Here is a 68,699-nt window from a genome sequence, read left to right on the forward strand (position 1 = left end):
TAATAATTCGCAATATTTCCTTCCTCGTCCCAAAACGCCAATTCTGACTTGGCAAGCAAAAACTAATGGATTGCTATACTCATTTGACCCTATTTATAAATTACTTTCAACATATTTCATCAGCATTAAAAAAATCTTAAAATTTTTTAATTTTGTTTTAAAATTTAAGAAATTCTCAACTTTACTTCTATTAATATACATACTTCAATAACATATTTTCTCTCTCCAATATTCAATGGAGGGTAAAAAAATTTATAATAAAAATTTAATAACATGACTCATAAATAGGATTAAAGAGAGTATATGTAGTTTAATTTGTTTTTAGTTTTTATTTTGATCACTTAATAGCTCTGTCTAGGAAATTGATAGATTGACTCTTTTTTTTCCTGTATTACTTAATTTGTTATCATCTCTATGGATTTTTCTTAGGAGAAAAGATGTTGCCAATTTCGTCAAACTTCATTTTCTACAAAATCGCATTAAGCAATCGCAGAATGCTGTTTCAAGTCTCTCAGTTCTTTTCCAGGAAACTTCATAACTTTCCAACTGTGATATCCTTCGAAGTTACATGACCAAATTGCTTGAATGCTTCGAAAATAATTCCACAGTAAAAAACACACACAAACACGCAATCAAAAGTTTCAGATATTAGGTTTGGCATGAATTAATCAATTGAATAAATTATTAGGTGTGGGTTTTTTGGTTAGTGTCTTGAATAGTTATGATGAGATTTGAAGTTCTAAGTCTTGCTTTGTCATGCAGTTACAAACCAATTTCTAATAATAGGTGCGGTTTGACATTAATTGAATCGGTGTGGTTTAATTCTTGGGAAAATGTTGGCAAAAAAAAAAAATCTTGAGAAAATGACAAAAAAAAGAGGACATAATTTAGATACTTAGTCTTATATATTTAATATAATTTTATCTAATCAAATCAAAATAAATAAATTTTACTGTGTTAATAATATTAATAATAAGAGTTTATTATACAATAAATAATTTGTAAAAAATTCACATATCTTAATTTAATTAAAAACAAACACCTTAAACATATAAACAACATATCCCTAAACTATGTCAGACAATAACCCAATCAAAGTAGTTATTTCCCAACGCATAATAGTTGTTGAGAGCAAATATGTTATTTTGTCAAAATTCAAAATGCCAGACAAACCTCCAAGGACAAAGTAATAATTATCACATTTTGTTGTACTATATTATTATTTTCATATTTCGGGGACATGTTTTATCATTATCCCTTAATTTTCCTCTACTGTTCAATATTTAATTAAGTGTTCTGTTTGTTTGATAAACTCAATAGTTAAGCGTTATATCGGTCATTCTCTTATTAATTATTCACCTTATAAAGACCAATTTCGATTGCTTTACAGTAATTCATACATTATAATTTTTTGACCAAAAGTATTCATGTATTATAATTTAATAATAAATTGAAGGTCATTATTACCCTTCAATTATTCACTTAGACATATTTGGCATCCTAAACTTCACTTTAGTTCAATGGTTCCTCAAACATTTAAAAGTGAAGCAGTTTAACTCTTGCCATAAAAAAGGAACTGTACGAAAGTCTAAAGATAAATAATATCTCATAATTCAATAAAGGTCCCGTAGCAGCTAAAGATGCCTTCCACCATTACCAACCCACCAGTTTCGGTGTTTGCACGGATAATAACCATAACTCTATAAAAAATTTTGTTATTTTATTTTTTTAATATTTATTAATAATTTTATAATATGAGAAGAAAAAACATTTGACATAGTAATTACGCATTTTACGGGATAAAAAAAAGTGAGTTTGGTTTAAGAAAGGGGGAGAGTGATAAGTGGTCTTTTTTTTTTTTGGTTGCCTGAGGTAATCCTACAACCGACAACATGAGATTAATCCCCCAAAGAATTAGAATATCATTTAAGAGGTTTTTCTTTTTCAAGTAATATTTTTCTATACTTGCTTCCAAAAATCAAATGATGGAATAATGCTTAATAGGCCCAAATTGTTATTATGTGTACCACATCTACTTGGCGATAAGTGGTCATTTTAATAACCGTGATTTTATATGTATTTTTTTCCCTTTTATTACCTGAATAATACACAAAATAAGCTTAAATAAGAATAAAATACCTCACTTGTTGGTTTCGTGTTTGTTTACAGAGAAAAGGAGCAAAATAACATAAATTGAGCTAAACACGTAATGGATTTGATGGAGGGCCCAAAAAGGAATATGTTCATAGATAAAATCGGCCGAAGAACCACCTGTTCATGGACACAAATGGAAGAGAAGGCCTATCACACCTGCCTATGTCCGCTCGCGGACAATTAATGAAGGAATGTAAAGTGTACAGAATAATAAATTCAGACTATTTTGAATTAAATTTAAAAGAAGATAGTGATATTTATTATTATTTAAGAAAACAGAAAAATATTTTGAAAAGGATTTAATAATTAAATAAAGCAAATAAAGGAGAAAAGTGAGTAATCGATCAACCAACCAATTAAACAAGCACTAAAATTTAGTTATTTATCATTTTTTTTTTGTAATGACAACGATTTCTAAGATTTCTTAATCTTCTAATATATTAAGATGTATTTAATTAAAGTTAAATTTAGCTTCTATTAAATTCTACTCTTTAATTAAATCATAAATTTACGATCTAAGCCACTACAGACTCTTAAATTATTCCTAATCTAGTTATCTACACCTATATCTCTAAGTCTAGATGAGTTTTTCACCTTCCAATTTATCAAACTACTTACAAACAATTTATATAGTAGCCATCTATATATATATATAAGAAATTTGAGAAAGATAAATAGAAAAGCAAATGAATAAACTTTATAGACAAATTATATTGTTCAACAAGAAAAAAAAAAAATCCAACCATATAAAAGAGCAAAACCATCCCAATCAGGCTATTCCTTACCTAATTGAGAGTTTAGGAAGAACTCATAGTTTATTGCAAAACATCCTAATGAAAGACATAAAAAAAAAATTAGAGAAAAGAAAAGAGATAAATTCCCAACTTGGAAGAACTCTTTCAAACTTCATAATACACCTCCTAGAGAGTTTTAGGAGGTTTGTGTACAATAAATTTGACTCCCTAGTCTTAGAATCAATCCAAATCATGCCTTATCTCATTAGATATACTAATATATGGTTTAACATGATTTAAAATAACAATTTTTTTTTTTTTTGCATTTTTCTCTTCGTTCACCTCTGGTCATGCATTGAGTAATTTCACTCACCCCTAGTTGAAATCATTTTTCTTCGTCCGCCCCTAGTTGAAATTTATGGAACTGAATTTTCTTGTTTAAATTTATGTTTCGATCCGTTTTTTTTTTTTTTAACTTAGTGAGGCTATATAAATCATTTTTTCCTCATTTCATCACATTAATTGATACAATTAAATCTAAAAGTCTCCAAAAATTACGTCAATAATGGATTTATCAGGATGCTGACCGTTCGCTGACAAAGACGTCTGAGTTTTACACCCTGATAAGAAGTCTCAAGTAAAGAGATGTGGGAAAGATATAGAATGACAAGTTTAAAACATCTGCTAAAACGTTATCACCAAAATGGGCCTCAGTTTACTTACTGGAGGAGAAAGCCCAAGCCTGATACCACACACACACACACTCTTTTGGTCCTATTCATAGGCAGATAGGTGCCTTTATCTCATTTATAAGTCACCTCAATAATTATTATGTCAATTTTTATTATTTTATCTCTATTAAATATTGAAAATATTATTAAATGGTAGAGCATTTTATCTTTAAAATATGCATTTAATAGAGGTAAAGTTGTGAATTTGTTAATGAAGTTTAAAGTTTTTCTTGAGATTAGTAATAATGATGGAAATAATTTATAAATAGGAGTAAAGGAATATATATATATATAAGGGCAATTAGGGAATTTAATTGTAGGAGAGAGAAAGGTAAGGAAGATTTTGGCATCGTTTTCTTTGTCCCTATCCCAACTGAAAGTTCTGCGAAGACATCTTGACGCGTTTGGACCTGGTTGCTTCTACGAAGCTCCTACGCGGTTAGAACTAAATTAATTACCAGGATATTGTTGAAAGAAATTAAATATGTGAGTATATGTGATATGAAGATGTATAGAATATTCACGAGAATATATATGTATGTATGTATGTATCATATTAAAATGTTATGCATATAAAACTACAAGATGTTAAGGATTAATTTTTCCCCGTTCGTTAACTAACGCGTTGAAATGTTAATTAAGAACGGAATATTACTAACAATATTCTTGGGGATTTCACTGTTTTGGTCAATGCAAGGTATATATGATATTAAGAATGGAAGCCATCTGTCAGTGAATAGATCTGTTGCTAATGGAGACATTAATTTCTGCATCAGCTGCGTCTTGAAGAGACAGTAAGGTATGAACACGAATATCTCTCTTCATCCTCACAGATTTCATAATATTACTTCTTGTAAAGCCTTGGCTTTGTGTTGCTGCTATCTTCCATGTTTGAAGGGTTTTATTTTTGGAGCCAAATTTCTTTTATAATTTCGTCTTGATTGTTATTCTTCTTTTCTCCAATTTCTTTGTTATTAGAACGGTTCAGTTTCCAAAGTCTTGCAATGGCACATGATGCTGATGGATTTAGGCATTCTTCAAGAATTTCTGGTTCAACTCTGAGATGGAAATATCACGTGTTTTTGAGTTTTCGAGGAGAAGATACTCGTACAAGTTTTGCAGATCATTTATATGTTACTTTGCAACACAAGGACTTATAACTTTTAGAGACGAGGAACAACTTGAAAAGGGAGGAGCAATTAAAGAAAATCTACTCCAAGCAATTGAAGAATCTTTTTCTGCAGTTATTGTGCTCTCCCCGAATTATGCTTCTTTATCATGGTGCTTGGATGAACTCCTAAAGATTCTTGACTCTAAGAAAAAGTTGGATCTTCAAGTATTTCCAATCTTTTACGGTGTAGATCCGTCTGATGTTCGATGTCAAAAGGGAAGTTTTGCAGAAGCATTCAAAAAGCATGAAGAAACACGAGAAAATGAAGGTGCAGAGATGGAAGGATGCATTAGAAGAAGTTCCTAACTTAGCTCGTTGGAACTCTAAAAATTGGTAATTTCTACAACTCCAAACAATTATCTTGACTTTATTTTTAAGAAGTATTAGAAGTCTGGGCATTCATATCCATATATGAACTCCAAATTAACAAATACCATAAGGATATCATTTTACATAAAGATAATACACCCCTTTACATGTCTTTTGAAAATCGATCGAGGATTATTTATGTGCTATATATATATATATATTTAGATATATCAATTAAAACAACTTTCATAATTGATTATTTCGTTTGAAAAAAATACTTATTTGGTATGTTAAAATTCCTAACAATTACATGCATTCCTCTTGAAGTTTTTCAATCTAATCCTTTCACAGCATGTTATTCAAATTTATACATATCCTTCTTTTTAGTAATAATTGGGTTCCACAAAATTTATTCTTTTCAATTAGAAATATAACTATTTAACTAATATCAAATTATAGTAATTAAGGAATTATGATTATATAAATGTTAATTTTAGTTTTTGGTTAAGCTAAATCAATGTTAAGTTTATGACCATATTTCCTTTATATTTCACTCTAATTATGTATATAATTTATGAGTAAAATTTTTAAATTCAGTTGACTTGATTATTTATCTTATTATTTAATTTTCCCACGCAGGCATGAAACAGAACTCATAAAAAGTGTTGCGGAGAAAGTGTGGACAAAATTACATAATGAATTGCCAATTGACAATGATATATTAGTCGGGATTGAATCAAAGATAGCAAAATTGGATTCAATAATCTCCAATGGATTGGAAGAAGTTCGATTCATAGGAATATGGGGTATGGGAGCGTTAGGTAAAACCACTCCCACGAGAGTTGTTTATGAGCAAATACACAAAAGCTTTGAAGTTCATTGCTTTCTTCTAGATGTTAGAGAGGCATCTGAAAAAGATGGCTTGATTTCCTTGCAAAGAAAACTTCTTTCTTATTTAAATTTAAGAAGTGAGGAATTGGATGATTGTTATGATGGAAGGAAGTTGATAAAAAACGTCTTATGCAATAGAAAAGTTCTGCTCGTCCTTGATGATGTGAGTAATACAGATCAACTTGAGAATTTAGCAGGAAAGCAAGGATGGTTCGGTCAAGGGAGTGGAATTATAATAACAACTAGAGATAGAGATATACATTTTGTTATCATTGCATGGTGTCTCTACTCAATATGAAATCAAAACCTTAAGTGATGATGAATGTCATTTGGAGTTTTCTAGAAGTATGATTGAATATGCTAGAGGTCTTCCTTTAGCACTTAAAGTGTTGGGTTCATTTTTTAGTGTGGAAAAAACTATATCAGAATGGAAAGATGCAATGGCTAAGTTCAAGAAGATTCCTCCACATGACATTATGAAGATACTTAAAGTGAGTTTTGATGGGTTAGAAGGTGATGAGAAGACTATATTTTTAAATATTGCTTGCTTTTTTAATGGGATGGACAAAGACATTGCGATGCAAATCTCACAAAATTGTGATCTTCACCCAAAAATTGGGATAAAAGTTATAATTTATGATAAAGAGGTTTTCCAGGTGCATGATATGCTTCAAGAAATGGGTAAGAATATAGTTTTTCAAGAATCACCTAATGATGTTGGTAAACGTAATAGGATATGGTCTTTGGAGGATGCTAGTCATGTACTGGAAAATAAGGTATGCTCCAAAATTCCTGTGACATGAACTATATATTTTGGTGGTGTTTGAATTGATAAATTTGAATTTAAAATCCTTTGTTTAGATAGCGTAAAAAAAATTTAAAGGTAATAGAGAGATAAATTGAGATTTGAAGGAGAAATGGATTATTAGAAGTGACAAGCTTATTTCTATTTTTCAACCAATGAAAGATGAAAATGAAAAAGATGATGAGTGGCAAGCCTAATAAAGGCACTGATAGTAAAAATATGAAGAAAACAAGAAGGTTAAAGTAGATAAAATTTCAAATAATTAGGATCTAAAAGGAGTTTGAAATTACAAAGTTATAATAAAATATGGATTTAGATTTGAATTTGATAGACTTTTAAATATCTAAATGGAGGATTTGGTTTAAATCCAAATTCTTATACATCCAAATTCACCACTAATTATTTGTTTCATGTATTTTATGTAGCGTTAGATTGAATATAATGATTATTTTATAAACAGAGCACAGAAGCAATTAGAGGCATAGTTTTAAGATTAGACAAATCATGTGACTTATATTGGGACCATGATGCGTTTTCAAAGATGAGTAACCTCAAGTTACTTATTATATCAAGTCATTCAAATCATTTTCCTTACCATGTGAATGTTCATAATGGGCTAAGGTGCTTGTCCACTGCATTACAAGTCCTACAATGGGAGGGATATCCCTTGGATGCTTTGCCGAGTAAAGTTCCACTCAATGAACTTGTTGATCTCAAAATGCAACTTAGTCAACTCAAACAACTATGGAAAGGAACACAGATAATTATGGTTCTTCCATTAAAACTAATGATCCAAAATTTAATGCAATTATCCTTGCAATTTTTTGAAAATTTATTGTTTAATTTCCTTTACTTTTGTTGTCTTTTCAGGTTTTGAGAAAGCTTCATGTAATGACCTAGAAATTTAAGTTAAAATTAATAATAAAGCATTCTATTAAATTTTAGAGTGAATATGTAATGACCCTAAAATTTAAAAAATAATAATAATAAATAAATAAAATTAAAAAAATTCTCTCAATTTATATTTTATTTAAATTAATTTTATAGTCAGTAAAGAGTGATAATTTAGAGAAACTCATGTTAATTTGTTTTTAAAGTTTCAAAATTTTTGAGCAGAAGTTTGATTTTACCTCATTTTCAATTATAGGAAAACTGTGTCGTTTGTTGTAATTTTTCTTGTGTCATTTTTTATAGTTTTCTCAATTATTTCTTTGTTCAGAATTCTATATCTCTCCCGTCCGAAACGGAGCATTCGGAAAAATCTCCTTTCCTTTCTCTTCACCGACTTAAAAAAAGAAACCCAGAGGAGAAGGAAGCTCTGAACGCAGAGCTCTGCCACCTCCATCTTCTTCTTCCTTCTCTGCTGTTCAGTTCACAGACATAAGGGCCATGAACGCTGTGATCTGTTGCTGCTGTTTGTGGTCCAAGTTGTGAGTTGTTCCCAGCTTTATCGTCCATTTGAGTCTCCCTCTCCGCTGTCGGTGCTGTCAAACATTCCTCCTCCTCCTTCATTCTGTTCATTTGTGTGTGGTAAACACGTGAGGAGTTAGGCTGCTGTTATGGGAGGTTCGATTGTGAATTTCTCATCCCTGTTCAAGTGGTTAACTCCTTCCTTCTCCCTTGTTTCTGTTGGTGCTGTTCGCAAGAGTTGAAGGAGCTTTGATGATCTCCTTCCTTCGTTCTCTGTAGGATTTCTTGGCGAGTTTGATTTATCTCTTTTTCTCCTTGCAGCAGCGAGCTCATGTTGAATGGGTTGGTGTGAAATTGATTTTTTTCCTCTATTAAAATGTGATGCGTGGATGGGATATAACTAGGGGTTTAAACAAGCTGAGATAAATTATAAAAGAATATGTTTCTCCCCTCTATTTGGGCTTGAATTTGCTTAAAACTTAATTGATTCTTGGTGGAGCTCCTCTTTTCTATCACGGATTTTGTGTGTGGGTGTGTTAATTGGTTGAAGTTGCTTATTTCTTCTTTATTATTGTTGCTGTGCGTGTTTAGGGGTGAAGTAAATGGGGTTTGATCAAGTTGAAGATTAAATTTAAAAGTATATTTCTTGATTCATAATCTCACTTACATATATTTTAGTTACTATATGGTGAAGAAATCAATTTTATTTTTCCTTGACCTTAATTGATCTGTGTGGAAGGAGTGAAATTAGACAAGTTTGGTAAATTAAAATTTGACATTGGGAATTGTAGGGAAAAAAAAAGAGCTTTAAAGAATAAAATGTTGCTGTATGGTTCGATTATCAATATACACAATGTGTTTAATGAAATGTCATGGTAGAAGTTGCCTGTTTTCTATCAAAAGACCTGGTGACTTTGAATATTTTTATATAAATATCCTAGAGACTTGAAATTTTATTGTGAATGGTTTAAGTTGAGAATTTTTTTTTCTATTCCTGTAAATTAACTTGGATTGAAAATTTTAAATTTGTAAAAATGAATAAAAGAAATAACAATGATATCACTTGGGGTATTAGGGGATTAAGAAGCGGACAATATCACAAAAGTAGCTGATTATAAGTACACTTTGTATTTGAAAGTATCTCAGGTAAGTAAATAGCATCCTAAATGACTTACTTATAAATTTATTTCTTCCAAAATAACGTTTAAGCATATCCATGATCATTTTATTATTATAAATTAAGTTTTGCCATTGGTTATTATGAAAAAAAAAATTGCTTCTACTATATTGAGTTTTGAAAGAAGAGTTAAAATTCTTTTATGATTGGGTATCTACTATTATTTATTATATTGAAAGTGTTTTATTTAAGTTGGGGATTGAATCAAAATGTTGGTTGTTAACAGCAATTTCGTTAGCCTTTAGCCCGCTATGATACACCTAACTAGTAAGATACTTGCAGGAGGTGCTAGCCCCGTGCACAGGCCAATGCACGTGGAAGGACGGGATGGATATTCATGAGCATCATATTCATGCTTGTTTTATAGGTTTTATGCTTGCGTTTGTTTCGTGGCTTTTAGCCACACTTATTAGTTATTTACTCTCGTGGACTATGTGTCCACGTTTATTTACTGTCATAGATTGTGTGTCCACGCTTGTTAGTCGTTCTGATCAAGTCCTTCAAAAGAAACATTTTGAAATTATTGTTTTTAACTAATCCTTTTAAACAAGATGGTTTTTATGAATAGATTTCTTTACAATGAATGATGCATCTTCTAGTTGTTTGATTCGGGCATGATAATTAGGATGTGGATTACTGTGTTATTATCATATGGGAATATTTTTGGATAAAGTATTTGAATGGAATAATTTGATTTGAGTTACGCAACCCTTCTATTCTAAATGATTTATTATATTTTTATTTAAACTGATTCCTACTTCATTCATATTTCTTTCTTTTACTTCTCTTAAAATTTAAATCTGGGATGTTATTCACTGAAAAATATTTTGGTTTCAAATAGGATTTTTGAACTTATAGCTCTAGTTAGTTATTGAGAGGCTTTTCTAATGTATTGAAATGAAAAAATTATTTCAAGCAAATCTCAACTTGATTGGGTCTTCGGTATTCCACATGTACTATAGGTAGGATCCTTGTCTTTCTTATGAGATTGTATATCTGTTGGTTAGGAGTAGAACTCCTTTTGTTAGGTCGCTGTTGTTCTCTATTGCTATAAGATTTTGGAAAATCTTACTTGTAGGTGAGGTATTGCTAGGACTTTCTACAGAAAGTTACAAATCTTGTTGCATGAAAAGTATTAAAAATAAAATCCTATTGCAATGTCAAATATGTTTACGGTATAAAATGTGAGTTTTTTAAATTAAGGCTTAAGAGATATGGGTTTTATATGTACATCCCGTGCCAGTTACACCTGATTTTTTAGGATGCGACACTTCAATTCATTGATTTAAGCAACTCAAGATACTTAATCAAAACACCAAATTTCAATGATATCCTTGATCTTCAAAAGCTCTTACTTGATGGTTGTATCAACCTTGTTGAAGTACATCCCTTTCTTGCACACCATAAGAACCTTGTTATGGTTAACTTGAAGGATTGCAAGAGTATTAAGACTCTACCAAGTAAGTTTGAGATGAGATCCTTGGAAACTTTAATACTCTCTAGTTGTTCCAAGATTAAATAGCTTCTAGATTTTGGGAAAATGATGACATGCCTTTCAACGCTTGATTTAGAAGAGACTGTAATAGCAAAACTGCCTCAGTCAATTGTTAATTTGGGTAGTCTTGCTATTTTAAATCTACAGAATTGCAAAAATGGTGCGAGCCTTCCAGATGTGTTTCAATATTTGAAGTTGATTAGAATTCTCAATTTTCTGGTTGCTCTAAACTCTTAAGGCTTTCAAAGAAATTGCATGAAAATGTGGCCCTTGAAGAACTTGATGCAAGTGGAATTGCTATAATAGAAGTACCTTCATATGTCTTTCATTTGAAACATATAAGAAAACTATATTTTCAAGGATGCAACAGACAAACACAATCTTCTTCATGGAATTTTCTCTCTCACTTCAAAATGGTGTTTAGGCTTATAAGGCCTTCAAGTGCTACCCTCATTTTCATCATTAAGTTTATCCTCTCTAAAGAAGCTAGATTTATCCTCTATTTGGATAGGAAGAAAAGTTGAAAGGAAAGAAAATGAGAGGAAAGAAAATGGAGAGAAGAGAAAACTGGAAAGAAACTATTATCACTCATTCTGTTTGGATGGACAGGAGAAAATAGGGAAGAAAGAAAAAGAACAGATATTATAATAACTATAATGCCCTTATATCAAAATATATCATGTTTCATGTAATTATATTTGTGAAAATAAATTGAAAGCAGAAATTATATTAAAATTAACATAATCAAATTAATTTAAAATCAAATTATTTGTTAAAAATATATTTTTATATTATATTTTAAAATAAAATAATTAAAATTAAATTAATGTAATTTTAGACACTTGATCTAGCCAATGGCTAAATTATTTAATTAAATAGTTAAATTAATGTAATTCATAAATATAAAATTTAAAAATTATAAACCAAATTGTTTAATTAAAATTAAATTAATGTAATTAAGTAGTCTCTTGAGAGTTAGAGTGCAAAATAAATAAGGGAGAGGATAGACGGTGGAAAAAAGTTTTACTTCCAAAATCTCTCTACTTTTGGAGAGAAAAGTTGGAAGGAAAAAATAGTGGGTCCCGTACCCTATTTTTCTCTCCCTTTTTTTTCCTCTCAATTTTTCTTCCCTATCCAAACAAGGAAAAATTTGTTTTCTCTCTTGTTTTCTCTCTATGTTTTCTTTCCTCTCATATTTTCTTCCCAACCAAACAGAGCATTAAGCTATTGCAATCTCTATAATGAGTCCTTTCCCATGGATATCAATGCATTATCATCATTAGGGTGGCTTGATCTATGTGGAAATAATTTTGCTAACCTACCTAGTGGCTTCATCTCTAATCTTTTAAAGCTTAATTGTGTTTACTTGAGTTATTGCCTAAGGCTTCAATCTTTGCTAAAGCTGCCATCAAATGTAGTAAGAACATGGGCAATTGATTGTCCTTCAATGAAGCCTTCATTAGGTTCACAACCTCTATGGGAGTTCATTGAACAATTCAAACATCAAGTTTCTTTGATTTTGTTTATACTTCCTTCAGTCTTTATTATAAAGTGCTTCTAACTACCTTATTAGAACTAAGGAGAGGTGGTTAAGTCATTAATTTTGTTTAAGAATAGAATCAACTTTCAATTTTACTACCCCTATTTAAATGAAAATTTTTTAAATTTGTGTTACATTATCTCTCATAGTTAATGAATTTAGGGAGAATGACAATTAAGGACCTTTTAAGAATATTAATCTCAATTATGGACCATGAAATTTTAAAATTTCAGGTCCTTAATTGTGATAAAAAATGTAGTTTGTGAGGTGGGATTCACTAACGTGACTTAGGAATTCACTAACCTAACTTAAGAAAATTACTAACGTATATTGTGAAAACATGAAACCCGATTGGGAAATTAATTGTTTAACAAAAAGCGCCACTTGCGAATTCACTAACTCGACTTGAAAAAATTTCTAACGTATATTGTGAAAACATAAAAGTTTACTTGAGAATCGATTGTTTAATAAAAAAACTAATTTGGACAAGTCACTTTTTATTAAATAATTAATTCTCAAGTCGGGTTTTATTTTTTTACAAAATACATTAGAAATTTTTTTAAGTCTAGTTAGTGAATTTTCAAGTGAGGTTTCATGTTTTCACAATATATGCTACTAATTTTCTCAAGTTGGGTTAGTAAATTTTCAAGTTGTGTTAGTGAATCCCACCTCACAAACTACATTTTTCTATCACAATTATGGTTCTTAATTGGGATTTTAAAATTTCATGGTTTGTAATTGGGATTAATATTCTTAAAAGGTCCTTAATTGTTATTCTCCCATGAATTTAAATAGAGGTAGTAGTAAAAAAAATGTAATTCATACCTAATCAAGTGCCTTATATTAAGGACCAATAATTTTTTTTAGAAGGTGCTTTATAATAAGGAGTGAAGTAGTATGATTGTTTTCTTACACATTATAAGTATGTCACTAACACACAAAAACTTGTTACATGATGACATGAATTCCAAAATGCCTTGGATGCTGAACATTACTGGAAGTAATTGCCTTCATGGTTTGAGAATCAAAATTACTTTCATGAGAAAGAACTCAATGATTGGAGTGAACCAAATGTGTCAATTATAGCCAACTTTCCTGAGCATTGTCATTCAAGTAAATGGTGGGGATTAACTGTATGCTAAGTTTTAGAAGGTGATTTGGCATCAGCCTCTTTTGATGTTCATAGTTAACCATCAATTGTTTGGATTTGTAGCAGAGAACTTGAAGATAAAATTTCAATTAGTTGGATTGGCTGTAAGATTAGAAAATGATATAACTGTCATTACCAACTCTTTTCTCTATTTTTCCCTTGCGTTAAAGAGAACAAACTTCAAATGACCTTTAAAGTTGACAACCAACACAAGGAGAGAAAAGGATTTGAAATAAATAAATGTGGATGGTGAGTGGTGTGTAAAGATGTCAAAGTGTGGCAAAATTCAAGGGGTGAAGTTTGTGATAAGAACAATTTGACATCAGAACTAGTTCAAGCAATTGTAGACCTCTAATCATTGCTTCCTATATCACAAAACACCAAAAAATAGAAAAAAATGCTTCAAGGTATGTAAGCTAGCATTATTTCTTTTTTAACATGTATAAACTATGCATTAGGTGGAAATATTTAAGTTGTGGGACTCAAAGAGAAGTTTGTGCAATTTATACCTTTAAGTTATTTTTTTAATTATATTTACTTGAATTTCATTTTTCATTTATTGCTTAACCCAAAAGTTAAATAGGACAAATAAATCGTAGTTGTCCAATGCAATTTTTTCTTAAAAATAAAGCCTGGGGCAAAAGTATGAATATTTTTAGAGATTAGGAGAAAAAAGTGCCCAAAACTAGGAAATGAGTTAGGTAAAGTCCAAAAGAGTTCAAGATAGACTAGATAGAATTGGTAATGCGTGAAGAGCAACAATGGCATCTAAGATAAGTTTTAGGGAATAATTAGCATAGTTGCTAAATCAAATAGAGATAAAGTTATTTGATAACATTATTCTTAAGTCTTGAGTCTCCTAAAAAAGGATTATAGTTAGGCATTGAGGTCATAGTTAGGCATTGATATCGCCACTAGATCTTATGGTTGTAGTAGATCTAAAAAAAAAAAAATTACTAAGCCACATAGTACATGTACAATTTTCAAGAAAGATGATTACCTATGATGAGATTAAGTGTAATTATAGAAAATTATCCAATTTTTAGAAAAAAATTTCAAAAAGTTTGGGAAAGATAGAAAAAAAAAATTACAAGTGATTTTCAAGGGTTATTGGAGGTATTAAGAGGGAAATATATCAAGAAAAATATATTAAGTTAAACATTTTTTTGTTTGCTTTTAATTTAATATTGCATCAAAATTCCATTGTTTTAACAATTATATATGTTAGGCCTTAAATAGTTCAATGATTATTGAAAATAACTATTTAACTATTAGAGTAAATTAATGGACATGGTTAATCTTCAAGAAAATTTAATTACATTTACATGTATTTGAGGCTTAAAAAAGGGTGAATTCTTTTAAATTGATACAAAAGTATTGAAAGAAAATTAGTATTTGAAGGGAGGAAGTATTTGGAAGAATTGGATTGGTTTTATTGTGATGGGTCCATTTTTTTACATAACTTTTGATAGGTTTTAGCTTCCAATTTGAATCAATTATGACATGAAATAGATGTAAAATAGGAATATATTGTTTCACCAAGTATTTCATGTATTTTGCAGAGAAATGAGGCAAAAAAGAGACCAACAACACCTTAGGAAGCAGAATTCTTGCTTCTGGTTGACACTAATCACGAATGAGCCTAGTATGTTCTATGACCATTAGCAATGAAGAAAGTCCCAAGAGTTTGATGTCTTTGTTCAAATCCACTCACAAATTAGCCTTAGTCCAAGTTAGGGCTACTCGCAAATGAAGGTCCCTTGGAGAACCCATTCTCTTCTATTCCAAACCATCTCTAATGTTGCTTGTTAACCTTTAGAGTTTTATGTCATTTGAATACATTTTTCTTAAATTCTAATATATTTTACACATTTTGAACACTCAAGTTAGAAATTTGTGTATATTGTTTTGGAAATTTACACCATGGCACTATTTTGATATTTTCAAGCTAATTTATTAATATTTTAGTTTAGGGTTATGATGGGGCATTTTTGGACATTAAGTTATGGTTTGGAAAGTATTAAGATGAAGAAATATGGTGCAAAGGTGAACAATCAAGTGAAATGGTAAAAGTGTGCAAAACAAAGCAAAGTCTCAACTTTATTCACGACTTTTGATACTGTTAGAAAATGATTTGTTATTTTAGCTGATGAAGTTAAGGTTTTGAAGTATATAAAAGCCATTTTTGGTTGAGGCTATCATTCTAGACTTCTTGGGAGTATTTGAGAGCTATGGGTGTGTTAGGGCATAGATTTCTGTGGAGATTGAGCTAGGTTTTGAAGATAGAAAGATTTTGGCTTCATATATATCTTGATTCTTTTTCTCCATTCTCCTTCTCCCTTCCTCTTGTTCAATGTTTGTTCTTATATATATATTTGTATTTTTTCATGGGTATTATGAACATTTATAGCTAAACCCTTGATTCTAAGATTATTTTGAACTATTGTGTAGATTAAATATTCATTTCCCCCTTACATTTAATTTGTGATTAATGATGTGATTATGTCTATTTTACTCTATGCTTAATGCTTTTAGTTGATTGGCCATCAACTAAATTGTTGAGTTCACTTAATTAATACTTAAAAGAGCTAGGTTAAATATAGAACTTGATTTAAATCATGTGAGAACTTGAAGTTTGCAAGTTAAATAAATAGTTTTGTTAATGAGGTAAAGATACACTTATTAGCCTCATATAGTCATATAGGATTTGTAATAAAAATTGAAGTTAATTAGTTAGTTAAGAGGTTAGAGAATTAATTAAACTCAACACCTACTTGGAGATTTGAGAGAGAACTTATAGGTAATCTAGTATCCTTGACTAGCATAATTCATTGATAAAAAGAAAGTACATTGGAGCTTGATTGAGTATATTCTTGGAGTATAAATGGGGATAAATAATCGTGGGCCTAATTACCTTCAAAAGGTCTTGAATCAACTTCTTTTCTAAATTTTTACACTTTTTTGCACATTTAATTTATATCTTAAACACCAATCATACTTGTGATTTGCTTAACTTAATTAAATTTGCAACATATTTTGTTTGACCCTAATTTTAATACAAATCTCTGTAGAAATAATACCCTACTCACTTTGTATTACTTACTATGACCTATGCACTTGTAGAACGCAACAATTGAATTATCATCTTGGACTTGAGTACTTCTCTAAAGATCGAGTTGAGAGATATTGAATGGGAGGGTTATCCTTTAGATTCTTTGCCTGAACAAACTCAACTCAAAAAGCTTGTTCATCTAAAAATGCAATGCAACAAGTTAAGAGAATTTTGGACCATTTTAATTGCTTATCCATAAGCTAATACACTTATTTATAAATAGCTTTTGGTTTGGAGAACTTATTGTTTTCTTCTTTCTTTTCTGTCCTAGTCTTTATGAAGGCTAATATGCAATAATTTATCTTACTCCAAATGCCTCATCTAAAACTCAAATTTTGATGGAAATCCTAATTTTGAAAGATTGATTTTCAAAGGTTGTTCTAACCTTATTGAAATTCACCAGTCTCTTGGCAGAACAAGAATCTCATCATCATTAATTTGAAAGATTGCACACAAGGTAAAACCCTTCTAAGAAAATTTGAGATGAATTGCTTAAAGACTGTTATTCTACCTAGTTGTTCAAAAGTTTAAAAACTTCCTGAGTTTAAGAAAGGTATGAAATGTCTCTCCAAGCTTGATTTAGAGGGCACTGCTATATCCAAATTACTTGACTCACTAGGGAATCTGGTTGGTATCATTAAATTAAATATAACGAGTTGCACAAATTTGGTTTACTTTTTGAATAATGTTTGTAAATGATAGCTAGGAAGATTACTAAAATTTTTGGTTGATCAAAGCTTTCAAGGATAAAAAAGGATTTGAATCAAAATGGGACTTTAGAAGTTCTTGATAGGGGTTGAAATTTCTAAAACAGCATAATCACATTGTGAATACAATGTCAAGTACATTCTTTATCATCATGGTGCGTCTCCCTTAGGAAGTCATTTGGGCTTAAAAGCTCTTTAAGCTCGACAAATTTTATGATGTCCCCTTGTTTATCGTTCTTAGGCAAATTAAATTTCAGTTATTGCAATCTCTATAATGGATCACTTCCTAATGACATAAGCAAGTTTTCATCATTAATAAATTTAAGTGGAAACAATTTCATTGACTTACCATCTCACCTCATTTCCAATCTTTTGAAGCTTCAAGTTATTGGTTTCTCTAATTGTCCAAGGCTTCATCCTTGTCACAAATTCCATCAAATCTTAGTTATTATCACAAATGGTTGTACATCAATAGAACATTACATATGTTAGTAGAAACTATGAGAGTTCATTGAATCATACTAATATTAGGTTTATTTTACTTGTCTCTACTTGTTCTTTTGCATTAATCATTATACTTCTTTATTGCCAATTTTTCCTTATATATAGGCTCTTAAGTTCAATGACTTCTTATTAGAAGATTATCTTAAAGGATATAAACTTTTCATTTTATATCTGGGGGTTGGAATCCTTTACATGGGGTTTACAAATTTCTTAATTTTCATGTGTTGTATTGGTGGTACTTATATGACATAATTTAGTTTCAATAGTATATCAAATGTCAAACTAGATCTTATACAATCACATGTTTAAAGGGAAATGTAGGAGGAATTTGTAATTTTATTATCCTCGTTTTTACTAATATATAATACAATATACATACAAGTAAGTTTTGCAATGTATGACTTTTTATGGTTTACTATCTGCATACCTTGATGAAGTATGTTGGGCTATCAAATTTCTTGAATTAAAGGAGATGCTTATCTCTATTTTAATCAAATCACACACAATAATAAAAACTAATTTTAATTTAGGAACTTAATTTTTTTTTTTTGTCAAAAGATATCATTAGAGACATTGATATGAGAGAAAAGGAAATTTGCAAAGTGGTAGAAGAGTGTCTTTCACGTAAGTTACACCGTTGCAAAAAGATGGAAAATTGATATTTGTAAAATGGATTGTGAAAGATTAGTTTTCTATAAAAATGTCTCCTATTATGAAATATGAAAACTTTAGACAATATAAAAGGAGTATCATTTTACTATATACGTATATATATATATATATATATAAAATTAGAAAACACAAAGATATGATTTTGACTCTCATAATGTGTGAGAGACATACTGCATTCATCATCATTATATAGTACAAGATGGTTATAACAAACTATACACGTTACTGTTTTTACAATATTCTAATAAATAATAAAGAATAATAGAGCAACTAAATTGTAAAGTTTGTAGCATCTTTAAGCTCTCATGTTGGACTTTGCTTAGCCTTGGGCTTTTTATCTTCAACACTTCCCCACAAACAAGAGGCAATCAACAGATAGCCCAAGTTTGTCTCGAAGTTGAACATATCCATTGAAGGTAGAGGCTTGGTTAACAAATCTACAAGTTGAGCTTTAAAGGGAACAAACCAAATTGCAATTTTATTTGATAAGACAAGACTAATAAAATGCATGTAAATCTCTATACCAAATTATCACACCAGATTGTACTAGTTTTTAAAGAAGAAATACCAAGTTCAGACAGCAAAAAATTCAGCCACATGATTTCTACTAAAGTATGTGCAAGTGCTCTATACTCAGATTCAGCACTTGACCTTGCCACAACTAACTGCTTCTTTAATAACCATAAAACTAGCATATCACCAAAATACACTAAATATCTTCCAATTGATCTTCTATCATCTTGATATGCTGCCCAATTAGCATTCGAATAGCTAACTAGATTAAGAAAATTTGACTTCTTGGTATGAAGTGATATATTGACTGCACCTTAAAGACACCAAAGCAAGCATTTTACAGCTTGCCACTGTAGCAATATAGGAGTAGATAAGAAGTGACTTAATTTACTAAGAGCAAAAGAAATATCAGGTCTTGTGTTAGCTAAATATTGCAGTGATCCAATAACTTTTCTATACTGAGAATCATAAATAAGTAGGGTATTATCAAATTTGAATAATGTCTGACTAGTAACCATTGGAGTGATACACAGAGAGATAGAACTCATTTTCAACTTGTCTGACAAATCTGTGATATATTTCCCTTGATTTAAATAAAACACACTCTGATCTCTTGTGATTTCTATACCAAGAAAATAGTGAATAGGTCCTAAATCTTTTAAAGAAAAGATCTTATTAAGTCAAGCAATAAACATATTCATGATTTTTGAATTACCACCTGTCACCGAAATGTCATCTAAATAGATCAAAATAATTAACACTTGATCTCTATTCTGAAAGTAGAACATGGAGGTGTTGCTTTTACTTTTTTTTGAATTGCCATGACAATAAAGTAGGATGAAGTTGTTTAAACTAAGCCTGATGGGCTTATTTTAAGCCATAAAGAGCTTTCATCAAGCAACAAATGAAGTTCAGTCTAATTGAATCAACAAAGCCTTGTAGCTGATGCATATACACTATCTTTATTAGAAACTCATTTAGAAATGTGTTACTCATGTCTAACTAATGAACATCCTAGTTTTTAGCAGCTGTTAGTGATAAAATAACACAAATAGTTGAAGGCTTGATAATTGGACTATAAGTTTCACCATAATCCACACCTGGTTTTATAAGTAGCCTTTAAACACAAGATGTGCTTTATAATGTTCAATAGTGTTGTTGATCCTAAGCTTTGTCTTAAAAACCCACCAACAACCAATGACATTAAATGATAGATGAGCCAGCATAAGATCCCATGTATGATTTTTAACAATGAGCTAGATACAATGCTTCTGTAATTGTGTGTGGTTCAACATGAAGACATATAGGATCTCAAGACACCATGCCAACAAAAGGAAGTTTGGCCTTAAAAATGCCACTCTTGGATTGTGTAACCATTGAGTGTGTATTAGTTAGGCCTATAATTACAGACTCAAATGCAACTAGATCAGTAATATCAACTGGGCCTGATAAAGCTAAGACCACTGCTGATAAAGTTGGAGTAAGCCTGGTCGAGACTACTATTGAGGTATTAAACGAACCAATTTCATTTTTTAAACTAAGCTCAAGACTGATAATACTATTGAATGTATAAAGCATGTTTTGTGGCTAAAGGCTACTTACAAGAACCAAGTATGGGAGATATAGAACCTAACTATGTTACTAAAATAGAGTCATCATGTGTTGAATAAAAAGGTGGCAATGACCCCAAAGATTGACTGTCACTAATTGATAAAGAGGACTAATTATGAGTTAGATAGGTAGAGCCTTTAAAAGGGAAGTCATTCTTATTAAAAACTACATGATGTGAGATGAATAATCTACCTAATGGACTAAGACACTTGTATCCTTTTTGAGTAGAACTAAGACCAATAAAGGTACACTTCTCACTTCGAAACTCAAGTTTGTGTTTATTATATGGCCTCAAATAAGGAAAACAAGCACAGCTAAACATTTTAAAAACCTCCATAATTAGGTTTAAAACGAAACAACACTTTAAATAGTGAAGAATTGTGTAGAACAGGTGTGGGTAATCTGTTGATAATATAAATTGCATTCATAAAAGCCTCCCACCAGTAATGAAGAGGCATAAAAGCTTGAGCTAACATGCTTAAATCTGTCTCTACAATATGCCTATGCTTACACTCCACACGCCCATTTTGCTCAAAAGTGAGTGGACAAGGATGTCTGTACTCCATAGCAGATTCAACAAGTAATAGAGTAAAACTACATAACTGTCCACCCTAATCACACTATAATACCTTGATTGTCTTTTGAAATTGATTTTCTACTAACTTCTTAAATTAAATGAAGGCAGACAGAGCCACACCTTTAAACCTTAAAGAGTCTAGCTAAGTGAATCGACTATGATCATCAATAAAGCTTACATAATATTTAAAATCTAACTGGATAGGTGCTAGACCCTATAAATCATTATATATAATATCTAATGGTGTATCAGCTCGTGATTCAGACACAAGAAATGGCTACTTATACATTTCACCATGCTAACAAGAATCACAAAAATAAAAACTTTCATTACTATTAATGGACGTATTACAATTCTTAAGAACTTCTTCAATTGCTTTACAAGAAGCATGACCTAGGTGTTTTTGCCAGGTTTCTAAAATAGCAAGTAAAGCTACAAATTTATTTATGTCAAGAGTCTAGAAAATCTATGGCTGTTTATCAATTTTGTAGAGTCCTTTACACCTATGCCCTCTAAGTAGCTCCTTTCCTGTTCTTAAGTCCCTAACAACACAGAAGTTAGAGAAAAATTGGATTAGTATCTCATTATTCAAAACTAACTCAAAGACACTAAGGGATTCTTCTTAATAATAGGCATAACTAAAACATCTTTCAACAATAAAGACTCATGATGTTCATAAGAAAGACGTCCAGAGACATGTCCAGTAATTTGTAAACTATCACCATTACCAACCAATAAGTTACCTGAAGTAGACTAATTACCCTTGACTGAAACATTACCATTTCCATATGTCACATGATTAGAAGCTCCACTATCCAAATACCAAGCTAGTTCTTATAAAATTTCTAAAGATGCATAATAGGCTATTGAAGAGAAGTCAATAAACATATGAGCAATCAAATCGATGATAACAGTCTAAGCCAGAATGACTTGGCTTAGTGCACACTTGATAGATAACAACTTTAGTGCTATTGTCATTGTTGTTACAATATGAGTAATTGCATCCTTGATTACTGATAAATCACATATATTGCATACTTTTCTTTTACATTTATGACTGTATTTTATTAGTTTAGACCCTTTTATACATGATTTTAGTATTGAATTTGATCATAGGCTCATATGCATTGAGTTTTGGCATAAGGGTATTTTGATCATTTTGCACATTTTATTAAAATTAATTGTTTTTAATTTGAAATTTCAATTCCTTGACACATTTTATTACTTGGACAATTTTTATTCTCATTTTTAGGATTTTTTTCATTAGATTAATTTAGTTTTGCTTATTTTGCATTTTTAAGCATTGGAGGGCTAATTTGTTAATTTGTTCAATTTTATTTTAAATTAGATTTTTGACTTTTCAAAGGGTAGGAAATGCAAAATTGGAACAGAAAAAAGGAAGAAAAGAGAAAGAAATAGAATGCAAACATGGGAGCTCTCATCTTTAGCCACTTGATGCACAATCCAGTTGGGGCATCAGAAACGCTCTCAGCAGGATGAGTTCAGCCATTCATTTTCACCACACATACCTTTTCTCACCTCTAGTTCAATTGCATAGAATCATCGCACATCTCTCTCTCAGTTCAATTCAGTCCAGATTCCTTTACCCATAAATTCCTCAAGAAGTCGTCCACAATAATTTCTTGTAGATCTCTTCCTCAGCCAGTAGCTATAAAGAGTGAGATGAGAGGCTAAATCTTCACGAATTTTCCAAGATGATAAAATTTTACTTAAGCTTCACATTCTTTTAGTTTTGATTTTGTTGTGGCTTGAATCTAATTCTATTTTCTAGCTTTGATTTTGAATTTAATTTAGTGATTCTGGTTAGATTGATTGAACTAATTTGATATCATTTTCCTTATGAGAATCAAATTGCTTTGGTTTACATTTTCTATTAAATTTGTGTATTTCAAGTGTTTGACTGTATGCTTAAATGGTTATTAATTGCTAAATTTGAGTTCCTCTTGAGTCTTGCTTGATATTTCTGATTTATTTAGCTTCCTTAGGTCTTAATAAGCAGTTGATTGTCTAAATTTAATTGTTCTAAGTGTTAGAGAAAGGTTTGGCAAGGCAAAATTTAGTGTGATTTGTTTTATCAAAGTTTGGCAATTGTTTAAAGGTTATGTGTCTTGGTTTAAGTCACATTTACCTAGTCCTAATGGTCATTAGGCTTTTAATTTTGTCAATTGAATCACATAGAGATCGAGCTCATAGAATTAAGGAGTCTATAATGGTGGAATGGATTCAAAACTTGGAGAGTTCACTCATTTGCTTATTTGAGTCAATTTTACATCCATCCATTTTCACTTGAATTTAGAAAACCAAAAATATTTTTCTTCTTAATTTTTTCAAAACAATAGTGACTTTAAGTTATGAAATGTTTTATGAATTGAATTTGGTTGTTTAAGCTTGCTCTTTTAGGATTTGAATGATCTAGGGTATACTCAACTACATTCTAGTTTCTTTCAGAAGCTTGATACAACAAGGCTTTTCAAGTGGCATCGTTGCCAGGGAGCAACATAACCAATCAATTTCATTTCATTCACCATTGTTTGATTTGCTTTTTTGTGATTTTTCATTGATTTTCGTTGGAATTTTCAGAGCTAAAATTAAGCTGAAGATTGTTGCTGTCTCACAAAATTTGTCTTGATTTTAAAATTGAATTGTGAACAATTGAAAAGGAGTTTGTGCTTGGGACTTGATTTGTTAGAAATCTACATATCTTAACTTTAATTTCACATTAAGAATGAAAATTTTAGACTCAGGAGCTGTTCTGTATATCTGTTGCAAGATAGCAAGGTTTTGGAATAGCTGTTAAAAAAATCCAGAATTTTTTGTCGAATTTAAGTATGCACATCTTTACTCTACTTGTCCAATTTGCTTGATTCTTCAGTCATTTCATTCATCATTGTGTTATATATGATTTGTATGTTTGGCTCATCCTTTGATTTTTCCCATAACTTGTGAAAAGAATAAAAAGTTCTAATAAGGTACTCTAGAAGTAGTCTTGAAATTCTAGATTTGTTCACTGAGTTTTTGGGAGAAATTGAGAGAGAATTTTGACCTGAAATTTTGAAGTATAATACTTTGTTATATTAGCTGTGTTAGGTAAAAATTTTGGAGGAATTTTAATTGGGATTCAGATTTTTTGCAGCTCACTAGCTCTAGACTGATATTTGTTGTCAGATTCAGAAAAGTGGACTAACTTTAAATGAGCATTTCTCACTCCCTACTCATCTGGATTGCATGATTTTTGTTTATGAATTTTATTTAGCATCTTAGATTCATTTTTTTAGTTTTTATTTTTTTACTAATTCCTTCATTTTCATTTTTTTAAAAAAAAATTTGCTGCTACTGTTTTGCTCTGCTCTGTCATATTTTCATATTTGTGTGATTTTTGTGTTTTTGACATTTAAGTGTTTTTGTTAGTTGTTTTGGTTAATCTTAGAGCATTGCATGTCCTATAACTCTTGTTTGAAAATTGAGAAAGAATTTCTTAACTTTAAGACTCAATACTTGGATATCATTAATTCTTCCTCCACTTGTTTCATTGATAAATCTTTTCTTTTAGAATGTATGCCAAACAATGATGCAACCAGTAGTAGACATGTGAATAATCATGAAGAAGAAATTCATGTTAAAAGAAGCATTAGGAAGATGGTTGCACCTAAAGATGCATTTAGACCATGTGGCTTAAATGTAAACTTGTAAGAAAATATTAACTATGAAATTCTCTAAATTCTTAAGAGAGTTTGTGTCACAATAAAGCCACCTACAACTAGTTTGGAGAATTTGATGTTGAAGGTTTTCTACTTCACTTTAGAAGATAAGGCAATTACTTGGTTTAGTACTTTGGCTACTAAGACAATCAATTCATAGGCTAAAATGAAGCATTGTTTCTTGGAAAAATATTTTCTAGCAACTAAATACTCTCAATTAAGGAAGCAAATATTGGGAATCCAACAATTCCCTTAAGAATCCTTTTATGAGTATTGGATGAGGTATCTTGAGCTTTTAGCAAGATGTCCATACCTTTCGGTTGACAAAGAGTTTCTCATTAAGTATTTTCATATTGGACTCTCAGTTCATGATAAGAGACTATAGATTCAGCTACTAATGGGTCTTTGCTTGATTTGCCTCCCGATGAAGCTTAGGAATTGGTGGAAAAGATTGCCAATAATAATCAACAATATAACACAAGGGAGAACAAAATAGGTGTGAATGGGGTCTATCAAGCTTCAATTCCTATTGCTCAATTAGACTTCCTCAAGATGTCTCTTGCCACCTCTAAACAACCTCAAGTGGCTTCAATGTCAAAAGCATTGATAGCTTTAAGTTGTGCCATTTTCCACTCAACCATGCACATTACTTCAAATTGCATGCATGCCTATGAGAGGGAAGATGTTACTACTGTTTATCAACAACAAAGGCCATACAATTACCCATAACAAGGAGGAAGAGGTAAATTTGAGCCTTATAGGAATACATATAACACTAGTTGGAGCAATCACCCTAATTTGAGTTATAGATCTAATCAAGAGGTTTCTACTTCAAGGAAAAATTAAATAGTTCCTATCCAAGACTCTTCCAATGATAACAAGCTTTTCTTACTTTTAGAGAAGATGAACAACAACATGACATAAATGAATTCAAGGTTGGAAACCCATGTCTTAAATGCTTATTCCAATTTGGTAAAGAACATAACAAATTTGAGCTTCTTTTCAAGAGTCTTAACAACTTAAAGATAAGACAGCACTCAACTAAAGTTGTCATGCAACAAATGAGCAACAACAATAGTATTTCTTAAGTTCAAAAAAATGGTACACTTCCCACACAACCTATGATCAATCCTAAGAATATCAATGCCATTGAATTGAGAAGTAGTAGAAGACATAAGGAAGTGTCTCAGCCTAATGAGAGGAATTTTGGTTCTAAGGCTTTTGATGCATCTTTAATTCTTGATAAGGATTCTCATAATGGTCACTATAGTGTATAAGTGCCTATTCTTGATAAAACAATTCAAGACCTTAAAAGGTTGATCTAAACTAAGAGTGAAGTCAAGAAACCAAAACTGGATAGCATTATGAAATTATTGATGAAAGGGGTTCTAACGAGACTTTGAAGGTGCAAGAAGCTCCAAAAGAGAAAGAAATACTTGGGAGAACGGAGAGACCAAGAGAATATAAAATTAAGGATCTGATTCTTAAAGACATGCCTTTCCCTCATGCTTTGATAAGATTTATGAAGAATAAGCAAAAGGATGATAGCAAGACGTCATTGAGATGTTGAAGAAGATTAAGTTGAATATACCTTTACTAGACATGATCAAGAGCATGCCTAAATATGCCAAATTCTTGAAGGAGTTGTGCATAAATAAGAAGGGATTCAAGCCATTAGCTACTGTGAAAATGAGTCCTAGTATAAGTACAATTTTTAAGCCAAAACTTCCTGTCAAGTGTAAAGATCTTAGAGTTTGCACTATTCCTTACCAAATTAGGAATGTGATTGCTCCAGAGGTTCTCACAGATCTTAGGGCAGCGATAAATGTTATGCCTACTCACATTGACTCTTCTCTTACCATGGGAGGCCTTCAAGATTGTAGAGTCATACTTCAATTGGTAGATAGGAGCATTAGAAGACTAAAGGGATTCTTGGAGGATATTTTAATGAAGGTGAAGGAGTTAGTATTTTTAATTGACTTTTATGTCCTTGAAATGCAAGAAGGAGTTCAAGGGACATTGATTCTTGGGAGATCATTCATGATGACATCTAGCACTATTCTCAACATGAAAGAAGGTAAACTCTATGGAATTTCTTGATAATAAGATTAATTTTGATATTTTTAAAAGTATAAAAAATTATTATGTTGATTATAACTTGCATTGTGTGAGCATTGTTGAAGAGTCTATTAAGTATGCTAGTGATGAGTTTTCATTGTCATTATCCTCTTACATGTTCATTCTTCAGATTTTTCTATTGCTGAAAATTGTTCTACATTATTATTTATGACTTGTGCTTGCATTGATAATGTTATGTGTACTAATTGTATGGATATGGTTTCTATGCTTGCTAGCCTTAAAGAGGATGATATTCTAGACTTTCATAAGTATATTACCATTGATTCCATTACTGTTTCTATTGGTGACACAAAGCAAGACATGTAAAATTCTACTAAAGAGCATGTTTCATATCATCTTGCTTCTTTGTGTGATTTACTTACCTTAGATGAATTTGATAATCTGAGCCTTGATTTTGGCCATTCACATGCATCTTCTTTTGAGGTAAATGATGGCTTTGAAGTTGTGAAACAAGGTGGCTCTAGCTTACTTAAATGCATTGATGATCTTTCTTGTAATACTCTTAGAACCTTGAATGAGTTTGGCTTTTATGTTTGTGAATATTTAGACCATGTTTCTTGTTATTTTGAACCTAATCCCTCTCCACTATTGGAGAGGAGTTTGTTAAGTATTGTAATGGGGGAAAAAGAGGCTTAAATCATGGCTTTACCCATGCAAAATGGAGCCCAATTTGAGAAGCATTCCAATGACAAGCAAGTTAGAAATTCTTTGAGTTGTATGGCTAAGGAGACTAATAAGGAGGATTGAGACTTGGCTAAGTAAATTCAAGTGAAGAAGATCCCTCCTAGCATCTTGAAGCCTCCACAACTAGACCTTAAGCCATTGCCTTCATACTTGAAATATGCTTACTTAAGAGATGGTGATAAACTTCCTATTATTATCTCTTCTAAACTTTTTTGCATTGAAGAGTCTTTATTGCTTGATGTGGTTAGAAAGAACATTAGGGCAATTGGTTGGACACTAGGAGACATTTTAGGGATTAGTCTACATACATGCACTCATATCATGCTAGATGAGAATGCTAAGGCCATTAGATAGCCATAAAGGAGGTTGAATCGTCTTATACTTGATGCGGTGAAGAAGGAAATCACTAAATTTTTAAGTGCAAGTATCATTTATCCAATTAGTGATAGTAAGTGGGTTTCCCTAATTCAAGTAGTGCCTAAAAAGAGTGAGATAATGGTTGTTAAAAATGAAAATAATGAGTTAATTCCTACAAAGGTCCAAAATAGTTGGCGTGTGTGCATTGATTATAGAAGGTTGAATAATGCCACTAAGAAAGACTACTTTCTCCTTCCTTTTATTAATCAAATGTTAGAGAGGTTGGGAAGGAAATCACATTGTTTCTTTTTGGATAGTTGTAATAGTTATTTTCAAATTTGTACTGACTTTCTTGATTAATATAAAACCACTTTTACTTGTCTATTTGGCACTTTTTGCTTATAGAAGGATGCCCTTCAAGTTGTATAATTTCCTAGGTACTTTTCAAAGATGCATGTTTGATATTTTTAGTAATTTCATTAAGAATTGTATGGAAGTTTTCATGGATAATTTCACTATACATGAAGAGTCTTATTCTTTTTGCTTGAGAAATTTGGATAAAGTGCTTGCTAGATGTGTTGAAAAGAATTTGGTCTTGAATTTTGAGAAATGTCATTTTATGGTTGAGCAAGAGATTATCCTTGGCCACTTAGTCTTTAGTGGAGGCATTGAGGTCAATAAAGCAAAGATTAAAGTTATCTCATCTTTGCCTTATCCATCCAATGTCAAGGACTTAAGATCTTTTTTGGGTCACGTTTGTTTTTATAAAAGATTCATAAAGGATTTTTCAAAGATTGCACATCCCTTGTCTCAACTCCTTCAAAAAGACATGAAATTTGAATTCAATGATGCTTGTAAGTGTGCTTTTGATGCCTTGAAAGCTAAGCTTATGACACCTCCTATTTTAAAGAGCTCGAATTGGCTTGTCCCTTTTGAGATTTCTTGTGGTGCTTTTAATTATGCTGTGGGAGCTATGTTAGGACAAAAGGAGAATAGAGTTTCATATATCATTGCTTAACTTGAAAAGGCACAATGTGACTACACAGCCATTGAGAAAGAGTTGTATGCTTTAGTTTTTGCTCTTAATAAGTTTAGACTATACTTGCTTCACTCTGAAGTTATTTGTTTCACTAACCATGCAGCTTTAAAATACCTCTTGAAGAAGAAAGATACCAAGCCAATATTGCTTAGTTGGATGCTTTTACTTCAAGAATTCAAATTGGAGATTGTTGATAGAAGTAGAGCCACTAACAATGTAGCCGATCACTTAAGTAAGCTTCCATTTGATACTATCATAGTAAACTCTTCCCTTGAGTCTCCTTGTGATGAGTTTTGAGATGAGTCTCTTTATGCTATTTCTTGTGATAGTTCTACTTAGTAATCTAATTTGGTTAATTTGATTGTGTATAATGTGTATCCAAGTAGAATGAATAGGCATGCTAAAGAGAATTGGTCAGGAAGAGTAGATATTACATTTTGGATTCACTATTTTGTGGAGAATGTGTAGTAATAATGTAATTAGAAGGTGTGTTCCCAATGTTGAACTTGAGGATGTTTTGAAAATGTGCCAAACTTATACTTGTGAGGGACACTTTGGTGATAGAAGAACCAGTCAAAAGATTCTTGATTGTGGTTTATATTGGCTCTCACTTTTCAAAGATGCTTATGAATTTTACAAGTCTTGTCATGAACGCCAATTGTTTAGAAGTTTAGGAAAGAGACATGAAATGCCACAAATGCTTATTATATTTTGTGAAATATTTAATGTGTGGGGGTATAGATTTCATGGTTCCTTTTCCTAATTCTAATGGATTTGAGTATATCTTACTTTGTGTTGATTTTGTATCAAGGTGGGTTGAGGCTATTCCCCACTAGAACTAATGATGTCAAAGTTGTGGCAAAGTTTCTTTTGTCTCATGTGTTTTACAGGTTTGGTATCCCAAGAGCCATTATAAGTGACCAAGGCACCCATTTTTGTAACAAGACAATTTCTTCTTTGTTTACGAATTTTGGTGTCCTACATAAGATTTCAACGTCATACCATCCTCAAACAAATAAGTTAGTTGAATGCTCCAACAAAGAATCAAATCTATTCTTCAAAAGATTGTCAAGCCAAACAAGAAGGATTGGAGCACAAGGTTGGAAGAAGCATGGTGGGCTTATAGGATAGCATATATGACACCAATTGGCATGTCACCCTTTTGGTTGGTGTATGGGAAGCAATGCCACTTACCGGTAGAGATAGAACACAAAGCATATTGGGCAATCAAGGCTTGTTCTTTTGATAAGGAAGGAGTGATTGCTACAAGGAAACTTCAAATTCAAGAGTTAGAAGAGATGCGATTAAAGGCTTATGAGAGTTCTAAGCTTTACAAAGAAAGAACAAAGCTTCTCTATGACAAGTCCATCGTAAGGAAGCACTTCCAACTTGGAGACAAGGTGCTGAAATTCAAAATATGACTAGAAGTGATGGCTGGGAAACTTCTAGAGCTAGTAATTTGGGTAAGCCGAGCTTATTCGAATTGGGCTTGAAGCATGCTACCTCTTCCAGAAAATGTGGTAAAGCACTTCAAGATTATATTGCAACTAACTTCTGAAATAAGATCAAGGAAAATATCATTCAAGAATCACCGGAAGAAATTTATATCAGTCAATAATCACTTGTTATTAAAATTTAAATGGATACTTATTAATTTAGGTTAATTTTTTATCAACAAGTATCTATTTAAATTTTAACAATAATTTATTTTAAATTAACAACAATCTATTTAAGTTTTTTTATTTAAATTCTGATAATAATTAATTTTTAATTGATATAATTTTTTTAAATAGTCATTCATTGTTATTATTTCTTAGATCAACTAGGCCAGAATGGGCGCCATAGTCACGTGGTTGCCATAATTGCTCTGAATAAAGCAAAGTGATTTGTCTCTGGTCTAGTGGTCTTGCAACGTCCCTACCATATTTCTGCTTTTTTGGTTTTGTATATATGTAAATTATTATTGCGATGACGATGCACTATGGCTCACCATACCGTTGCTGCATTTGCTGCCAAGAGAATTTTCGCAATGGGAAAGCACATTCACAAGGGGCTAAAAGTGGATCCTGTGAACATTATCTATGGAGCTTTTTAAATTAAAAGTACATGTTGTTGAGCATTTAATGAGGGAAATAAATGTGTGTTTATATATTTTAAATGAAAAATCAATTGTTTGACTCTTATAATTTTAACTCTATTATAATTTAATCTTTAAACTTTGACTCGGTTGTAACTTAATTCTTAAACTTTGACTTTTACAATTTAATCTTTATATTTTTAATCATTTAAATATTAGTCCTTGAATCTTAAAAAATAAGATTAATAAAGATTAAAATCATGTTAAAGTTTATTACTAATATTTTAAATTACTAAACTTTTTTAATATTTATAAATATTAAAAGTTTAAAATATTTTAAATCTTTATAACTTTATTCTTTAAAATATATGGGCCAATATTGAAAATATATGGATTGAGTTATAAGAGGTAAAGTTTAGAGACGAAATTATAATTGAGTTAAAACTATAAGGATTGAGTAATAATGAGTTAAAATTTAAGAATTAAATTATAATTAGATCAAAACTATGAGAAACAAATGATTAATTTTTCCTATTTTAAACAATACTACCCCTTCCCTCATGTGGTCTTTTCTTGCCTTTCTTTCATTCAAACTCCTCTATCTCTCTTCTCCTTTATTCTCTGTAGCTGTGCTATCTGCCTGTCTTCTCCATTGTCCAGTGATAGATCAGACTTCACTCCTCCTTCACATGTACTTCTTACATCTGTCTGTTCTTCTTTTATTGGCCTCACTTCACATTTAGATTTTTTTTTGAATGCATGGCCGCGGAAAACCTTGTGAGAAAAAAATTATCCTATCATATCAAAATACATGATATTACTACACTTAGAAGGTGGTTCATGAAAAATTATTAGCTTGAAATTATCGTTGGGAGCTTGGCAAGCAAGGAAATCAGCATATCTGTTAGCTTCTCTTGGCACATGATCAAAAGTAGCTGCCTAGTTTCTCATAGTGAATTCCCTAATCTTGTTGATATAATTGGAATAAGGATGATTCCTAAAGAAGTTGTGTTAAATCAAAGATAAAGCTTCGAGAGAGTCCGAATAGAAGCTTAATGCCTTTCAAGATGCCTAGTAGTTCAGCAGCCGTGCTTGGATGGTAATCGAGATATTTGAAAAATCCCTTAATTCAATTATTATAGGCATCACAAATTAAACCTCCACATGCCGCAGCTCCATTAATGTTAATAGATCCATCAATATCTAGTCTTGTCCAACCTATTTCTGGTGGCAGCCCTTCTGCTTCATGTCTTGAAATCTCCTTGAATAAGTGACTGCTCTTGTAATGAAGGCTAATATCATTGGTTAGTTGCTGTTTGCTAGTGAAAGTGATATCTCTGCATGGTGGAACTTCTTCCGAATGGAGGTCCTTGCATCTTGCCTTCCAAATATTCTAGCATACCAATGCGAAAAGTTCTTGCCAAGGAGAACTTCTTGAGTTTGAATGACCAGCAGCATTCTTTGCATTCCAAGTTATCCATTCCTACACAGGAAGCGAAAAGAAGATATTAAAATTAGAAGGCTTAACTAGTTTCATCCAAACTTCTCGAGCTTCCTTGCAATCCCACAAGATGTTAATTGAGGAGTCTAGCACATTGCATCCGTAAGGGCAAAGCTTCGGACAAGGGTTATTCCCATCAGTGAAGGCATAGTTGATTTGAAGTCGGTTCCAAGTAGCTTTTCAAAGGAAGTATCTGATTTTCTTATAGGTTGGCCATTTCCAAATTCTAGACCAAATTTCAGGATTAGGAAGGTGGCACTGGCTTTCCAAAGCTTTATAGGCAGATTTAATGGTGAAGTTACCATCATTAGAAGGCCTCCAATAAATAGTATCTTCATCACCATCTTCACATTTAGATTTGAGTCTAACATAAACTAAATTGTTAAACTAATTAAGTCTAAGTGAGAACTTCTTGTTTCATTAATGCTATAACACTCTCAAATTTTAAACCATTTAAAACGATGACTGCCATGGTTAAAAAAAACAGAGAAACCAATAAAAATAGTTATCATGATATAAAAACTATCTTTAAGTTTGATTAATGAGAAGTAACACGGTAGAAAAGATTAATATACAATATAAAAAGCTATCATGATTAAAAGGGTAAAAAAAGTCCAACAAACTAATGTCCAGATCTCAAATTAATTTTTGAGAAAACAAATGCCTTACAAGCTAGTCCAATATGTTATCTATGCAGGGCTAAGGATATTTGTTCTTAATTGTGACTTTATTCAATTGTCAATAATCAATGTTCATGTGCATACTCCCATCTTTCTTCTCCAAGAATAGAATGCAAGGAACTTCTGAAATAAGATCAACAAAAATCAGAATGAGCGACATTATTGTCACATGGTTCCCATATTATTCGCCTACTTAAAGCAAAGGTATTAGGCTCTGGCGACCCTTCCATATTTCTGCTTTTTCCGTTCTGTATATACATGTAAAATATTATATATGGGCACCACTATTAATAAAATAAAGTTTACGTTTCTGTACAGATTTTCTAGTCCATTAGCATACGTCATGCGGCACTAGTAAAAGAGTGTTATTGGCTAAAGTTCTTTAATCAATGTTCTTGAAGTGGATGATTGATTCGATGATATGTGCTTTTGACTGTTGAATCGATCATATTAAAGTTATTTTTTTATTTTTAAACATTAAAAATATTATATACTACTTCTCTCATTTAAAAATCAAAGATATTTTTGAGTTTTTAAAGTATAATTAACAAAATTTTTTAAAAGTATTAAAAAAGATAATACAATTTTTAGCCCCTCAATTTTAATTTACTATGATCATTTATTTGATCCTTCAAATTTGATTTTTATCAATTTGATCACTTAAATCTGTCTCAATTATAAATTTGGTCTTTATTATTCAAAGAAAAAGGTAACATTGTTAAAATTTCATTAACATGAATAATCAATTATTGATAGCAATTATATAGATTAATGAAAAAAGTATAATATTTAGGTAGAAAAAAATAGTTTAAAGAAAACAAAAGAATAAAACGCAGCATAAAAAGACTATATTGATTTAAAAAAAATTAAAGAATATGTTTGATTGAAAGTTTTTGAAGAAGAGGGAAGGGGAGGCGAGGGGAGTTGATCCCCTTTTTTTGTTTGGTTAATACTTCATGAAGGGAGAGAAGGGGAGCACCTTATTTGGTTAAAAAATTAAAGGTTGCTCTCCTCCGCTCCCCTCCTCTCCCAGCCCTCTCCTTTAATTTGGGATTTTTTGGAGGAGAGAAGAGAAAGGAAATTATAATTAAATTATTTATTTATTATTTTAAAATTGTAAACTATGTTTGATATTAAAAAAATTATGCATTATCTTTTTCCCTCTCTCTTCTAGTTAAAGAAATTTCATCACTTTACAAAAATTAATATATAATTTTTATTATCTAAAATTTTAATATTTTTTCATTAGATACATTGACAAAATATAATATTAATTTATTACTTCTTCAAAAAATGTTATTAATATAATTTCATATCTTTAAAACAATAAAGTTACTAAAATATGATATAGATAATTTTAATAACAAATCAAAGCAAAAAAAATCAACTTAAGATTAATAAAAATAAAATTATCAACTTATTATTGGTTTCCTCCCCTCTCTTCCTAAACCAAATAAAGATTCATCAAAATTTCATCAAAATCTCTCCTCCTTCCCCCTCCCCTCACCTCTTCTCCGCCTCATTAAAATCCCTCTCATCTCCTTCCTTTGAATTAAACACACCCTAAATTAATTTTAAGGCTAATTTATTTCTATTTAATTATATATTCATGAGATGTTATTATCATATTTTATACATTAATTAATTTGTGTGTTAATTTTTATTTTAAAATGTAAAGAACTAACATGATAATTAAGCAATCAGAAAGGATCAAATCGATAAAAATTAAATTTAAAGAACTAAATTAATAACTAAGGCAAACTTGAAAAGACTAAAAATTTGATTATCCTGTATTATAAATTAAGAACTAGTCACTCATCTTCTATGTGAGACACAATATTAAACTAGGATAAAAATGAAAAAAATGTATTTTTTTTGGATAATATTAACTAATTTAATGAAGGGTGTAAATCAATTATAAGTACCTCCTAATTTTAAAAAAATTGAGTATAAAACTGCTGATGATAAATTTCATAATTTGATAACATCAATCAATAATTATAAATTGAGATCAAATAAATAATAATATTCTTTTTAAGTAATATAATTATCTGCCATAACATTACTTACACAATACAATAAGAAGAAGAAGCTCTTAGTGGAGTTGGCTATAAGGATTGCATGATGTTATTAGCTCTATCATCAACCAAACCTTTAAAAATATTATTAATCAAGAGGTTTCATTTAATAACTTTCATGAGTATTTTCTTTAGACTTCTTCCACCCCTCTTTACAAGATTCAAGACTATTTGTTCTACTTTCCTTATCATTGCCTCCCATGCCCTCCTCTATATATGTCTAAACTACCTCAAATAATTTTCTACGATCTTCATTTCAATAAATGCCACACCCACTTTTTCTTGTATATGCTCATTTTAAATTTTATTTTTTCTTCATGCATACTTTTACATTCATATTAACGTTCTCATCTCTACTACTCATGTTTTGTGCTCTTATTTTCCCTTTAAAGTCAAATATTTACTACCATATAACATAGATGATCTTATAATAGTTCATTAAAACCTCCTTGTAGGCTTATTAGGTACCTTCCAATCATAAATAACTCATGTATCCTTTTTCCGTTTAAATCATCTAGCTTGTATTCTATGTGCAACATTCTGACTAATTTTATTATCATTTTGAATAAATTGCTTCCGAATATCTAAACTTGCCACATGTGGTATGATCTAATCTCTCAATCTCACTTTCAAATTACTATTAATTGACCTTTTATAAAAAATGCAACCCATATATTTTATCTTACTTCTGCTTTGGTGAAAACCCTTCAGTTCTAAGGTCATCCTCCACTACTCAATTTTGGAGTTAACCTCTTCTCTTGATTTCATATATCATCAACAATAATATACAATTGGGTGGTATATGAATTTTGCACTTCTAAAATATTAAAAAAATCATACAAAAAAATAATGTTATTTTGCACTAAGAATAATTTCATCAAAACGAAAAAAAAAAGTCATCATGCTAGTCGAATTGTGGCGTGGATGAGTTTTTTTTTTTTTAATTATTATCATTACCGACATTCAAGATAACCTGTTTTATAGAGATTCCAAGCTGATGTAGGCTTAAGATTTCTTTCAAACATTCTAGATATCAATGCTTTGTGTGTGTGAATTTGGACTCAGTGAGTGGCCTAAGTATACTAACTCAATAAGTATTTCACATGATAAGATAGTATTCATTTCATATAACTGAATGACTATAAAAATTTTTTGTCATATAATAGTAAAAAAAGTAACAAATATCAAATTTTTGGAGGGGATGTCGTACATAAGAAGTGTTATGATTGCAAGCATTATTTTGAATTTTTAAAAAAAATATATCTTAATAATTTTCAAGTATTGATGAAATTAAACAGCTACAATTCACACATTCATTGAGTGGATGTAGTTAAGCTATTCACCAAATTCAAATTTCTGAGGTGTATGCATACAGAGAGAAAATCGCACGTCGTGGAGGGGGGCATTTTTGAAACAATTTGGTTTAAATTTATTTCAAAGTGAGCCCAATTCAAAGAACAGCACCATAAGACACGCTTTCCTCGCCAAATTAAACAAACGATATCAAGTACGTATGTTATATAGTGCTGTACCGCAATAATGCCACTGAACTTTGCAAGCGTCATGCAGTGATGAACGTAATCTATCAAGCATAAAAGCTTGAGCTCGGTTCAAATTACCACACAGATCTTTCCAAGCCATCAAGAAGCTTTTTCCTTTCATGCCAATAATGGCTCTCCATTACCAATTTGGCTTACTTTCAAATAATAATCTCTTCGAGAGAAAAATGTCTCCATCAAAGCCATTCACAAGCTCTTGTGTTCCTTGTAATACCATCCGATGCGTAGCTACGACCTTCGTTGTTTCTGAACAAAACAATGCTGCTTGTCGGTGTGTGAACTCGTTTCAACCTTCATTTTGGGATTATGATTATATCCAATCACTAAGAAGTGATTTTGTGGTATATTTTACTATACATCACACTATCTTAATTAGTTCATCATGATCTCATTTCAAAATTTCTTAGCCTTCTTTTTTTGTGGGTGGTGTTATGGGATTTCATTGATACTACCCAAGGAAAGGTGTACCCATGGACTCGTGCTTATAAAATAGATGCTTTCATTGAGAGTCTACTAGCAAAAGGCCGAGTGAAGTACCATAAAGTGAAGCCATTGATGACATCGGCTCTTAAAGGGAGTGACATTGTCATAAGTCCCACATTGTAGAGCCTCACAAGAGAAGTAAGATTTATAAGTGTAAGGGGTTCTTCCAATTAGCTAGTTTTTAGGGATGAGTTCTTCCTTTGAATTTGTACTCATAATATAGGTTTTATCATCTTTTGACTATTAATTAAGATAATAATGAGCTAATGGAAGATTAATTGTCACGGGAAGAATCATATACAAAAGAAAGAGATAGATTGAAGGAAGAAGCAAGAGTGCCACAGCTCTTGCTTTCAGGCTCTTCAGAAAACATGGCTATAATGTGTCATCAGTAGGTATTTATTTGATCATCAAATTCTTAAGTTGAAGTAAAACATTGTTAGGTGATGCATAATTCAGAATTTACATGCATAGTAAATGGTTATTTTAATTAACCGTGAAATATCTATTTAATATTATGGAGTGTTTGGATTAACGAAAATTTGAATTTGGATTAAATTCTTTATTTGAATACACAATAATTTATGACCTTAGATTTGATTCAAATTGAAATTAATTGAATTTTTATTATAATTTCTTTATAATTTTATATCCTCTCAACATCATAATCATTTAAAATTTCATTTACTTTAAACCTCTCAATCTTTTTATATTTTTATTCTTAATCTCTTAATGATTCTCATATCTTTTCTCATCTCTCACTCTTGTCTCTCATCAATATATTACAAAATAGAGGTACATTCACCATTTTTAATTTTTTATTTTTGTTTCGAATCTTAATTAATCTATCTTATTCATTAATTTGAAAATTATTAAATTACCAAAAAATATTTTAAATATAGGAATTTTAAATATAGGATTTGAATCACGATATTTTAAATTAAAAATTATGATATAAATATATCAGCCTAAAACGCTACCTTAAAGAATTTAAAATTCTTGAACACATATTGGACGATTTTTAAGATAACTATTTAATATATATCTGTACGGTTGCTATTTTAACTGTCCAATATGCTTTTCTGCCTCTACTTATTGGATAGTTGTACATATAACCATTCAATAAGAAGTGTCATATATAAGTAATTTTGTAATATATATTCTAATTAAAAAACTAAGCATTGATCATAATTTTTGTATTCTTATTTCAGATATATTTAATGGATTTCTAGATTCTGAGAATCATTTTGATTCTAGCCTTTCTGTTGATTACAAGGGTTTGCTATCTTTGTATGAAGCTTCATTTTTGTCAATGGATGGTGAAATAATATTAGATGAAGCAAGATATTTAAGCAAAACTTTTCTCAAAGAATTTGTGAGCAAAAAGACATAAAAATGATGAGATATCTTTCTTAGTCAATCATCCTTTGGAGCTTTCACTTTATTTAGAGCCAAGAATTCGGGCGGGTCGGGCTTATTCGGGCTCGGCCCGAATAGGCCCGGCCCGAATAAGCCCGAATCTGAATAGGCCCGACTCCTCGAAAAGCCTGATTAGCCAAGCCCGGCCTGAATTCCTTCGGGTTTCGGGCGGCCCGAATACCTAAATTTAATTTTTAAAATTATTTTTAATTATTTTTTTACTTTGAAATTAATTATTTTATTTTATAAAAAATATAAAATATATTTTTTTAATACTTAAATGATGTCTAGGACTCAAATATATGGTATTTTAGTATAACATGATCTAAAACTTAAAGAATTAATTAATATTTATTATATTATATATATTTTTTAAAAATATAATTTTTTTATTCGGGTATTCGGGCCAAGCCCGAACATTAGGCTTGGCCCAAATTTTTTCGGGCCTATTTGGCCCGACTCGAATAGGCCCGAACATAAAAAAAATATTTTTTTTTCTAAGCCCGACCCTAAAATTTTTCTGCCAATTCGGGCTAGCCCTTCAGGCTTGGCTTGAATTACCGGCTCTAACTTTATTGGAGGACTTCAAGATTGGAAGCTCGGTGGTTCATTGATGTTTACGAAAGAACACAGAATGTAAGCCCTGCTTTGCTTCAGCTTGCAAAATTATATTTCAATATGGTACAAGTCCAACACCAAGAAGATTTGAAACGTACATCAAGGTAAATACATACATACATACATATCATTGTAAAATACTACTGTTTTTTCTAAAAATAATAATACTTTCTCGTCCTTCCATATTTTTTTTCTGAAAAATATAGTTCTTTGATTTTTGAGTTAATGGAAAATTGACTCTTAAATTATATATTAAAAAGCATCCGAAACTCTAAGTACTTGTTTTTAGTGCAATTTTTCTCTTTAAATTTTCAAAATGATATAATATTGTCTTTGTCATCAATAAATATTAATTTTAACCGTTAGTTGTTAAACAAAAAATTACAGAAAATTAAACAATCACGAAATTTTTTTCATCCTATTTTGTAATTTATTAGGTACTTGTTTGTAATTTTGATTCTTTTTCTATAATTTTTGGTTCATTACTATAATTTTTTATGGCTAAAACTAACATTTGTTAATGATAAGGTGATATTGTATCATTTTAAAAATTTAAGAAATAACATTATATTAAGAATGAATTCAAAGTTCTAGATATTTTTAAATCTATAGTTTAAGAGTAAAATTGTCTTTTAACATTTTTTTTTCAATTTAAACATAAAAGGCCTTTCAAACAAACTTTCAAAAAAGTAAATAAGTTTGCCGTGATGAGTCCTTCAAATAGAAAATTAGCATACAGTTAACCACTAATTCAATTTTTTTGGCCTTTTGATTATAAAGATGGTGGAAAAGTATTGGGCTCGGAGAAAATCTGAGGTTTGCAATAAGGGATCGAATGGTAGAGACCTTCTTTTGGACAGGGGGACTAGCTTTTGAACTCCAATGTGGACATTTCAGAAGATTGATGACAAAACTCAATGCATTAATAATTGCAATTGATGACATTTATGATGCGTATGGCAAATTGGAAGAGCTGCAACTAATTACAGAAGTCGTTGAACGGTAGCTTTTTACGTTTATATTTATATTTATTATTATTATTTCATATACTTCCTATGTCTCTATTTTTTTTTTTTAATGATTCATTTAAATACATTCACGCATCCAAATGCAGCAATAGGGTTCAAACCCTAGACCTTTCACCCCATAGGAAGGCGGTGTTGTTGCTGAAGCAACTTGTCATTGGCCCTGTGCCTCTATTTATAAGTATTTTTTTGGGCAAAATTACATATTCTAATAAAATTTATTAAATACAATTTATAATTTTAATTTTTCTTTACTTCCTTCCTATCACAATATATGAGATCTTCTATAAGCCTTGTAAATATAAGAAATTGAATAATTTTAATAAGTATTTTTTCAATTATAATCTTACTTTATTTATTACTTATTTTGAGAACATGATGATTGAAATATCAATTGTCATTATCGAGGCACTTCTATAGGGTATTTAATGAGTATATAAATGAAGAGAAGTAATTATTTTAAAAAAATTAATATTTTAACTAACATTTTTTTAGAACTGTAGATTAATTATCAAAATCCTATATTATAGTTTAGAGAAAGTATAAATTTTCAAAAATATTCTTCATTAATAAAAGAGAGAGAGAGATAAGTATATTTAAGAAATGAAATAATGAAGGGAAATATTGTGATAATTATCATAAATAGAACCTTAATTTTTTTAAAAATATCTTATATTTTGGGATATCAAATGACATCCAAAAGTGTCTTATAAAATGGGATGGGAGTAGTACAATACTTCCTCTGGTCCTATTTATAATGCAAAAAAAAAATATTTTTTATCCTATTTATAAGTCACCTCATTAAATTTTCAACTCAATTTTTTCCTTGTGCCTTCTATCGAATGTTGGAGAGAGAAAATATATTATTAAAATATGTATATTTAATATGGGCAAAGGTAAGAACTTATTAAATTTATAACATGCTTTTAGTTTTAATAAAATATATTGAAAGTCACTTATAAACAGAAGAAGAGGTTAAACTTTTATGGCAAGTTACTTTTCTTTCCATTTAATTATCCTAATAATATGTGTTACCATTATTTGCTTTTTGATTGCATAGGTGGGATGTAAATGTTGGAATATTTATTTATGAATTAATATTAATTAATAAGCCCAACAAATTGATCTTTATAATTTTATGTGGACTGTGATAGGTAAACCACATAAGTGAGCCTAATAGGTAGAGGCCCAACCCACAACCTAGTAGTTGTCAATTATTCTCTATCTCTTAACTGAATAAGTCAGAGATAATAAAATATATAATTATTTAATAAGGCGATTACTGATTTGATCCATATAAGTCGATCAGTCGATAATTGCAAACACACGACTCATTTTCTACTACTCCATTATCTTTGCACTTTCTGAAAACTCTGGGAACATGTGGGTTGTACATCTGTCTACACTCGAGGTAATCAAAATTTCTCAAGTACTTATGGATTCCTCAAGTACGCATACATTCTTTACTTATTCGTATGAATTGAGATATACAAAATACAACACGTGGTATTAGAGCCTTGGTAGAGAATTTTAAATTTATATATCTCAATTCTTCTTATGTATATATTGATATATTGATATAGATTCATGCTCATGTTGATAAATTTATTTATGATCCATAACACTCAGGAAATGAGTATGAATATGAGTTTTGAATAGGAAAATTTTGGTTTTTTAAATCATATTATATCTATGTTAAAAAAAATCTCGGCATCATCTTCTTCCCTGTGTGCTTCGCCAAAGTTCTCTTTCATGGCGTCAAAACTGTTCAGAGTTGCTGTTTCATGTTGTTGTTCTGGATTCTTTAGCGTCACCATCTTCCTCGCTATCAAATCACCACAGGGAGTGGTTCACGGCGTCGTCCTCCTTCACGGTTGTCGAAAGCTGTCTGGTACGCGGCGGCGTCCTCCGTCTTCTCTAGATTGACACAGTGTCTCCCATGGCTTCTTGACTCATGGTAAGTGAAGACTCAGTAACGAGTCGAAATCGAATCCTAGGGATCCGGTTTCGTGGGTGCCTCGATTTATTAAAAAAAAGGGGAGGAGGCACGGTTCAGAAATTAGGTCCTAGGGATCTAGTTTCATTATGTTGGGCCCAAATGAAATCTAGGCTTGATTTCAAAAAAACAATTCTGTTAATTACGTTTTGGCCCCAGTTTAAATTACACCACTGGCCCATAATTTTTGAGATTTACATTGTGACCCCAAGATATTTCTGGAAATTATGGTTTAGTCCCTTAACTTTTAGAATTATGTTTTAGACCCAAATATCTTCTAGAATTACCTATTTATCCCTGGACACCTTTCAAAATTTTACTTAAGTCCTAAATTTGGTCCTAAATTTGTTCCTTAATTCCTAAAAGACTCCAAGGACTTTGAAATTATTTTGTTTTGTCCTAAGGTCATAAAATTTGTGACTTTGTGAATTATTGATGGTGCTTAGGATCTTATAACATTGATAATGGATATACCCATAGGTGTGACATTATTAATGTGATTTTGATGGTTGGTTTTGAGGATAGGCTAATAGCACTCCTTTAATGTGTTAGATATTTATTGTACCCTATAGGTATAGAAATGTTTAATGCATTATTTTGTATGAACTTTTGTATGAGCTAAATCTTTATGGTATTTGAGCCTTTTCGGTGCATGATTATAGTTGCATAATTAATAATCGCTTGTTAGAAAATTCTGTTTTATAATTACATTATGCACGCATAATTAATATTTCCTATTTTCTATTTTGCGATTTCAGTTTCTGCTTTTGCACAACTATCTTTTGTGAAGGCTCTCAATGGGACTAACTATGATGACTGGAAAGAGTCCCTAAATATGTATCTAACCATTTTTGAAAAAGATTTAGATCTGAGAGAGCCTAAGCCTGTGGATCTCTCTTTTGAGTCTAGTGCTTCTGAAATGGCTTTCCATAAATAATGGAGTGAGTCTAATCGGATTTATCTTACGATCATTAAGTACACAATTGAAAAGAAAATTAGGGACAACATTCCTAAAAAGGATACTACAGTAGAATATTTGAAAGCTGTTGGCAACAAATACAAGAAGCTTGACAAGACTCAAAAGAACTACTATTTGTCACTTCTTAACAATACTTGATATGACAGAGTTTTTAGTGCCAGGGAGCATATTCTGAAGCTTGTTCATTACTACAACAAGCTTAAGTCATATGGGATTGATTTGGGTGAAAGTACCTTAGTTTACTATGTTCTTTAATCACTGCCATTAGAATATGCATTCTTAAGGACTTCATACAACTCACAAAAAGCTGAATGGTCTGTTGACTAGATAATATCAATAGTCACTCAAGAAGAGAAAGCTATAAAGAAGAACTCCTCTCACTCAATAAACTATGTCTCTCATAGTTCTAGCAGCAAATCTAGAGGGTCATTTAAGAAAAAGGAAAAAAATCATGATACCCAAAGCCTAATAATCCAACCTTTAAGAAGGATGGTGATAAGAGTGAGAAGCCGAGGAAGAACCCCTTTAAGGAGTTATGCAATTATTGCAAGAAATCGGGTCACATTAAAGCTAATTGCTTCAAACTGAAGAACAAATAAGAAAGTAAAGGTACAATCCTTCAAACTACCCCTCTAGCTTTAGTTTGTTTTGAATTTAACACCATTGAAACTTTCTTTGACTCATGGTGGTTGGATTCTGATGCTACTGTACATGTTGTGAATTCTCTATAAGGGCTAAGAAACCAGAAGGTTCTAAGTGAGGCACAGAAGTTAGTCTTTGGCATAGCAGGGAGTAAGGCATTTGTAGAATGCATTGGAACTATTTCTTTATATTTAAATTCTGGTCATGTTTTACATTTGAACAATGTTGTTTATGTACCTTCTGTGAAGAGGAATTTAATTTCAACTTCTGCATTGTATATTTTGGCTATTCATTCTTTCAAGGAAATGGGAAAATTGATATTTGTTTTGATTCTGTTAATGTTAGTTATGCTTCCTTGATATATGGTTTATATCGATTGAATGATTGGTTTCTTGAACTTCCTAATCTCCATATCAATGCTGCTATTGGGCATAAATGCCAAAGGCCTAATGATAGTTCCTTTATGTTATGGCATTGTTGTTTTGATCATATCTCTAGAGAGAGATTGGAGCGCATGGGCCAAGTAAGGTGTCTTACAAGACCTTGATTTCTCAAATTTTGAGACTTGTGTTGATTGCATAAAGAGAAAATTCCTTGCTAGAGCTATAATCAAAGGGGCAAAGAGGTCTGAAAATAGCTTATACCTAATCCATACTAACATTTGTAGACCTATTACACCTTTGGCTATAGGTGATTTTAGATATTTCATCACCTTCATAGATGATTACTCTCGTCATGGATAGATTGAACTCTTGCGTTAAAAATTGCGAGTCTCTTAATGCATTCAAGACCTTTAAAGTAGCAGTTGAATTAAAATCTCGAAGTTGATTAAATGTGTGAGATTTGACAGAGGAGGAGAATTCTATAGGAGATATACTGAGACTGGCAAGAACCCTGGACCATTTACTTTATACCTTCAAGAGCATGGTCTTGAAGCCAGTATACTATGCCTGGCACCCTGCAACAGAATAGGGTTGCAGAAAGGCAAAATCGTACTCTCATGGATATGGTTAAAAGCATGATCAATCACTCCTTACTATCGAAATTCTTATGAGGTGATACACTTAAAACTACTATTTATATTTTGAATCAAGTTTCTAGCAAGTTAGTTTCAAAGACTCCATATGAGTTGTATTTTGGAAGGACTCCTGCACTGAAGCATATACGAGTTTGGGATTGTAAAGCATAGGTAAAACCTTACAATCCCTAATAGATGAAGCTTGATGCTAAAACTGTTGATGGTTTTTTTATTAACTATTATATCGGATCTCGTGGGTACAGATTCTATTGTCCAAATCACACTAATAGGATAATTAAATTTGATCGAGCTTATTTCTTTAAAGATGCCTTAGACAGTGGGAGCTCTGTGCTTAGGCATATTACTTTACATGACAAAAGTAGCATTTTGCCTATACCTATCTTGACAACCCCTCATGTTGACAGAAATAATGTCGTGGATCAAGATGAAGCTAAAGATGAACCACCCTTAGAGGGTGATGGGAATCTAGTTGTTGAACTAAGATGGTCCTAAAGGGTTTACAGGTATGCTATTTTAGATGATTATATGGTGTATTTGTAGGAATTTAATTCAGATGCTATTGATATTTTAGACCCAATATCTTACTAAGAGGCTATTTCTAGCTCACATTCTTCTGAATGGTTGAGGTTATGAGTGAAGAAATTACCTCTATGTACCGCAATCATGTATGGGAGCTTGTAAAGCTATTAAAGGGTTTCAAACCAGTAGGTTACAAGTGGGTCTTTAAAACAAAATAAGGATTTAGAGGTGAAATTGATAGATACAAAGCCAGATTTGTAGCTAAGGGCTACAACCAAAAAAAAGATATTGATTACATAGAGACCTTCTCTCTAGTATCCACCAAAGATGCTTTTAGAGTGGTAATGGCTTTAGTTATACAGTTTGATCTTAATCTTCACCAGATGAATGTCAAGACTGCATTCTTGAATGGCAATTTGTATGAAAAAGTCTACATGACATAACCTGATGTTTTGTTGAATTTAATAAAGAAAATCTAGTGTGCAGATTGAAGAGATCCATCTATGGGCTAAAACAGGCATCTAGATAGTGGTATCTGAAGTTTAATGAAGTTATCACCTCACTCAGTTTTGTTGAGAATGTCTCAGAACAATATATCTATCACAAGTTTGATGGGAACAATTTTTCCATTATTGTTCTCTATGTTGATGATATCTTATTAGCCAGCAATTCAACGAATTTCCTTAATGAGATAAAACACCTATTGTCTTGCCATTTTGACATGAAGGATATGGGTGAAGTCTCTTTTATTCTTGGGATATAGATTCATCGTGATAGATCTTATGGTATTCTTGGTTTATCACAGACCAATTATATTGAGCGGGTACTTAAGAGATTTAGAATGGATTCATGTTCTCCCTCACCTGTTCCTGTACAAAAAGGTGAGCTGTTGTCAGAGTTACAATGTCCCAAGGATGATAAAAAGAGGGCTGAAATGAGAAAGATACCAGATGCTTTTGCTATCAACAGCCTTATATATGTTCAATTATGTACTTGACCAGGTATAGCTTTTGCCATTGGAGTGTTAGATTGATACTTAAATGATTTAGGTTTGAATCATTGGAAGGCTGCTAAGAAAGTTATGAGGTATCTTCAAGGTACAAAGAATCATATATTGACTTATAGAAGGTCAAATTCTTTTGAGGTTGTTGGGTATTCTGATTATGACTTAAAGGGATTAGAAGATCTTAAGATTATTGGCTTTTCAGATTCAGATTTTACCTCTTGTTTGGATGATCGTAAATCCAGTATCGGCTACATTTTCATGTTGTCTGGAGGAGCTGTCTCTTAGAAAAGTGTGAAACAGACACTTACAGTAGTTTCATCTATGGAAGTCAAGTATATTGCTTGTTTTGAGACTATACGTCACGCTATATGGCTGAGGAAGTTGATACTTGGCATGCGCCTAGTTGAGTCAATATCACGTCCTCTAACTATTTACTGTGATAACAAATCTACAGTATACTATACTAACAACCACAAAAATTTTAGTCGTACAAAGTATTTTGATATCAAACTTATGTTTGTGAAAGAGAAAATTACTGAGTCTCAGACTCGTGTGGTACACATTCCTAGCACGCAGATGCTTGTGGATTCGCTGACCAAGGGCTTACTTGTAGAAGTTTTTCAAAATCATGTAACTTGTATGGGTATTGTGAAATCCTTTAATGCCTTGGTTTAGTAAGAGTTTGAGAACCTTTTGTATTGCAATTTCTCTTTAGGCTTTTGTTTTCTTCTATGAGTTATGTTTAGTTCAGTTAGACGCGTCTATATCATTTGTATCCCCATAAGATTCAATGATTCTGTTATGGTACGCTGTGTATGTCACTTATTTCCCTATAGGAATCAGTGATTTATGTTGTTATCTTACTGAGCTATGTTTGAAATAAAGTTTTTGTATTTTATTCAGATTATGAGACATTATATCACTTGTTTGTCCATAGGATCCAGTGATTTTGTGGAGTTTAATTTTCTAAATTTTGTCTGTGGCTTGTTTATACTACTTGCTTAATTAATGCAATCTAAGCGGGAGATTATTGGAATATTTATTTATGGATTAACATTAATTAATAAGCCCAACAGATTGATCTTTATGATTTTGTGTAGACCGTGATAGGTGGATCATACAAATGAGCCTAATAGGCAGAAGCCTAACCCACAACCCAGTAGCTGTCAGTTATTCCCTATCTCTTAACTGACTGAGTCAGAGATAATAAAATATATGATTATTTAATTATTTAATAAGGTGGTTATCGATCTGATTCATATAAGTTGATCAGTCGATAACTACAAACACACGACTCATTCTTTACTGCTCCATTATCTTTGCACTCTCTGAAGACTTTAGGGACCTATGGGTTGTGCATCTATCTACACTCGAGATAATTGAGATTTCTCAAGTGCTCATGGATTCTTCAGGTACGCATACATTCTTTACTTATTCATATGAATTGAGATATACAAAATACAAGAGTAAATGCCATGGATGTATTTCTAGATTACATGAAAATATGCTTCGTTGCTCTTTATAACTTTGTTCATGACGTGGCTTTTGACATGAAAATATGCTTCGTTGCTCTTTATAACTTTGTTCATGACGTGGCTTTTGACTTCCTTAAAGACAATGGGCAAAACATCATTCCACACCTTAAAAAAGCAGTATGCATTATTTATTCATGATTTCATATATATTCTATATCATAAAAATTAAAATTAATTAAATTGAGGGGCATTTGGTTTAACTGATCAAAGGATTTGAATCAACTTATTCGAAGATATTAAGTTTGAGTCTTGAAATATGCAATCGCATTAAATAAATATGTTAAAAGCACCATCGAGGTACCTATAGGGCTACTATTGGTAATAATGATCCCACACAATGGGAGTTGGGATTAATTTAGATGGGAAAAGGTAATACCCTAGATTTCTCATAATACCAAGCAATATAGAATTAAAAACATTAATTAAACCACATTGATTCTATATTTTCATGTTTTAATTAAATTTTGTGTGTTCAATTTGTTTTCAGTGGGCTGATCTTTGGAAATCATATTTGGTTGAAGCACAATGGTACTCTAATGACTATCAACCAACCCTACAAGAGTACTTGGAAAATGCATGTATTTCAATTAGCGTGCCTGTCATACTCATCCATGCTTATTTTCACTCCATGCTTCAAGAACAAAGGAGAACTTTGTTTCCTTAGAAGATTATTATGAAAGTATTCATTCTTCAGCAACCATTTTATGCCTTACTAATGATTTGGGAACATCTAAGGTACCGTATACAATGTCATCCTTTAACTAGTTATTTAAGTAGAGCTTAAAATAATAATTTCGCCTTTAAATTATAATCCCATGAATATCTAGAGCCCTCAACTTATTTTTGGTACATTTTTACCTCTAAATATTTAAGATCGTGTAATCTTCCTTCTACTATTAACTTTAACCATTAGTTGTTTAGAAAAATATAGAAAAATATTTCAAAAATTACATGAAAGAATCCATAAATTACAAATAAAGTACACCTATATATTATATACTATTTGTAATTTTTGGGTCCTTTTCTTTATTTGTAATATAATATATAATGTATAAGTAATCTTTATTTGTGATTTTGGGTTCTTTTATATGATTCTTTTGGTTTTTTCCTGTAATTTTTGAGTCAACTAATGGTCAAACTTGATGGAAAAGTGGAGATTGCCACAATTTTAAATATTTACAAGTGAACATGCACAAAAAATAAATTTAGGATCTCAAATGCTTTTCATCAACCTATAATTTAAAGGCCAAATTTTTATTTTACCCCTTATTAAATTCCATGAATAGCATGATTTATGGTATTAATTTGTCTTCATCTTTAAGTTTGTTGGCGTGAAAAGGAGACAAGAGATGTACCCAAATCAATTGAGTGTTATGTGAATGAAACTGGGGCTTTTGAGTCCAATGCGCGCAGGCACATAAATTTCTTGATATTTGAAAACTTGGAAGAAGATAAATAAAGAAGCTTTCAATTCTTCTTACTCAAAGAGTTTCATTCAAGTTGCTGAAAATCTTGCTAGAATGTCTCTCTACATGTATCAACATGGGGATGGGCATATTGATCAAGATCCTCAGACTATGAATCATATAATGCCATTACTTTTTCAACCTATCAAGGGAATTTAATTAAGCTTAAGAATTTGTATATGTGTTTGGAACAATACTGATACTTTGATATGTTATTAGAATTTGTGCCATGGAAGCAAAGAATGCATAGCTTAGCTAAGTGGCCATGCTAACTTAACCAGTAGTCGTGGATTTGAATTCTCAACACATAGCATCATTAAATAAGATTCAATCAAAGAGTTTTGCCACCCTTGTTCTTCTTCCCGGCTCGATTTGGATTAGTTGAAATTCGATGTCGCTTCTAGATATTAGATGAAATGATATCATTAAAAAAAAAAATTTGTCCCATGGAGATCACCGTTTTTCCACAAATATGAGACCACATCATTGTTGTTCAATACGACAAATAATAATTTTTCTTTGTAATTCATAATTAAGTATGTTTTATATTTGGAATATTAAGTAAAATGAAACTTTATCCTTTTAAAAATAGATAAATAATTTATAATTTTATATTGGTAATTTCGTCGTTACATTATTATCAGCATAGCAGTATCTAGAATTATAATTTTTTTTTTTTGCATTTTCACTCTTAAACTTTTAAAATCACGACAAATTACCCCTAAACATTTTTGGTGCATTTTCACTCCTTAAATGTTTCAGGTTCTTGCAAATATTGACCATATAAAGAGGAACAAACCTAGAGTAATGAAAGAGCAGAACCAGAATAGCAAAGTAAACTTAAAATGACCAATAAAATGCTTAAACATTTTGCATGTAACATTGTAGTGAAAAAAATTATATTCAAAAAATGACCTATTTTTTTAATTATTTGATGTTATACTTTATTGTATGGCTTGTTTAGTCATAATAAACTTAAAATATTTAATTTTATTTTTAAGTTAAATAACAATTTTATATTTATTTTTTATATTTAAATTATTATATATATATATATATTTTAATTTAATTATTATGTCATTAGTTTGATCAGTTAGATCATATGAATTGTAAATTGTTGGCCTTTTTAATTCAATATATGATTAAAACATTGATTTGAATAAAAAAAATGAGCAAGATCTAAAAGAAAAGCCCAATAAGAGAAGATGTGAGAAAAGTCCAGGAAAATGAGAGGTTGACCCGTCAAAGACACGAATTGCGTGACCAATCAACCACTTAGGAGCATAAAAGTCTAGTTAACGGAAAAAGCTTAATGAGAGAAAAAAATCGTCAAGTTGTTTTGTTTTGTTTTTTTTTGGGTGATCCACTTATTCAAATAAGTTAAAATATAATGTTTTGGTTTTTTTTTATATTTTTTTAATAGATTGTTGTATTAAAAAAATCTATTGAAAATAATAATATATTTATCGGAGTGAAAGAAAAGTTAAGAAATAAGATTTACCAAATATTAGAAAAGAATGAGAAGGAACTTTTTTAAAGAAGACATTAGATATACTTAAGAGTTTTTTTTTAAAAAAAAATTGTGGTGAAAATCTCATTTAAAAATTTTTATTTGAAACAGAAGATTTTTTTTTTAAGAGTTGATAAATTGATTATAAGAAAAATTATAAGTATAAATTAATAAAAAAATTTTATTTAAAGTAAATAATTTTGCAATTTGAGTAATTAATTTTCATCATATACCCAAATTCTTCCTTAATTAATTATAACCCCGACAAAACCCTGTCTGTTAGGAGCGGATCTAGTTCTCGTCGTTAGACCAGCCATTCCACACTCCGTCGGTCGCCGTCCACCTTTGTCGGCTCTGCGTGGTTGTTCTGGGCAAGCAGTGAAGAATGTTCGAATCCTAGAGCTTTTTCTACTCCCAAAATCCGGTGAGATTGATTTGTTTAATGTGGCTTTGAATCTAGATTTGAATTTGTACCCCGCGTTATCTGTTCCCTGCGTGGCTGTTCTTTCTTTGTTTTGAAATTTTCATTTTAATTTGGCTTTGAATCTGGTCTTCTAATCGTTGAATATTGACGCTTTTGAATTGGGAATTAATATATTGAGTTTATTTTTTGTACTAGTTCTTGCTTGAATGATGTATAATCGGCTATTGTACTTTTTCCCTCTTCATTTTGATTACTAGCGACTTGTATGATTTGGATTGTGTTGTCTTGCAATGTTGGATTTGTTGTGTATTGGCATTCTGTTTATTAATCTTTTTATATTATCATCAGTTTTGGAAGTTCTCAAGGTAGTTGTCATGTATGGTCTTGTAAATGACTTGGTTTGAGCTGTGTCAAAGTATCTGGAACAAAAATTAAAAGGGATGGGGGCATCTGCCTCCACTGAGCGTAGTAAAGGTTATGGACAGAGTGCTACAGTCTCATTTATACACTTGTCTATGATTTTCGCTCTTGCTCTTCTGCAGTAATGAAAGCATATCAAATTTCATATAGTTGATTGTTTTTTTTTATTTGCAAGTATCAAATTTGACTGGAATTTTCATTTTCTTGCAGTTAGCTATATACTAAGAACCAGGAGAATCTGGACCTGCTTATAATGTTTCTTCAACGAATTGTAGGTGCATGTCCTTCCTTGAAGAGGATGTTTTGCACTTACAGTGGCCGTGACCTTGCAAGTGATATTCAAGAACTCAACGAGGTAAAATCCTTCTTTACTTCATCCTGTGCTGAGATTTTGACAATGTAGTTGTTCACGTTAAATTTCTTACACTATTTCAGCAATTGGAGTCAATATTTGGTCAACCTCCTTCAAATAGATTTGATGGCGCTGGGAGTAATGGTCCTGCAAATAACCCAAAAACATTTGAAAGTACTTCTGGTTTGACTCATACCAGCAGTAGTGGGGAGGCTCAAATGGTGGATGTGTCCCCAAAAGAAAATACTAAAAGAACTGCCATTGCGAGTTGCAAGGTAATTCTTGGAAAGCATGTGTTTGATTTGGTTTTAGCAAATCAAATGGCCAAAGGGGATGTACTTGGTGTGGCGAAAATCGCAGGCATAAGTGGTGCTAAGCAAACCAGTAGTCTTATTCCATTGTGCCATAACATAATTCTTAGTCACGTACGAGTGGATTTGGAATTGAATCATACAGACCACAGTGTAATGATAGAAGGGGAAGCTGCAACAACAGGGAAAACTGGCGTTGAGATGGAAGCCATGACAGCAGTTACTATTGCTGGCTTAACAGTGTATGATATGTGTAAGGCTGCTTCAAAAGATATAGTTATTACAGATGTGAGACTAAAGCATAAAGCAGGTGGCAAGAGTGGGGATTGGTCATCGGGACAGTAATGTTTCAAAAGATATGGCGATGTGCTAGTTTGGACAACACAACAAGAAAGAAGCACCTGAATGGCGGTATTTGTACTTTTTATTCTTAGTTTGATTCAATGGATGCTTTGGACAATAATGAAATGCATTTGCCTTATCCCCCTTCATCCTCCTCCTCCACCCTTTTTTTTTTTTTATGGCCTCAATTTCCACATGATAATAACATGAAAAATACTGGATTAGTGTTGAAGAGGCCTTTATTTGTCATGGAAAACATGGGTTTGCCAGGGGTATGGCATACTTGGTTGGGCTTGTGTATAACTATTCTCTTAGTGGAGTACCTAATTCTGAAATGCCTAATTAGTGGCATAAAAAATAGGGAAGGCTAGAGTGATTACTTTGGAACGAAAAAAATGAATCAATTTGATTTTCTTTCCTTTTAATCTTGCTACATTAACTTGCACCTAAGCATAATATCCCATTAAACTAAGCTTCTCGTTGTTACTCTAGTATTAGGTAGCCAGAGCTAACTAATATTCGTAAGTATTAGTTTGAATAGAACTAATTATTAAACTACTAAATAGTTTTATGATAACTATTCTGTGGAATAGTTGAAGAGTTAATGTTTAAGGCACTGTAAGTTGTATCCTTTTTGAAAATTTGGCCTTAGACTGAATACCATTTACCCTCTCTCTTTTCCTCTTTTTTTCCTCTTTTTAGATAATATGAAGACCTTTTACTTGGTAGTGGTGGATTATACTTGAGTTCTCTCCTTTGACTTAGATCTATGTTTTTATTTTTGGGACATAATCAAGAAAAATAGATTAACCATTAAACTGAAACTCAATATAAAGTTCAAGAGGAAAATATGATATGGAGAAGAAACAAGTGGATTTAGTGTATAATTGTATGTGTTAATGACAATTTGAAACCTCTCCAACTATTTAGTCTGTGTAACTGGGAAAAGATATGGGGAAAATTACATATAGATCCCATGTAAAGGACTTATTTGTTAATAAGTCCTGTGAATTTTAAAAAATACAGCCAAGTCCTTTGGGACCTGATTGCAATTTGGGTTTCATGTGTAAAGACTACATTGTCCCTGAATGGAGAGAAAGTTATTTGGCTGTAAAAAACATTTTATCCCTACCCCACAAAAGCAGAAAAACCTGAACTCACACATTTTTACTTGCTGCTACCACCCTCAACAAGTATCAACTAATAAATCCATGAAGAACAAGGGTGGAGGAATGAGAAAGAGGATGGTGCTAGCGATTCCTTGATGGTGAATGTGAAAGAGGACAATTAAGAAAGGAGCGATTCTTCAGCGAAGCAAACCCAACCCAACCCACAACGGATGAGAAAGAGAACCAGAAATTTGGGAGCGAACCTCAGCCACCCAACCTGTAGTGAAGCAAGAAGTGATTCTTCAGTGGCTGCAGCTAAAGCATAGTTTACCATAGCTAATCGGCACAAACCTCAACATTTTGGTATGTTATTCCGTTCCTTTCTGTTCTGCTGCACGTTTATATATTTGAATGAAAGGGAATAGATGACTGTTATAGGGATGAGTATGTGACTAATTTTTGGCTAATGTGGGCTCTTTAGTTTCTCTTCTAAATCAGAGTCCTCCATCTCTCATGTTTCATAATTGTTATAGTGACAAGTTAGTTCCGTAGTTAGTAAAGGGTATAATAGACAACTAGGAATTCTAGTGAACCTATGGCTATAGAAGGGAATAAGGAGTCGTTGTAAAGTGTGTGTAATCTGAATGAACATAGTCCGTTCCTATGCTCCTCCTCTGTTCTCTTTTCTCGCCTTTGAACTCTATCTCTCTCCTTCTACCTACCGCCTTTCTCTCTCTTCTGATGTAACACACACTCACATACACTTGCAGAGATCTGAACAAAGGGAGAGTAGGGAGAAATGGAAACAGAGAGTCTGAAATGAGAACGAGGAACAGAACAGTAGGGGCAACAAGAAAGGGAGAGGCCGAACACAGAGAGAGGAGGAAGGCTATCAGAAACTCAATCGCAATATTTCATTCATCAAGTCTAGTCTATCTTACAAGTGCAAGGCTTAGTCTATTTAAACTAAGCTTTCCTACCTATTAAGGAGGCCTTAATAACCCATCCATATAAAGCTAAGTTACAGATTTCCTCTTGCCAAAATAAAACAAAAGGAGACCTATTTCTTCCTAGAATAAGCTACAACCCAGGTAGATTTCTTACAAGCTAAAGCAAAATACAATAATAATACACTAGCCTAGGTTTCTTTAAAATACGTTGTTGTTACATTTCATCATCCTCCTCTCTATTTCTCTCCCTTTCTCTCTCCTGTCAGACACAACATCCTGGAAGCCCAACGACTATTTTCTTAACTAGGTAGCTCCTGTATGAGTTTTAGGGCATTGATTTGTTTTGCTATAAAACATAGGATCATACTTTTTCCTTTCCTTATATGATGAATTTGGATTGACTTACTGAAGCTTGGTTGTTTTTAAGTTTATGACACGATTGAGATTATTTTTTTCTCCCATTTGTTTATTAATTGTTATTTGTTTGTTTGTTTGTGCTTCCCTTCTTTCATTATTTAATTGTCAGAGGTGGCCATTTTCTTCATATTTCCGCAAATTTCCTTGTTCAGATTTGGAGCTTTGGACGGGTGGTGAATATTTTTCTGGGCTATATTGAAGAGTATGCCTGCAAATTAAGGACAAGCTCAAATAAACTAACTTGTTTTTGTCTTGTGGTTAATTAAATAATTTTGTATCAATATCGTAGTTATTGATAATCTGTCTTCCATTAGGAACTTGTATATTTTATTATGTTTATGCCCATTTGAATAAAATTTTGTGACTAGTATTGTTCAAGCTACTATGCTCTAGGCCCGCTGGGGCAATTTTTTTTTTTTAATCCAAAATGTTGTGATTCTACCTGGATTGTAAAGGTCCATCCATTCATTCTAACTCGTTTTATTAAATTGCTAGTGCCTGTAATCGATAATTGAGTGGGTGACCAATTGCATTGCTTCATAGCAAATGCTAAATTTATTTTTATTAAATGTTTTGTAGCAATGGTTCATTTCTTTTTAAAAATTAGTACGTGACAATCCGCACAACCTATTGTTTAATTTAAATGTTGTATGGGAAAAGTTGACTTCTAGGGATGATTTGCAGGTGATTATGCTATTTTTACATGTAAGTTGTTTATGATTCTAAACCAATTTGGGTTAAACCTCCATAATCTCCAAGTATTTAAAAGTAATGGTAATTACAAGTGAAATATTTCCAACTTCCAAGTCAAAATTAGTAATTTACAAGTCTTTTTATGTAGTTTACATGTTAAACTGTTTGATTTGAACACATGGTTCGTGCATGTGAAAATAGTTTTCTTTACTATTTTTCACCTTACAAACCTCTTGGAACAAGAAGTCAACTTAAAGCATTTACAAGCGAGATCTCTAATTTAAAAATATGGGATTTACAAGTTACCTTCTGTACGTAAAATGTGATATAGTTTGATCTGAACATATGATTTATGCAGGTGAAAATGACAAACCAAAGGCTTATTGACATTGTTTATACCTTATGTTGTTACTAGTGTTCTGGATTTATGATTCCCTACTTTTGTAGTTGTTGTAGATATGGTATTTAGTTGTTTTTTAGACTATTTCGACAAATATAGAGATTAAAACAAACTCCATCACATGTATGTATGTATGTATTTTTTCTAGATATGGTATTTATTGTTTTTTAGACTATTACGCAGATATAGAGATTAAAAAAAACTCCATCTTGGTTCCCTTTTTTGTCATGCATGGCTGCGAGAGGGAGAGTTCGACTGCCCTGTCGTTCATCTTCCTCCACCTCCGTGTCCATCAGTCAGCGTGGGCATGTCGGAATTTTCTTCCTCCTTTGTCCGTGCCCCTGCCGTGGGTGCGACAAATTCTTTTTCACCCTTCCTTCTTATGTTTCGTTCTCCTCCTCTTTGCTTGTTCCATTGACACTTCACTGAGTGCGTAGAGCTTCAATCCTTCTTCCTCACTTGATCTTGACGTTGCTGTGCTGAGCTCGTTTCTCCCTTCTTCCTCTTGCACAAACTGGTGTCTGAATATCCTATCAACTCTTTTTCTTTGCTGCTATGTTCTTGTGTATTAGTAGCATGTTTGATTTCCCATTTCTAGTCTATTTGTTTTGGTGCATGGAGGATTTAGGTTGTGTCGTATTGGATTTAAATTTATAAAGATGTCTGGAAGCTGGGGCCTGAGAATTTAAGAGTAAGAAGTTTGATGATTTTTTTTTTTTTTTTTGGTATTCATGGTTGCACATGAGGCGTTTGATATGAATTTTTAATGTAAATTTATTGGATTTACATGTTATAATTAGCACGTGAAGTTGTTCCTTTTGTAACTTCAAGGAACTATAATTAAGAGTTAAAAATAAGGAAAATTTAGTTGTATTTGTATAAAAAAAAAAATGTGCCTGCGCTTGTGTGTGTGAGGGGGAGAGAGAGCGATGGAAGCATAAGTTTAATTATGATTATGGCGTTCCTTAGGAAAGTATTTACTTCCTTCGTTTAAAAATGTAATGCACTTTTTTTAAGAGTTGGATGTTCAAACATGTAAGGCATTTTTAATCTTTTGAGGTGTAATCATTGACTTTTTTTTCAAAAGTGCCCCTTACTGATGGTAACTTTATATTTATTATAGGGTAGTTAATAGGGGCAAATATGAAAAGATAAGGTTAGTTTAAAAGTAGGTAAGAGCTTTATTAGGAGGTGAGATTTGATTAAAAAATATCTTATATTTTTGAACGGAGGAGTATATAACTAAAGATAGAATTGGAGAAATTTTGGGGTGTAAATCATGGTGTTTTGGAACTTTAAATTGTTGCAGTGATTACGTTTGTGTTTGATATTGAGAGTGTTTTTTTAACTTGTAGATAATATATTAAATTTCTATTATCTATTTTATAGGGTGTTTTGAAAAGAGAAATTAATAGAAGTTGTGGGGAGTAAAATTTTGAACTTGAAAACATGTCAAGTAAAGGAATAGCATTCCAATCAATGTAGGCTAGTTTTTATTTTGTCGAGATTACAATTGAGCATGTGCAGACGCGCGCGCACATATTCTAGAAATAGTTTACTTGCAGTATATCATGTTTTTATTGTTGATTATTTCTTTATTAAAAATATCTTAATTATTTCAAAACATGATATGTTGGAGAAGGATTAGATTTACTTTATGAAAGGTTTATTTATAGCTGTATATAATTAAGAAAAACATTTGTGCAATTCCTAATGATTCTTACTTAAAAGAAATTCATGCATTGAACTGGAAAAGGAAGTTTAGATTGATCAAAACAAAGATAGCTGCTTTAAAGATTTTATAATTAGATAGAATAATTTTCCATGCATTTTTGAAGAAAATTGAAGGATTGATTTCAAAATGCTAGTGCTAATGACAGTCCTGTTAAGTTTTGGTGCACCATAATTAAAATCTAGCTTGCTTGGTATTCTTAAGCATCATTTTCACACTTGTTATTTGTGAGCATTGTGATCATCTTTTTTATTTGTAAGTCTTGTGCCTACATTTAGTTTTGTGACTTCCAATCATGTCTAATTGGTTATTATTATTGTGAACTATACACTCATGCTTATTAGTTGTTTTGATGGTCTTGCTAAAGAACTAGTCATGAAATATATATTGTCTTTAAACAAATTGTGTTAAACTAGTTAATTTTCATATGTGGATTTTTTTTAGTTGTGCAACTCCTAACTGGTTGATGCAGACATAGTTAGAAAGTGGAATTGGATTATTGTATTTTCATCATATGAAGATGTCTTTGGACTAAGTATTTATATGAAATTATTTGATCTATGAGGTATCACTCCTGTTATTCTATGTGATTATTTTAGTTAAATTCATACTTCATTAATATTTCATTCCTTTATGTCCTTTAATTTTAAATTGGAATGTTGTTTAGTGAAAAGTATAGTTAAACCTGTTTCATCATTGAGGAGCTTTATTGCTAAAAGGTGAAATAATTATTTTGGATAAATCTTAACTAGATCTAAATTTGAATTTATGTATTATTTTTGTATTTTGGTCCTAATTGCTCTGCGGGCTATAGGCAAGGCAAGGTCCTTGTATTTGTTGGTAAGGAACGAAACTCTTTTTGTTATATTGTTGTAAAATTTCAGGAAGTCTTGTTTATGGAAAAAGTTGTCAAAATTTTTAAAAGAAATTTATTGTTTGGTTTATGTGAAAAATATTAAAGATATTATATTTGATATTATAAATATGCCTTTAGTTTTGCATGCAAAGATTTGTGTTCAAGGCTGAAGAGATGTATTTCTTCTAAAAAAAAAAAAAGGCTGGAGGGATGTGAATTTTCTCATTTTTCCTTTACATCAAAAGTTTCAGTGACATTGCGTCGACCCTGGTTTTATTTCAATTCAATTCTATTTCACTTCCATGGCTCCTAAACCAATCATAACTCATTTCTAGTGACTCAGCACCTTTCTAGGGTTCTTAGACACAAACAGTCTCACGCTATTAAAACAACAACAAAAAAAAAAAAAAACAAAGAATGACTTACTTATAAAATTGAATACTTATGAGAAATATGAAAAATTATTCAAATTTACCTTATGAGATATAAGGAATAATTAGAGGTTAGATACGTCACACGTGATATCTTTGTAATTATTTTGTATGTTAAGTTATTAATTTTCGTGAAAAAATTAAAAATTATTCAAAATAATTATTAATAATATTTATAGTTAAAATTATTTTTTTATCAAAATATTTTTTTAAGATTATTGAAAAATTGTAGATTAAATTTATTTTTAAGAAGAAAAGGAGGGAATTTAACATTTTTTGCAAAAATATGGAAAAGATAAATAAATTACATACTTAATTATTGCCATTTAAAAAGTAAAAATCAAATTTTAAAATTGTCTAAAATATTTATACGAAATAATTTAATAATTAAAATTTAAAATTTGTTTCATTTTAAGTTCATTTTCTTAGAAAAATAATATTTTATTAAAAATATAATATAAATAGTCATGTAAATATAATTATTTTGTCATATTGATAATTATAAATAAAATGAAATATGTGTATTTTTAATAATATATTATTTGATATATGTGTAGTTAAGTAATATATATATATATATATTTATATTTATATATAATTTTTTCTTATAATGACTATAAGTGTATTTTAATTTAATTTGCAAAGGAGGATATAAATCTTAAAAGGTAAGAGATCAAATGTCCAAGTCTTAATATTGACATATAAATATAATGAATATGTGATATGACATGAGTTGATGCACATATGATTGGTGAAGTGCAATGTGACCCGTAATATGTCATGAGTCAACACTCAACACACGTGGCTTCAAGTAGCATGTGATATGCTATGTGTTGATCCATTGGTGATTGATATGATATAAGGTGACACTTTTTTTATTAGAAAAAATTTGCCCAATAAAAATAAATTTTTAGCGGCTAAAAAAATTTTGCGGGGCAACAATGCTATGAAAATTGTATTTTTGGTAGTAATAATGTTTGTTATTGCAAAAAAAATATGTTTGTCAAGACTTATGGCAATGACCTTTTGGCAATAAAAAGTTTTAATGAATGACTTTTGAATTTTTAGCGATGACAATTTACATTAAATCTAAATAGTTCAAAATTAATATTATTTTATTCCATATATTTGAATAATTTTTGAATTTTAACAAATGAAAAATCTAAAAAAATAATATTTTAACTATTACTTTTTAAAAATTAATTTAAGCTAGAAATTATAACTTTAATTAAATATTTATTTTTGAGTAGTCCAAATTAATCTTAACTTATCTAAATCTCATCACAATAATGAGTATCCAAACTAAACCCAATGAGATAGGGTGAAGGACATACCCACTAATGCAATAGCTTTTAAAGATGAAGCTAATGTGTGGATAGAAGTTATGAGCAGGTTAATTTATTGGACTACAAATCACAACCACAACCATATCTATCAAACTTAAAATAACGAACTAGTTCAACAATGACCTAAAGCTTCTCTCCAAATTAAATCACTTGAGCAAAGAAGACTTTAGACATGAAGTCAAATAAAACTTTTTTAAATTTGGATAGGTTAGACTCGACATTGATGGCTTAGTCGACATGTATGGTGCTGTTACTTGTGGAGACATCATTAGAGACGATAAGGGTAATTGAATTAAAGGCTTCCACAAATTTCTCGACTATTATCCTAACACAGCTGCAGTGCTTATGGGAATTTATGAAGGCCTCAATTTTTGTTGAAATGAGAAATTTAGTAATGTTGACGTCTACTCAAACTCATTGGAGGCGCCGTCCCTTATTAATCACAGCTATTTTGGATATCATCCTTTATTCAACACGATCAAAAATATCAAAGACCTCACCATGAGAGATTAGGTGGTCACATTTGTTCACGTGTATAGAGAAGCAAATTGTTGAGCTGATTTCTTGGCCTGTAGATCTTATTTGGAGAACTTTAATTTTTTGATCTTAAATAAACCACCGGATGACTGTAAAAGCTTTCTGGCTTTAGATATGACTAAAACTTAGTCTTCCTACATGGTTTGCCATGGCCTTTGTATAGTGAACTAGTTTCCATGAGTGGGTGGCTTAATTTTTTTTTTGATATTGTAATAATCTTTAAAAAAATTTGGTGGGTCATATTTTGTAATTTTATCAAATAAGTTTGGATCTTTTCCTGTAATTTTCCCCCATTATCTTTTATTTAAGTCTTCTTCTTCCTTGTCGGTAAAAAGAAACAGAAACGAGTGGAAAAAAAACTAGAGCAGAGCAGACGAGTGCAAGAGAGAAAGAGAATTCTCTAAGCTTCCACCAACCTTTGCTCTCCGTTCTTCTTCCTCCGTCATTCATCTCCATTGGGTCTTTTGTTTCTTTGGCCCTTCCTTTCTTTTTCTTCTCCACTTTCTGGTTTGTTACAGCACCGGAAAAAAAATGAAAATAGAAAAAAAAACCACACACTGTTGCTGAAAACTTGAGGGAACCGTGATCTCCTCCTTTCTTTTCGTGTGTGAACGTTGAGTAGTGGATTTGCCATTAGTGGAGGTTTGCCTGATGATTTCTTTCTCTTATTCTTTATGTCGCAGATGTCTTCTTCTCTACCATGCTAAATTAGCTAATTGAATTTTTCATTCTCATCTTTGTGTTGCTGGTATATATACTGAATATTGATATTTCTCTTGCTTTAGATGTTAAGTTTTAAACTATTTTCTTGCCCTTTTGATTTAGAGTTGTACAATTAAGGTGAGAGTTGTTTCTTTAGTTAATATTAAAATTTAAACCTTGAATTTTGTTGCTGAACAAGAAAATTATGATATGGGTGTGCGTTATAATAATTATGTTAATACAATGGCAAAGGATGATGTAGAAGCATAATTAGGATTATATAATAATAACAATGCCATTAGTTTGGCTAAGAATAAAAATGGAGAAATTAGGAGGCATAAAAGTGGACATATGAAAAATTGATTCAAATTGTAGAAAGCGATATTAAAGTTTTATTATATCTAATAGGGGTTCCAGAAGAGGAGAAGCTAAATTAAAGTTGAGAAAAGAGAATTTTTAGAACTTGGCAGCATACCAGGTAAGTAAATAACGTTCCCTAATATATAGAATCAATTATCTTTCTTTTACCTTATTTAATTACCTTAATTGTTCTGAATTGATTTTTATTTTATTTCATTCATATCTTAAGATTTAGTTTATTCATATGTAATTAGTTTGATTATGACTCAACTTTAATCATGTAGATATTTTCATAGTATTTCATTTTTAAAATGTAAATATGTATATATATACACACACACACATGCATGGATTAGATAAATTATCGTGAAAAGATTGTTTATATCTTCCAAATTAAAGAACAATTTGAATTACAAGAGTTTATAGATTCCATGCATGCCAGAAATGTTTTACGGGACTGAATACAGAACACTGTTTGCTAGCGACAGTTTCATTAGCTCTTGGCCCGCCACGGCATACCTAGCTAGTAGGGTACATTAGAGGTGCTAGCCCTGTGTGTCGGCCAACACACGTGGAACGGAGGGTGTAATTTCATGGACATAATCCACGCTTGTTTTTTTTCGTGGCTTCTAGCCACGCTGGCTGTTACTCACCCTCGTGGACTATGTGTCCACACCTGTTATTCGTTCTGTTAAGGTCCTAACAGAAAATAAGTTTTTTAAAGTCATATTCTTGCTCTTAAGAATTGTATTTTGTGATTTATTTTATATAGAAAGTCATATTTCTAAATGGTTGTTCATGATTCTTTACTTTCCCTTTCTATTTTATTCACTCAATTATCAAGATTAAATTATATTATTATTTTCTAATATCTTCTGTAATTAGATTAATCTTTTTTTTTTCTATTATACATTTATAATTATCATTTTTGTTTAATATCATTATTATTTGGGAACGTTATTTACTGGAAGAATTTTTTGGTATTTAGATAGTAGAAGTGAACCTGCTCTTCATTTGATCACGTGGGACTCCTTGAAACAAGAAGTATTTTGTTGCTCCGTCCAGATTGTGGATTAATGTAAATATTTAAATATTTTAGTTTTGTTCTAGATTCGCTCCACGAATCTTATAGGTAGGATCCTTGATTGAATTATTCTGGAATTGTACATATATACTGTATTGGAGTAGAACTTTGTATGCCGTATGGGTATTCTTTTGGCAGGTTGTAAAAATTTCAGGTAGTCCAACTTACAGGGGAGACTCTACCGAAATTTGTACAAGTTAAATATTTTGATAATATTAGTAGTTGTTTAATACAAACGATAATTATACAATGAGTTTGGGTAATTAATATGTCGGATAATATGTGAGTTTAGGCTTATGAAATATGAGTTTTCTTATATTCCAGCCGGTCACACTTTAGAAATTTAGTGTGTGACAGATATCAACTAAACACTTCATTCTCCATAATAAAACTCACAACAGCTTGTTTGGATTGACAATATAATTGACTTTTGGAGCCAAATAATCGATTTTTGAAAAAATTACCCAAACAACCAATTAATTTGATAATTGATTATTAGTCAGAATCATGTTTTGAAATACATTCTGGGAGGTTGCTTATAGTTTCAATTTTACTATTAAATAATATATTTTACTTTTTCAATAAAGTTTAACAAATTTAATAATATTAAATATAACTTTGTCAACAATTTAATTTTGAAAAGTAATGTTTTTTATGATAATTTGTACAGCTGAAATCAATTTTAATATTCAAATAAATTACATTATAACATAATTAATTATAATTAAAATCAATCCTATTAATTAATTATACGTAAAATGAATCCTGTACAATGAAAGTCCAAAAGCAAATAGACAGATGAAAACAAACAAAAACAACAAAGCCAAAATAAAAAAACAAAGCAAATAGCGAAACTGAGGTGTTACATCAGAATCAGCCATCACCCATTCTACCATCTGAATGCAGATGCTCTTCTGCAAACAACCCAGCTCTTATGACATCCATAACTAGCAAATTAAGCAAAGGAAGTGGAGGTGTTGACACCTATCCCAAAGGGTACACATCCTTACAAGCATCAGTAGCCAACAAATCAGCTACTTTGTTACCTTCACGCCTGGTGACAGAGATGGAAAAACCAGTATTGGACATTATCAAATCTATGATATCTAAGACCAAATCTCCACTAAATCATTCACATAATGCTGGTCTTCGATCTTGAATACAAGCAACAAGAGTGGAGCAATCAATCTCAAACACAACCTTATCTCTTCCTAAATCTATGGCAAGCATCAAAGCCTTTTTCAGGGACATGGCTTCTGTCATAAATGCTGAGAGGGACTTAATTTTTTTCCACAAATGCACATTGGAACTCACCAGTGTGGTTCCTACAGACAATTCCAATTGCTGCAATACCTTTTTTTTTTTTTTTGGTGACAAGTCCCATCGCAATTAATTTTCAAATAGACATCTGGTGGAAAACGCCAAAAACATTAATTCAAGATGCATAGAGCCATTGTCCTCCTTCCCCAGACTAGATTTACCAGTGGGTGGCTTAATTCAATGTCTATTTTCTTCTTGCATATTTTAAATTTGATTTCATTATTTGGCATCAACACGTACAATAATTTGTTACTAAATTATGCTTGGAATAAGGATCAAAATTGGAAAGATTTCCACGAAGATTGCCTAATTTTCATATTCAGTAGAAAAGTATAAATTTATTTTGTAATGTTTAAATAAAATTCAAGAAATTATAGCAAATTATTTTTATATCTATGCAAATAATATATAATATAAATTAAACAAAGAATAAAAGAGCAAATTAGTTCATAAATTATAGATCTAGATATCTAAACCCTCAACTCATTTTTGGTATAATGTTCTTCTTCAACTTTTGAAAATAGTGCAATTTGGCCTCTACAATTAATAAAAGTTAACTTTGACTATTAGTTGGTCAAAAAAATAATAGAAAAGAACTTCATAATTTATTAAGAAAAAGGAAAAAAAAAGTTCTGTCCCTTTCTATAATTTTTGGGTCTTATACTATAATTTTTGATCATTTTCTATAATTTTAAGCCTTTTTTATATTTTTTTATTAATTAATGGTTAAAATTAACTTTTTTTTTATGGTAGGAATCAAATTGTAACATTTTCAAAAACTAAAAGGAAATATTACAAAAGAAAAAAAAAATTAAAGTTCCAAGCGTTCTTATATCTATAATTTATAGGCAAATTTGCTAATTTAACCCTAAAATAAATATAGCATTGAAGATCAAATGAAGCAACTAGGACATTCCAATTTTAAGTTTTTTATTATCATTACCAATTTTCTTATACAATCACGTCATCAATATATACAAGATATAGTTTATTACTTACTACTTGCAAAGACATAAATAACATAATTCATTTATCAGAGCCCATTTAGAGTGAAAAAAAGGAACTTAGTTATTATGTAATTTCAGGTATTTAGTTTTTGTTTTCAACAAAATGGGAAAAAAATGTGAACATGTCGGCCAAGCATCAATAATTGATAACAGCTTCCATTATTGGGTTTACGTGTTATGTTGTTTCCACGTGAACCAAATCACAGCCTCAACTACATACACCGTGCTAAGGCAATAGTTGATTAATTCAAGAAAACTTATGATGGATATGATGTTGATAGACAATTATTTACAGACAAGACTTATTACAGAATTGATAGTTATTAAGAAAAACATATTTTTGATTCATTCACTTTATTCATATTTTATTATAAATTTTTATATTTTTTTTGAATATTTTAGGTTCATACACTTTCATTTCCCGTGTTTTACATTCATTTAAGATCTCTAAACTTTGTTCATTTTGTTCATTTAAGGACCTAGAATACTAAAAAAAATGAAAGTGTAGTGATCCGAAATATAAAAAAAAAAAAGTGCAAGAACTTATAATAAAATACAAGTAAAGTATAGAAATCAAAATGTATATTTTTTCTTAATATTAAAATGAGAACATAACTTTTTTTTTAAATAAGACTTGTTATTGATCCTGTATATATAAAAGTCTCAGTTTTGGGTTTAACAGCGCTCAACATGTTCACCAAATCAAAACCACAACTACATGCATAGTCAGTGGCCGATCAGTCTCATAAGCTTGGGGAAGGTCAATTTTCAAAAAATTAATTAATACCTCCTATTCCTATTATAAAATATTTTTTCTAACTATCTCATAAAAATTAAAGATGATTAAATTATCAACTATGTTAAAAAATATTATAACATTTCAATTTAAAATTTTTTAGATTTGCATTACATTCTCCCTCACAATTAATAAATTTAAATACTAGTAACATTTAAAAAATATAATTAATTTTTCATTAAGTATCTTATATTAAGGACCAAATATTCCTTTTAAAAAGTGACTTATAATAAGAGTTAGAGAAAATATTATATATAGTTAACTAAATTTTCAAATCTTTGTTATAACTAAGAATCAATAAATTTAAAAATATTAGATGATAAATTTATAATTACATATAATGTTAAAAAAATTTAAAAATAAAATATAGAATCTCATGATATATTGGTTTCAACCACTAGCCCTCTCTCTTCTCTCTCACAATCTTACCATCATGACCTTGTCTTCTCTCTTTCATAATATCACACCTTTATCTTCTTCCTCCTTCACCCTCAGAACCCTCTTTCTCCCTCAAAACATTTTTACATTGACTTTTGTCAATTATCTTCTTCCTTTTCTGTAATTTTTAAGCCCTTTTTTATCATTATTTTCTCTAATTTCATTTACAGAAAACATTTTAAAATGTTCATTTGATTCTATTTATAAGTCATGGTATAATTTTTCAGGTAATACTTGAAATGTATTTCTAAAATTATCATTTATGAGAGAGAGAAAAAGGAACATAACATCACTTTTTGAATTTTTATATAGAGACCTAGTTAGAATTTTACACACTTTATTCTTTTTACTTTTTTTTTTTGTTTAAACCAAATCAGAACTACAACTATATCCATTGTACTGTATATAAGGCAATCAAATAATAACCACAACTATATCCATCATACTCCCTGCATTTCTATTTGTAGGAGGGGAAAAAAAAGGGTATCACACAGTTTTAAAAAATTAATTAACTATATTAATTGTATTAAAAATAAAAAAATTAGACTATAATACCATTTATTGATTGTATTGATCAAGCTTTCATTAATTGTTTCTTATGACTATGAATGATAAATTATGAGAGGTAATTTACAAAATTTACAATAAATGTTTATTAAAAAATGTAATTTTGTTTATATAAAAAAACAAACTAAAAATGATAGTTTCTTCCATAAATAAAACAGAGGACGTAGCAAGGAAATAATTGATCAACTCGAGAGAACCTATACGTGGTTTAAAAGAAAAAAGACATCCACCCACATATGTTCCTATATGTAAGTCGTAGTTAGGTTTAACAGTGTTTGACACATATGTGCACCAAACCTCGCAACTACGTATATCATCATGCTCACGCAACCAAATCACAACCATAACTATATCCATCATAGTACTTCCGCAGCTTATATATATATTATATATATATTAATATAAATTATATCATACAGTTTAAAAAAAGTTATTAATTATAATAATTATATTTGAAAATAAAAAAATGGACTAAAATACTTTGTGTTAATCAACATAAGCTTACATTAATTATTTCTCATTAATGTAAATTATGAGCAACAATTTAAAAAATGTGTAATAAATGCTTATTAAATGGGTGATTTTGCTTATAAAAAATACAATTGAAAAATAGTAGTTTTTCTAACAATTAAAAATGGAGGGAGTAAGGCAATAATTGATTCACTTGAGAACTTATGCATGGTTTTTCAGGATTGATGGATATCAATTGGTGCGCTTGTCATACTTTTTCATGCTTATTTTTTACTTCTTACCATTAAAAAAAAAATTTTCG

General features: G+C 30.8%; 3 protein-coding genes, 1 long non-coding RNA gene and 1 pseudogene across 5 annotated transcripts; all 5 read left to right on the forward strand.

Moving 5' to 3' along the window:
* Positions 1-4,303: 4,303 nt before the first annotated feature.
* On the forward strand, positions 4,304-6,367 carry LOC129317120 (disease resistance protein Roq1-like). Of its 2 annotated transcripts, none has more exons than XM_054961476.1 (3): positions 4,304-4,418; positions 4,598-5,123; positions 5,739-6,367. In XM_054961476.1, the coding sequence occupies exons 2-3, from the start codon at positions 4,990-4,992 to the stop codon at positions 6,286-6,288; spliced, it is 684 nt and encodes a 227-aa protein (XP_054817451.1). In that variant the 5' UTR covers positions 4,304-4,418; positions 4,598-4,989; the 3' UTR covers positions 6,289-6,367. The 2 variants fall into 2 exon arrangements, with proteins under 2 accessions (XP_054817451.1, XP_054817452.1); XM_054961477.1 differs by having other exon boundaries at positions 4,372-4,418; positions 4,608-5,123.
* Positions 6,338-7,695, forward strand: LOC129317435 (disease resistance protein RUN1-like). Its single transcript, XM_054961762.1, has 2 exons — positions 6,338-6,766; positions 7,666-7,695. The coding sequence occupies exons 1-2, from the start codon at positions 6,338-6,340 to the stop codon at positions 7,693-7,695; spliced, it is 459 nt and encodes a 152-aa protein (XP_054817737.1).
* Positions 7,696-26,584: 18,889 nt separating this feature from the next.
* On the forward strand, positions 26,585-49,982 carry LOC129317436 (terpene synthase 10-like; annotated as a pseudogene).
* Positions 49,983-51,610: 1,628 nt separating this feature from the next.
* LOC129317713 (cyclic pyranopterin monophosphate synthase, mitochondrial-like) lies at positions 51,611-53,321 on the forward strand. The gene is made up of 3 exons (XM_054962075.1): positions 51,611-51,757; positions 52,453-52,532; positions 52,613-53,321. The coding sequence occupies exons 2-3, from the start codon at positions 52,476-52,478 to the stop codon at positions 53,183-53,185; spliced, it is 630 nt and encodes a 209-aa protein (XP_054818050.1). The 5' UTR covers positions 51,611-51,757; positions 52,453-52,475; the 3' UTR covers positions 53,186-53,321.
* An 8,876-nt stretch (positions 53,322-62,197) lies between these two features.
* LOC129317862 (uncharacterized) lies at positions 62,198-63,959 on the forward strand. Its single transcript, XR_008595071.1, has 3 exons — positions 62,198-62,295; positions 62,764-62,833; positions 63,704-63,959. It is a non-coding gene; the product is annotated as an uncharacterized LOC129317862 (long non-coding RNA).
* Positions 63,960-68,699: the final 4,740 nt, after the last annotated feature.

Source organism: Prosopis cineraria, unplaced genomic scaffold, assembly GCF_029017545.1.
Source record: "Prosopis cineraria cultivar Desert tree isolate PC_DT_omini unplaced genomic scaffold, ASM2901754v1 PC8, whole genome shotgun sequence".
Classification (NCBI taxonomy): domain Eukaryota; kingdom Viridiplantae; phylum Streptophyta; class Magnoliopsida; order Fabales; family Fabaceae; genus Prosopis; species Prosopis cineraria.

What these genes read in the sequence shown, in the direction of transcription:
- LOC129317120 (XM_054961476.1), top strand. Translation starts at nt 4,990, where the DNA reads ATGTTCGATGTCAAAAGGGAAGTTTTGCAGAAGCATTCAAAAAGCATG. An exon ending in CGTTGGAACTCTAAAAATTG is followed by an intron (nt 5,124 to 5,738) that starts GTAATTTCTACA and finishes TTTCCCACGCAG; the next exon opens with GCATGAAACAGAACTCATAA.
- LOC129317435 (XM_054961762.1), top strand. Translation starts at nt 6,338, where the DNA reads ATGATTGAATATGCTAGAGGTCTTCCTTTAGCACTTAAAGTGTTGGGT. An exon ending in GTCATGTACTGGAAAATAAG is followed by an intron (nt 6,767 to 7,665) that starts GTATGCTCCAAA and finishes TTGTCTTTTCAG; the next exon opens with GTTTTGAGAAAGCTTCATGT.
- LOC129317713 (XM_054962075.1), top strand. Translation starts at nt 52,476, where the DNA reads ATGTTTTGCACTTACAGTGGCCGTGACCTTGCAAGTGATATTCAAGAA. An exon ending in ATATTCAAGAACTCAACGAG is followed by an intron (nt 52,533 to 52,612) that starts GTAAAATCCTTC and finishes ACACTATTTCAG; the next exon opens with CAATTGGAGTCAATATTTGG.